This window comes from Strongylocentrotus purpuratus, unplaced genomic scaffold, assembly GCF_000002235.5.
Source record: "Strongylocentrotus purpuratus isolate Spur 01 unplaced genomic scaffold, Spur_5.0 spur5_scaffold_21, whole genome shotgun sequence".
Lineage (NCBI taxonomy): Eukaryota > Metazoa > Echinodermata > Echinoidea > Camarodonta > Strongylocentrotidae > Strongylocentrotus > Strongylocentrotus purpuratus.
Window position 1 is genome coordinate 16,386,445 of NW_022145607.1, and position 72,089 is coordinate 16,458,533.

At 37.1% G+C, this 72,089-nt stretch overlaps 5 protein-coding genes and 1 long non-coding RNA gene across 7 annotated transcripts in view; 3 read left to right on the top strand and 3 right to left on the bottom strand.

The window, feature by feature from the left end:
• Positions 1-2,956, top strand: part of LOC115928338 — a 7,715-nt gene extending 4,759 nt beyond the window's left edge. For both annotated transcript variants that reach the window (XR_004066020.1, XR_004066021.1), the window contains 4 exons: positions 1-84; positions 493-615; positions 1,962-2,150; positions 2,603-2,956. The exon at positions 1-84 is cut by the window's left edge. This is a non-coding gene — a long non-coding RNA (uncharacterized LOC115928338). The remainder of the gene's footprint in view (positions 85-492; positions 616-1,961; positions 2,151-2,602) is intronic.
• A 3,894-nt stretch (positions 2,957-6,850) lies between these two features.
• On the bottom strand, positions 6,851-27,047 carry LOC100892705 (extracellular serine proteinase). Its single transcript, XM_030994186.1, has 9 exons — positions 26,899-27,047; positions 25,793-25,946; positions 24,782-24,919; positions 23,405-23,540; positions 11,281-11,390; positions 10,674-10,824; positions 10,050-10,267; positions 8,264-8,456; positions 6,851-7,816 (listed from the first exon to the last, which is right to left on the bottom strand). The coding sequence occupies exons 1-9, from the start codon at positions 27,045-27,047 to the stop codon at positions 7,623-7,625; spliced, it is 1,443 nt and encodes a 480-aa protein (XP_030850046.1). The 3' UTR covers positions 6,851-7,622.
• Positions 27,048-39,551: 12,504 nt separating this feature from the next.
• On the bottom strand, positions 39,552-43,421 carry LOC105436608 (vascular endothelial growth factor receptor 1-like). The gene is made up of 4 exons (XM_030994080.1): positions 43,341-43,421; positions 42,378-42,553; positions 41,851-41,985; positions 39,552-40,384 (listed from the first exon to the last, which is right to left on the bottom strand). Exons 3-4 carry the CDS (start codon positions 41,962-41,964, stop codon positions 40,193-40,195), a joined length of 306 nt encoding a protein of 101 aa, XP_030849940.1. The 5' UTR covers positions 41,965-41,985; positions 42,378-42,553; positions 43,341-43,421; the 3' UTR covers positions 39,552-40,192.
• A 4-nt stretch (positions 43,422-43,425) lies between these two features.
• Positions 43,426-47,707, bottom strand: LOC115927881. The gene is made up of 4 exons (XM_030994187.1): positions 47,519-47,707; positions 46,751-46,906; positions 45,055-45,199; positions 43,426-43,460 (listed from the first exon to the last, which is right to left on the bottom strand). Exons 1-4 carry the CDS (start codon positions 47,687-47,689, stop codon positions 43,426-43,428), a joined length of 507 nt encoding a protein of 168 aa, XP_030850047.1. The 5' UTR covers positions 47,690-47,707.
• Positions 47,708-59,808: 12,101 nt separating this feature from the next.
• LOC115928210 (c-Myc-binding protein-like) lies at positions 59,809-68,568 on the top strand. Its single transcript, XM_030995170.1, has 4 exons — positions 59,809-59,958; positions 62,245-62,366; positions 65,461-65,590; positions 67,234-68,568. Exons 1-4 carry the CDS (start codon positions 59,944-59,946, stop codon positions 67,276-67,278), a joined length of 312 nt encoding a protein of 103 aa, XP_030851030.1. The 5' UTR covers positions 59,809-59,943; the 3' UTR covers positions 67,279-68,568.
• A 2,452-nt stretch (positions 68,569-71,020) lies between these two features.
• The window catches only part of LOC115918935 (rhamnose-binding lectin-like), a 2,354-nt gene continuing 1,285 nt past the window's right edge, over positions 71,021-72,089 (top strand). The window contains exons 1-2 of the mRNA XM_030995155.1: positions 71,021-71,337; positions 71,996-72,089. The exon at positions 71,996-72,089 is cut by the window's right edge and continues 1,285 nt beyond it. Of these exons, the coding sequence (XP_030851015.1) occupies positions 71,268-71,337; positions 71,996-72,089 (164 nt within the window). The 5' untranslated portion in view covers positions 71,021-71,267. The remainder of the gene's footprint in view (positions 71,338-71,995) is intronic.

A 72,089-nucleotide genomic window follows, 5' to 3' on the forward strand; every position in this document is an offset into this window, starting at 1 on the left:
CTGCCAGGGATACAACTTGTATATAGGCTCATACTATGTGACAAACATGGCCACCAGGCGACGAGCTGACGAACCGAGGCGATGGTGAGTAGAGCAGCTACGACCTGTTGGTTTGTATTTTCCGGAAATGATATAGCGCTCGATCTGTATATACATTTTATAATTATGTAATTATGCTTTTAATGATGAACCTTCCGAATAACAAGCAATTAGATTTATTAAAACTTCGGATCAATGAAGCTTTGGAGTAATGAACCTGCAGAAAAAGGACATTAATAATAACTCTTTAAAAGTAAATTGTTACAGAAGAGCAAGATATAGTGGAATATGTTGTAGCCTCTTTTCAACAAAGCCATTCGGAATAGAGGTGCAGCGAGATCGAGATTTCTAATTCTGTTCTAAGAGATCTCATTCTAGCTCTTTCCTAGTATTATTCTTTATAGCCGCAGAATCAACGTAATACAAATGCATTGCATTTTTCAATTTTACCAGGGATACGACAACGATGTAGCGAAGAAGGTGACCTACAGAGCGACCACGACGGCTACCAGGTTACGACTATGGTGATGGTGAGCAAGCGATTACGAGACTGATGGCGACCACGGTAGTAACCAGGTATGTAATAGAGCAGGATTATCGGAAATTAATGGTGTTATCGAAATAAAAGAAACTTGATGGAAATTATCATTGAAGTGGAATACAATTGCGTTTGATATTTTGAAATCCGCATTTTGAGACCTACTTGTTCTGACCTTTTCCAACTACACTGCAATTCTCGAAAATTATTTCCTAATTCCAATATTTTCATTGTTGTATTTCAAAGGCTGTCAAACTTACGGAAGCGTTAAAGTGCCATTCTACTTGACGACATGACGAGATATTCCATCTTGTCAAGTTGACTTAATATTCATATAATGTCGACATGTAAAAATATTTAACTTACCATGTCGACTTATCAACTTTTATTAGTCGACATGGCGAAAGAAATTATGTTGCCAAGTCGACTTCACAAAAAGTTCATGTCGTCATGGCGACATAAGTTATCTTGCCAAGTTGACTTCGCATAAAGTTCATGTCGTCATGGCGACATAAATTATCTTACCAAGTCGACTTCCCAAAAAGTATATGTCGTCATGGCGAAATAAAAATATCTTGCCAAGTCGACTTCGTAAGAAGTACATGTTGTCATGGCGAGATAAAATATGTTACCAAGTCGACTTAATAACAGTAGATGTCGTCTTGGCGACATAAATGATCACGTGGAGTCAGTTTTAAGAATTACAGTTAGGTGCAATCACGTACGCGCGCTGCATGAAATAGTCGTCACACTACATATCTCGCCATGACGACATATACTTTTTGGGAAAACGACTTGGTGAGATAATTTATGTCGCTATTACGAGATGAACTTTTTTGTGAAGTCGACTTGGCAAGATAATACATGTCGCCATGACGACATGAACTTTTTGTGAAGTCGACTTGGCAAGATAATTTATTTCGCCATGTCGACATTACTTTTTGGGTAGTCGACTTGGTAAGATAATATATGTCGCCATGGCGACATGTATTTTTGTAGAAGTCGACTTGGTAAAATAACTTATGTCGCCATGACAACATGAACTTTTTGTGAAGTCGACTTGGCAAGATAATTTATTTCGCCATGTCGACTAATAAAAGTTGATAAGTCGACATGGTAGGTTAAATATCTTTACATGTCGACATGATATGGATATTAAGTCGACTTGACAAGATGAAATATCTCGTCATGTCGTCAAGTAGAATGGCACCTTAACGCTTCCGTACAAACTAGAGCTTAATAAGCTTAACATAATTAATGCAAATCTTTAATCCATGATTGGCGAAAATCGAAGCCGTAGCCGTTAGGTCATCATTCTCCACCAGTAAATCACACATGTTAATTATACAGGATTATAACAGTGCCTATTCGTTTACATTTTCAGCGAGGGAAGAAGGGCGGCGGCCAGGGTGACTACCAGGGTGATGGCAACCAGAGCAACGAACAAGATGACGGCAACGATGATCATCAGGATGGAGCCTACCAGGGCGACGGCATGGACGGCAACCGGATCTTTACCACGGTAAAGACGACCGAGCCGGGGCGACTACCAAGTGATAGCTCCGGAGATATAGTAAGTATAACGATATGAATCTTTTGTTTTTTGTCTCATAATTATAATTTGATATTCTCTTCGTTGTCAACTCTTCTTACATATTTAAGTTTCTAATAATATTTTAACGAATATCTTTATTTAGTTTCATGTCCACGTCTTGTGCAATACACCTAGTGGGTAGATGACCAGTTTATCTGTTCATCCAATGTCTATTCATTTTCGTTGTCTTGTTGTGGGCAATAATTAAACTTATATCGAGAAAACTGAGCTTTGCTAAAGTCATTGAAATATGTCTGTCTTCTGCTGTTTCAAGCATATTGCACGTAAATGGGGATGTATTTAAATCATAGTGGTGTATTTCGCTTTGATTGCATTTTTCTAATACTGGATGATATTCTACATCGCAAGTGACAGTGATTATCATATAATCTGGTATCTCTTTTTATTTTTTCCCATAATTTTATGTACAGCAAGATGATACACCCTTTGTCTCTTCGCTGCTAAGAAGACGACGAGTGAACTGTAATCTTAGATGCTTCCCAGAGATCACAATTTAAGTCTGCAGATGCAAACATGAGCTACAAGCTAGATGACATCCATGTCAATGACAACTGCTCTTCACACAAAAAATATCAGGACTTCGACGCCCACGCACGAACAAGGGAGAAGCCAAAAATGAAATAAATTTGAAAGAAAGCTTTGAATCTTGCACAACCAAAATAATGTCATAAACTGTTGCTTGAAAGAGGATTCTGCATTAGTTATTTTCAATGATGTACATCTACAAACATTCGAGACATTGGAGGCAGTTTTAAGTGAGAGAGAATAACACTGGGCAATTCCACGGTAACGGAAGGACACTCAGACAAGATTTTTGAACTTCAGGTTCATACTATAAGAACTGTTTTATTAGTATAAGATGTGAAACAGTACAGATATAATACCTATATAAGTGCCTTTAATTCTCCCCAAAAAAATTGTCATTATAGTTAAGTAGTTTAAGAATGTGCATATTAATTATCTCGGTAACGGAAGGACATAAAAATGGACATGGTTTTTCCAGTTAATTAGTGTTTATCCAAACTTTGTGAAGTTGATGAAGCTTTCCACTTGACTGAAACACATTTTGTTCCCCATAGTTTAATACATACTAATAAAACATTTCTTTTAGTATGAACCTGAAGTTCAAAAATCTTGTCTGAGTGTCCTTCCGTTACCGTGGAATTGCCCCACTGTATTATGTGCTTTTATATAGCACTCTGCATGGATGCATTATTTGAATATTTTGTTAACATAATCAAATTAATGTACGTCAAGCAAAATGTTAGCATATTTAATATACGAATTATAATTGTAAAATTCCTTTTCAGCGAAGATAATCATATTTCTATTTTTAAATATTTATTTTCATAATTTAAATGTACGTATTTATCCTCGTAATTTTCATATATGTTTAAATCTCACTTGCTATGTAATTCCATTTACTTTCCATATTCTTTAAGGTGTGTCACCAACATGTATTATTTCAACTTAATTGCATTAAAACAATATGATTTCCTAATGACGATATTCTAATAACAATACTGATTTTCTAATACCCATGATACATTTATAACCAACACTAAGCAGCACTACTAACATCACTGTAATGAACCATTATACTGTTAATGTATCATACATTAAATATACCATTTCAACTCATTTTGTATAATTTAGTACTAATACTAATTTGACGTAGTATTATATGAATTGCTTAATATCCGTATGCCATGGTTATGTGATGTATAATCAGTATTGCCTTGCAAGTTGAATTACTAAATAACATGTTTTAATCAACAGCGCTGCTAACTAATATTGCTGCTGCTATTTGTATGTTATTAATACTTGTTTTAAACTATGAATAACTAAAACTCTAATCAAATGCACTAATGGCTAATACATAATAAATGTCTAATAATTTGTTATATACTTGATTTATGTATCTTTGAAATGTAAGCATATATACATACCGTATAATTATCTACCTTTTATCCCTCTTTTATCCCTAACGTACAATGCAACTTCTAATTTAAAACTCTAACTCTAATTATTTAATTGTATGTGTTTATCGTGCCATTCCCTATAAAATGGTCTTTTTAAAAGAAAAATCTTCTTATAAATCGATGTTTGTAAAAGTGAAGCTATGTTTAATATCAGATTTACATTGATATTTTCATGACTGTTTCGTGTTATTGATCCAATACCAGATTAATCAGTGCATATCAAATGTTTATGTGTAAAACAAAATTGATTGTGTTGTCAGGGTTAAAAGAAGAGTATATTGAGGCTACTTTAGGCCAATTGGGCTGAAAGTCGACGAGAGCCCAAAGTTCTTGAATTTTGAAGGGTCACGAGACTACAAAGCTGGTCTCGTAAAGTTATTTACGGTCTCGTGGACTTTCGGTCACGTCTCTATCGATATTAAATTGCATATAATTAATTTGGAATATACTTTTTTCATTATCGTCATTTTGAAGTCTGTGAATTTTCCGTTTTCAAAATTATGTATAAACAGTTGGTATTACAAATAGTATGTGATCCATAACATTTCGTTTAACTCCTCTGTTAAATTGCTTTATATAAAGTCAAGTAACTTATGTTGTAAAGGTATAGATCCGATGAACCCTTGTCATTGGAATACTGTTTTAGGTTTTCGGTCTTCCTTGCATTGTGTAGGTCCTTCGTAGTAATGTGGTATTAAATCATTTTCTTGATATACATGAAATATCTCTTAAATGTGAGTTAAATGTAAAAGAGCACTGGCAGTAACTATGTAAAGGCACAATCATGACACTGCTAAGTGACTATGATTTAACATACACGATGCGTATATTGTGTTTTTCAAATTGACGTATGATTATCGTGCTTAAAGACAAATATACATATATCAAAATAAAGGATTCATGATTTAAACTCACATTTATAGACTCACGAATTGTCTTATGATTCTGTCCTGAATTAAATTTTATGCACAACATGTTGTCAAAATAAAGTTTCACTATGTATTACAAACAACAAAATTGTTACGGTGGTACAATCACTAAACGATTTTCAGTTTTTTTTAGATCTGGGAAAAGGAAATATCAAAGTTCCCCTTACCAAAACGTTCTTGAAGTCTTTCCAGTCTTGATAAATCAAAAGTGCTTTATTTATCTTATTACTCAAATTCGCGTAGTGTAATTATTGAGTGCTGTTTTAAATTTCTCGGTGTCACATGATCATTTCTTTCATACAATGTAACAAAAAGTTTGAACATCTTTACCTATTAAAGAACAAAATAGAGGAGCTTACTTGGTTTCTGACACTCTCTCAATAACCATGGAAACTCTTTGTTAGCTTTTTTAATATATCATAGACTTCTTTCTTCGGACATAGTTGGTCCATGCTAAATCAATGCCAAAAAATATAAACCCAATTTTAGGGGCGTCTGACCGTTAATTGTATACAGTGATAGTGCTTTCTTTTGACAAAGTTTGTTGCATGGGCTAAACTTAGGGTGAAATCCGAATCTGGGTCTGTTCGGGGGGGGGGGGGGGGGCTCTGTGGACCGACAACCATTTTCTCCCACTAACCATATAAGCGGGGGACTTGTCGTCCATGGCCTAAGTAATGGGTCAAAAGGGGTAAGGTAGGCTCTTGACGCGTGTGTGTGTGTGTGTGTGTGTGGGGGGGGGGGAGGATGGAAGAGATTGGAGAAAATTATAGAGAGCTAAAAAGAGAAGAGAGAGAGGAGGAGGAAAAGAGAAAGAACAAGAGAGAGAGAGAGAAAGAGAGAGCGCGCGCGTGTGTGTGTGTTGGAGAGAGAGAGAGAGAGAGAGACAAAGAGACATACAAATACAATGTGTGTGTATGTGTGTGTGAGAGAGAGAGGGTAGGGGTGCGAAAATAGACAATGCAATGTCTCTCTCTCTCTCCCCTCCCCTCTCTCTTCTTTTGTCTCCCCTCCCCCTCTCTATCTCTTTCTCTTTCTCTTTCTCTTTCTCCCCTCTCTTCCTCTTTCTATATATCTATCTCTCCCTCTCATTATAATCCTTTTGGCATTCGCAAACATCAGGAATATTTTTTTATTAAATCCTTTAAAGGTACTATGTCCCATTTGCAGGCCAAAAAAATGAAAAGGTTAAATTCCAACGGCATTTGAAAGATAATACTAATTTAGAACTTCCCTAAAAAAGGTGGGGCTTGAAAATGTCTTCAAGTGGGAAAATAACGACTATTAGTTGTCAAATCGACTTAGGAGCTACAGAGCCAATAAGTAATAGTCTTGATTTTCGGACCATTGTACCGAATGGTCATACGTTTTAAGCTGCGCAAAGATTCAATCAGTTTAATTTTGGCCATCACAAGAAGTGGGTTATTGGTGTAGACAAATGCTCATGTACCCTTTACAGCTCATTTTATTTATGTTATTACCAAAGAAGAAAAAAGCTAGTCAGTCACTCAATAGTGTCTGACAGTGAAGTCTAGCAAGTACACGGGTTTCCTTGCATAATTTGAATATTAGGACACTGCTAACGTTCAAATTTCACAGATAGGACATACCTGACATATTTATAATTCCTGCAAAGTTCTACAGAATTTGAGGTTGGCTGCAAAAGGGACATAGTACCTTTAAAGGTTCTTGATGGGTTGCACTTCGATTAACTTAGAAAAACAAGAAACTAGAAAAACAAGAAATATATGCTTACTAACAATATCATTCGTTTATTATCATCATTTCATAGCTTAATTTTCAATATTTAGAATACATGGTAAAGAAAAGGGGACAGAATGTAGAGCAAAACCTATGCCACTGGAGATAGGACAAAATACATTGTTATCTAACAGTGAACATGATATACATAGTCCTGGGGTGGGGAATATAAAGAGCTTATATTCCCTAAGTGGTATATTTTCGAGACGCGCACAGCACTAAAAGAAAATACGCCAAAGGTCCAAAATCGAATTGCCAGTGAATGTTTATATTGTGGTTGTTACAGATATGGATTACTAAAAACTACATACTCTAATCTAGAAATGAAGATACTTGTAAATGATCCTGTGAATAACAGAATTGCCCAAGCCTCACCGACCCCCCCCCCCCGAATAAAGAAATGGTTATGCTGCAGTAGATTTTTTTTCAAATAAGTATTTGTGATATCATGATAAACTTAATGACATGAGGTGGACATGAGAAGAAAGATTAGGTTAAAACAGTTCTAGCAAGAAACGAAAACTAACCACCAATAATATCGAGAACATCAAACGAAATTTTCATTTAAATAAAAGATAGAAACGTTTGATACCGTCACTTATATTACTTCATCATTTTTTCAATCAGCTATAAATCAATTTAAACTATAGGTTGTCTTCTACCAGGGTTCCAATGACGACGTCACTGACAAAGACGATGATATTGACAATGTCAATCACCATGGTACATTGTCATCACCAACTACACCCACCGGGGGTTTATGCGTAGTAAGTATTGCTGACAACGTTTAGAAGGCGGTTAAAGGAGGGTAAAACCGCGGCGTTGCTAGCTGGAAGACTCGTCAGCTTGTCCTTGGCACTTGTCGCAATAAGGATGTCCAGGACGAGATCGGTCATTGTCTCACTCCCAGTAGGTGTCAAGCTAGTGGTGGACAGAATCATGGCGGCAGCACCTAGGTACACCAACCGTTAAAGATATGATAATAATAGGAGTAATAATAACGATAATAATAATAATAATAATAATAATAATAATAATAATAATAATGATATGAATTATAATACTAGTTTAAATTGGAGGCCTAATAGATATTTTATAGCGCACATGTTAACTACGCATCAACATTAGTTACATTCTGCGACAAAAATCATTTTGTTGCTGTACTAATCCGAGGACATTCCTTTACCTTTACCATACTAACCGAATTCATAACTTCAACCCTGGACCAAACATTTGAAGTTTTTAGTTAGGTTTAATCATACCTCTTACCTAAAACCCGACTGCAACCTTTGCCTCATTATTTTCATTAATTATTATTATTACTTTTAATATGATTATTATGATCATAATTATGATTATAATTATGATTGTCTTAATTATTTATTATTGATTTTCATACCTGCCACCGCAGGGGTTGCAAAGGAGGTGCCGGATGATCTTAGGTAGTTGGAATTACTGCTTCCGGAAGGGGCAGCAAGGTCGATATTTCTTGCTGGGGCGTAGATGTCGACACAAGGACCGTAATTGGAGATTCCGATACGATCATCGCTCGCGCCATTCATACGGTTTCTCGACCCTCCGACCGTGATAACCTAAGAGCAAGAAGCAATGTACAAAAGATAAATAGTGCACAGGGGTGACGAGACGTCTTTCAAAGGGAAGGGGGGGGGGGGTAGTAGAAAGTCTTCAGGGAAGATGGGGTACCTACAAAGTGTAACCGCTATGCGGAAATATAATTGCGTAAACATGTGTATCCCTAAATTTAGTTAATAGTTCTAAGGATCGCCAATATTGTATTGCTTTTCTCCTTTCGCCGTTTTCCTTTTTATTTCCTTTTTAAGTTGCCGTTGTTTGCAATGAACTTAATAATTCTTTTGCGAGCGAGCGAATCAAAACAATGAACTGGAAATTCAAGATTAATAACATAATTGCATGGAATAAATAAATGCGGGCGAGTGTAGCAAAACAGCTTTGAGGTAATTTCACAAAATAGTGCTCTCACTTGGTTAAATTAGGGAGGAAAATTCTTGTCATAGTCCCTGTTGTAATAATGCCTCTTTGCAATATGACTGATTTGTTCTGAATTTTTCTTAACGTTTACCAGATTTGTCAAAAGGATCTTATCACATGTGAAAAGGGACACTAAGCCCAATTCAATTGATTTAAAGGAGAAACACTCATTATAAAGGAAAAGGGGAACTTTACAGTAGTAAAAGAGTGCACTTCTCAGAACCGGAAAGGGGCACTAATTAGAAAGGAAAACTGCAGAGGGACTCATCAGTAGTAAAAGGGGCACTTCTCATTTTTGAATAGATACCTATGAGAGACGAAGTGGGGGCACTTCTCTGCAGGGGAAGGACACTGATTGTTAAAGAAAAATAGCATCCTAAATGTAAAACGAAAAAAAACGAAAAATATCGATAGACTACAAGACTTGTATGGACCGATTCTCTTTCCATGGTTTTGGGGAGCATTGTAGTTCTTTGCCGCCAGAGCTAGATGGGAGCCATCCAAGAGCATAACAACAGATTATTCCTTTAGTCAGGGAACTAAAGCAGGAAAATGTTTTTATCATGATAGGTCAAACTTTTATTGAGCGAACTCGATGCACCCCCCTTTCCGCCCCTTCCCTTCCCACCCCTCCCACCCCTCCCGTCCCCCTCTCCCCCTCCCCCTCTCCCCCTCCCCCTCTCGCCCTCCCCCTCTCCCCTACCCCTCTCCCCCTACCCCGAGAGAGCGACTTGTCAAAACTTGGCCGGCGCCTCGTTTCAGCCGAGATCGAAGGAGAGAAGGTAACTGAACTCGACAGGACTCCTTGTTTAAGTCAAGAAGGCGAGAAGGTGACTTGTTAATACTCGCCAAGAGGTCTTGTTAATAAAGAGAAGGTGAGAAGATGACATATTCAACCACTTTATCGTCTTCTCGACTTAAATAAGGCGCATTTTTTTCTTCAATTCAAGCAAGTCGCCTTCTCGCTGCACGATTAACCGCTCGTGCGCCCTTCCATGTTGAGCTCTCGGATTCGGTGAATTGGGACTTTGCACGTCGACATAGTAGACTGCTACATGTGACGTCCTTTTCAGGCACTGGGACGTCCTTTTAAAGCACTGCCACCGCCTTAAAAGGACGTCACACGTAGCAGCCCACTATTTCAACGTGCAAAACTAAAAGTCCCTAATATTTACATCAGGTGATCCAGACGGAGAGTAGTTACAGGCATTAGCCATGCTGATGTCCGAACCTTGGTTTCCAGCTGCCACGACGACCACGCAATCGGTGTTCGCGCTGAGGTTCCCGAAAGCATAGTTGAGTGTCGTACTAAAGGACGTGGAAATCAGTGAGTAGGAGACGACACACTTAGAACCCGGGTTGTTGTTCCACCACCGTTGAACGTCGTCAAGCCCTGTATTAATGGGACGTAAGAAACAAAAATGTAGGTTACATTACAAGTGGTCCTGCCATATTATTGCTGCTTGATTTATTTCGTGATTGGTAATAGAGTAGTGGAAAGGTTGCGTTCAGTGGATTGTAGGCTAGGTTTGGGTGTTATGGCTAGGGATAGGTGTTAGGGTAAGGTAGGCCTATAATAATTCAAATATTATTGTTATTTAAAAAGAAAATCGATTTTTGTTTTTGTCCAAAGTGCTGAAAACACTTTGGACCGTGCTTGTGGCATGATAATGTGGTCCAAATAACATTCAGCGAGTATTTGTCATATTATGAATATGAGGGCATCTGAAGAACCATCCTTCTACACTAACATAAACAGAATGAAAAAGCTCACAATTTCAAAATTACAAAGTACATACCTGCGAGGACGTCATCAGCGGCGGCTAAGCCATCGGATCCAGCTACCCGAATGCTCTCTACGGTCGCGCCCTGAGCGACTCCTATGTTGGCTCCGGCGGCTACGCTCGCACAGCGGGTCCCATGTCCATTGACGTCCACCATAATGGGCGACTACAAAACAAGAATCAGGATTTATGAGAGAAATGAAAACTTAATAATGTAATGCCTCGTTCAGATATCTAGCGGTAAACAGCGGCTGTTTTTATTTGATTTATTACAAATATATTCGGGGGGGGGGGGTGATTCACCGCGTCACATCTGGACCAGCCTTTAGGCATCCGCAATGGACTGTCTATTCTATCCCCCCCCTCCCATACGCCATATTTTCCAGGTTTTTGACAAACACGACTTTTTGCATGGTTAGTAATTAGATTTTGTTTTAAGGGAGGGGGCATAAATTTGTTAGGTCTATATTCCAAGGATAACATTCCTTAACCCCCTTGTTTTAACGTTAGGCCTAGAGTACTAATATTTCCTTCGCAATACGCATGATATGCATAGCTAGAGGGCGGCTTAATTTGATTCACGTAAAATGCTAAAGAGTCGTGAAGTAAGAATGATACTCACGTTTGGTGTAACGGTATCGTTATAAAAGCTGACGCGGCCGTTGGTAAACTCATCGTGAGTAAACAGGACTCCAGTATCAAGAATGAAGATAGTCACGTCTGTCGCATCATCTGAGAAAGAAAATAAAAACATGGACGTTACAAAGCTTGAAGTCGGGTAAAGCCGAACCCTATATTTAAAGGGCTACGTAAGCCCAGTGAAACAATACTTCGTCGGCGGTTTTATGAACCGACGAAACCGTCATAGATAATGTTTCACTAGCCTCCTGAAATAATATATGGCGCCATAAAGACCTACCTGTAGTAGAGTGAAATAATAAATACAAATGTGGTCTTTTATCAGTGTTAGTACGACTCTTCCTGCGGGCCTTGCAGCCTTTCGAAAAATAGGAAGGAGGAGGCCCCCCCTTTTTTTTTCTTTCAAAACGGCCGCTCAAAATGGCCGCTCGGTACATTTTCCCTGACAGTCGGGATATTTTTCAAAATGGCCGCCGACATTTATTTAAAAAAAAAAAATTTAATCAGAAATAGATTCATTTTAGCTATGTTTTTCATGTTTTTTTCTTTAAAAAAATAAAAAAATAAAACAATTTCAACCAAAAAAACTAAAAAAAATAGGAGGCGGCTCCCAAAAAGGAAGCGAGCGGCGACGCTAACATGTATATTTTTTTTAATGGCCTTATAACCCCAACAGTTTCTAGGGAAATTGTGATTGAATTAGCAAACAATAAATCGTTTTCTTACATGTTGATATGTTCTATCTTTCTGTTGTCCATTGTGTACAATGCAAGCACTTTCATGGGATTTTATCACATGCACCTATGCGCTTTGAGAGTTTGATTCGATGTGATTAGGATTCGGTGTCTTAAAAGTCTCTCATAATATTTTTGCAATGACGAACCTTCGTCATTGCCTTGTTTTCGTTCACGTTATTGCAATGACGACCTTCGTCATTGCCTTGTTTTCGTTCACATTCTGCCCCATAAATTGCAATGACGACCTTCGTCATTGCCTTGTTTTCGTTCACATTCTGCCCCATTAATATTCTCCTTTTCCTTTTCCTTTTCCTTATCCTTATCCTTATCGTCAGGAAATCGCATTCGTTTTGCACGTAGTGTTTGTGATTCCTAGTTAGGTGCTTTTCTCATGTCCTTTTCCTTTCAAATTTCATAGGCATAGTCTCTAACATCTCATCAAGGTCACTACATTCTTCGATTTTGGAAATCACTCATGCATGACCGTCCAGGCGCCATTTTGTCCGTTTCTGGTCCATTTTAAGGCCTTTATATCTTCCTTCCTATCTCCACTATCCTAGATTCTACAAACTTCTAACAAATTCCTCTAGATAGTCTGAGAGATGTTCTTTCATCTGCGACATATAACCTGACCTTCAAAATGCCATCTTCGTACTCGAAATTCAAATCTAAAACCGACTCCGTCAAAAATCTCTCAAGTTCTTGAAAAATGGACCCCTAAATAATCTAAAACTGCCATAACTTTCTCATATAAATTCCGTTTTGTATTTAAATCTCACAGTATCTTTATCTCATAATTGCACATAGCCATGCCAAATTTCACGCTCCAATGGCTTTGCACAACATAAATAGCGCCCTCTAAAGTTCTGGGAATTGGCTTTCTCTCTGTGGCCGTATCTCCATAATGGCTTGGCAAACCCGTACCCTTTTTTGGATTTAGATACTTGAAGATATGCCCTTTCCAGCCATATACAAAATTATATACCCTATCACTGACCAAATTTGAGAAAATTGCCCTCCAAATTCGCCATTTTCAAGAAAATTCCGAAATAACTTCAACTTGCTCTAAAATGGCGATCTTTATACCTACATCCATGAAACTTGGCAGACATATGTATCCATATACGTGACAACTGTTTACTAAGTTTGGTAAAATTCGAATATGTCAGCGCAAAGTAATCGCCAAAAATGATGAATTTACTATGCATTACGTAATAGCGCGTTTAATGCGTGCAATACATTGCGCGCAGATAACAATGGTGTCAAACTGACCGCAATGAAGTGCCCTTTCGAATGATACCAAGTATGATATATGTTCATACAGAAAATTGTGAGTAAATCGCATTTTAACAAAGGTCACTACACGAATTCCGCCGAGTTTCCGCCCGAATCTAACACGTATCGGCTATGACGTAATTTTTCAGACTGCTTTTCGCCCCTTAAACGTCCTTTTTTTTCCTTGAAAATTTGCAGTGACATGCCGAGTTCCAATACGCAGGGCACCTCTTGGCCGGATTTTTAAAATTGGTCAAGGGGGCCATTTAAGACGCCATTTTGTCCTATAAATCTATTTTACATCACGTGTTTCGATAGGATTATCATAGAAAAAAAAAGAGTGGTTTACGATAACAACCATGAAATTCTCTTTCTAATGATACCAAATACGGCCCATAAAAAGACATAAAGAGAGAGAAAAAAAAACAATTTAACTCCGGTCGTATTACAGATCCTGTACGTTTTTCGCCCATGCATTACACGCATTGTCTATGGGGCATATCGGGTTCACGCTTTTGGCCCCCAGAACGATCTTGATTGCAATGACGAACATGCACCAAATCCCATTGGTTTTTGCACGCAGTGCTCGCGAGCCCTTTCTAGGTTCTTTCCCCTATCCCAATTTCTTTCAAACTTCGTAGGCATAGTCACTACCATCCCATCAAGGTCACTGTTGAGGCCTTTCTTTCGCACTATCTATCTCCAATATCACAGAAGCTACAGACTTCGTACAAATTGCTCTGGATAGTCCGAGAGAAGCTCTTTCGTTTGACTTATCGAAACATGGCGTCATTGCACGCACATCGTTGGGACACGATTGCATTTCTAGTTGCAATGACGACCTTCGTCATTGCCTTGTTTTCGTTCACATTCTGCCCCATTAATATTTTCCTTTTTGCAATGACGACCTTCGTCATTGCCTTGTTTTCGTTCACATTCTGCCCCATTAATATTCTCCTTTTCCTCCTTTTCCTTTTCCTTATCGTCAGGAAATCGCATTCGTTTTGCACGTAATGTTTGTTATTCCTAGTTAGGTGCTTTTCTCATGTCCTTTTCCTTTCACATTTCATAGGCATAGTCTCTAACATCCCTTCAAGGTCACTACATTCTTCGATTTTCGAAATCACTCATGCATAACCGTCCAGGCGCCATTTTGTCCGTTTCTGGTCCATTTTAAGGCCTTTCTTTCTTCCTTCCTATCTCCACTATCCTAGATCCTACACATTTCTAACAAATTCCTCTAGATAGTCTAAGAGATGTTCTTTTATCTGCGACGTATAACCTGCCCTTCAAAATGCCATCTTCATACTCAAAATTCAAATCTGAAACCGACTCCGTCAACTATCTCTCAAATTCTTGAAAAATTGACACCTAAATAATCTAAAACTGCCATAACTTTCTCATATAAATTCCGTTTTGTATTTAAATCTCACAGTATCCTTATCTCATAATTGCACATAGCCATGCCAAATTTCACGCTCCAATGACTTTGCACAACATAAATAGCGCCCTCTAAAGTTCTGGGAATTGGCTTTCTCTCTGTGGCCGTATCTCCATAATGGCTTGGCAAACCCGTACCCTTTTTTGGATTTAGATACTTGAAGATATGCCCTTTCCAGCCATATACAAAATTATATACCCTATCACTGACCAAATTTGAGAAAATTGCCCTCCAAATTCGCCATTTTCAAGAAAATTCCAAAATAACTTCAACTTGCTCTAAAATTACGATCCTTTGACCTACGTCAATGAAACTTGGCACACACATGTATTTATATACGTGACAACTGTCCGCAAAGTTTGGTAAAATTTGATTATGTCAGCGCAAAGTTATCTCAAAAAATGATGTATTTACTATGCATTGCGTGATAGCGCGTTAAATGCGTGCAATACATTGCGCGAAGATAACAATGGTGTCAAACTGACAGCAATGAAGTGCCCTTTCGAATGATACCAAGTATAGTATATGTTCACACAGAAAATTGTGAATAAATCGCATTTGAACAAAGATCACTACACGAATTCCGCCGAGTTTCCGCCCGAATCTAACACGTATCGGCTATGACGTCATTTTTTCAGACTGCTTTTCGCCCCTTAAACGTCCTTTTTTTTCCTTGAAAATTTGCAGTGACATGCCGAGTTCCAATACGCAGGGCACCTCTTGGCCGGATTTTTGAAATTGGTCAAGGGGGCCATTTAAGACGCCATTTTGTCCTATACATCTATTTTACATCACGTGTTTCGATAGGATTATCATAGAAAAAAAGAGAGTGGTTTACAATAACAACCATGAAATTCTCTTTCTAATGATACCAAATACGGCCCATAAAGAGACGTAAAGAGAGAGAGAAAAAACAATTTAACTCCGGCCATAATACAGATCCTGCACGTTTTCCGCCCATTCATTACACGCATTGTCTAAGGGGCATATCGGGTTCACGCTTTTGGCCCCCAGAACGAACTTGATTGCAATGTCAAACATGCACCAAATCCCTTTGGTTTGTGCACGCAGTGCTTGCGAGCCCTTTCTAGGTTCTTTCCCCTATCCCAATTTCTTTCAAACTTCGTAGGCATAGTACCATCCCATCAAGGTCACTGTTGATGCCTTTCTTTCGCCCTACCTATCTCCAATATCACAGAAGCTACAGACTTCGTGCAAATTGCTCTGGATAGTCCGAGAGAAGCTCTTTCGTTTGACACGTAGAAACACGGCGTCATTGCACGCACATCGTTCTGACACGATTGCATTTCTAGTCCTTGTTTTCCTTATCGTCCAGAAATCCCATTCGTTTTGCACGTAGTGTTTGTTATTCCTAGTTAGGTGCTTTCCTCATGTTCTTTTCCTTTCAAATTTCATAGGCATAGTCTCTAACATCTCATCAAGGTCACTACATTCTTCGATTTTCGAAATCACTCATGCATAACCGTCCAGGCGCCATTATGTCCGTTTCTGGTCCATTTTAAGGCCTTATTTTATTCCTTTCTATCTCCACTATCCTAGATCATACAAACTTCTAACAAATTCCTCTAGATAGTCTAAGAGATATTCTTTCATCTGCGACGTATAACCTGACCTTCAAAATGCCATCTTCGTACTCAAAATTCAAATCTGAAACCGACTCCGTCAACAATCTCTCAAATTCTTGAAAAATGGACCCCTAAAAATCTAAAAATTGCAATAACTTTCTTTAACCAATTCTGTTCCATCTCATCTTCTCGCAGTATCTTTATTTTATTATTGCACATAGCCATGCCAAATTTGACGCTCCAATGGCTATGCAAAACATAAATAGCGCCCTCTAAAGTTCTGGGAATTGGCTTTCTTTCTGTGGCCGTATCTCCATTATGGCTTGGCAGACCCGTACCCTTTTTTGGATTTAGATACTTGAAGATATGCCCTTTCCAGCCATATACAAAATTATATACCCTATCACTGACCAAATTTGAGAAAATTGCCCTCCAAATTCGCCTTTTTCAAGAAAATTCCGAAATAACTTCAACTTGCTCTTAAATGGCGATCTTTATACCTACATCAATGAAACTTGGCAAACATATGTATCCATATACGTGACAACTGTCTGCGAAGTTTGGTAAAATTCGAATATGTCAGCGCAAAGTTATCGCCAAAAATGATGAATTTACTATGGATTACGTAATAGCGCGTTCAATGCGCGCAAAACATTGCGCGCAGTTAACAATGGTGTCAAACTGACCGCAATGAAGTGCCCTTTCGAATGATACCAAGTATAATATATGTTCACACAGAAAATTGTGAGTAAATCGCAATTGAACAAAGATCACTACACGAATTCCGCCGAGTTTCCGCCCGAACCTAACACGTTTCGGCTATGACGTCATTTTTTCAGACTGCTTTTCGCCCCTTAAACGTCCTTTTTTTTCCTTGAAAATTTGCAATGACATTCCGCGATGCAATACGCAGGGCACCTCGTGGCCGGATTTTTGAAATTGGGCAAGGGGGCCATTTAAGACGCCATTTTGTCCTATAAGTCTATTTTACATCACGTGTTTCGATAGGATTATCATAGAAAAAAAGAGAGTGGTTTACAATAACAACCATGAAATTCTCTTTCCAATGATACCATATACGGCCCATAAAGAGACATAAAGAGAGAGAGAAAAAATAATTTAACTCCGGTCATAATACAGATCCTCTACGTTTTCCGCCCATGCATTACACGCATTGTCTATGGGGCAAATCGGGTTCACGCTTTTGACCCCTAGAACGATCTTGATTGCAATGACGAACGTGCAACTAATCCCATTTGTTTTTGCACGCAGTGCTTGCGAGCCCTTTCTAGGTTCTTTCCCCTATCCCAATTTCTTTCAAACTTCGTAGGCATAGTACCATCCCATCAAGGTCACTGTTGATGCCTTTCTTTCGCCCTACCTATCTCCAATATCACAGAAGCTACAGACTTCGTGCAAATTGCTCTGGATAGTCCGAGAGAAGCTCTTTCGTTTGACACGTAGAAACACGGCGTCATTGCACGCACATCGTTGTGACACGATTGCATTTCTAGTTGCAATGACGACCTTCGTCATTGCCTTGTTTTCGTTCACATTCTGCCCCATTAATATTCTCCTTTTCCTCCTTTTCCTTTTCCTTATCGTCAGGAAATCGCATTCGTTTTGCACGTAATGTTTGTTATTCCTAGTTAGGTGCTTTTCTCATGTCCTTTTCCTTTCACATTTCATAGGCATAGTCTCTAACATCCCTTCAAGGTCACTACATTCTTCGATTTTCGAAATCACTCATGCATAACCGTCCAGGCGCCATTTTGTCCGTTTCTGGTCCATTTTAAGGCCTTTCTTTCTTCCTTCCTATCTCCACTATCCTAGATCCTACACATTTCTAACAAATTCCTCTAGATAGTCTAAGAGATGTTCTTTTATCTGCGACGTATAACCTGCCCTTCAAAATGCCATCTTCATACTCAAAATTCAAATCTGAAACCGACTCCGTCAACTATCTCTCAAATTCTTGAAAAATTGACACCTAAATAATCTAAAACTGCCATAACTTTCTCATATAAATTCCGTTTTGTATTTAAATCTCACAGTATCCTTATCTCATAATTGCACATAGCCATGCCAAATTTCACGCTCCAATGACTTTGCACAACATAAATAGCGCCCTCTAAAGTTCTGGGAATTGGCTTTCTCTCTGTGGCCGTATCTCCATAATGGCTTGGCAAACCCGTACCCTTTTTTGGATTTAGATACTTGAAGATATGCCCTTTCCAGCCATATACAAAATTATATACCCTATCACTGACCAAATTTGAGAAAATTGCCCTCCAAATTCGCCATTTTCAAGAAAATTCCAAAATAACTTCAACTTGCTCTAAAATTACGATCCTTTGACCTACGTCAATAAAACTTGGCACACACATGTATTTATATACGTGACAACTGTCCGCAAAGTTTGGTAAAATTTGATTATGTCAGTGCAAAGTTATCTCAAAAAATGATGTATTTACTATGCATTGCGTGATAGCGCGTTAAATGCGTGCAATACATTGCGCGAAGATAACAATGGTGTCAAACTGACCGCAATGAAGTGCCCTTTCGAATGATACCAAGTATAGTATATGTTCACACAGAAAATTGTGAATAAATCGCATTTGAACAAAGATCACTACACGAATTCCGCCGAGTTTCCGCCCGAATCTAACACGTATCGGCTATGACGTCATTTTTTCAGACTGCTTTTCGCCCCTTAAACGTCCTTTTTTTTCCTTGAAAATTTGCAGTGACATGCCGAGTTCCAATACGCAGGGCACCTCATGGCCGGATTTTTAAAATTGGTCAATGTGGCTATTTAAGACGCCATTTTGTCCTATAAATCTATTTTACATCACGTGTTTCGATAGGATTATCATGGGAAAAAAGAGAGTGGTTTACAATAACATTCATGAAATTCTCTTTCTAATGATACCAAATACGGCTCATAAAGAGACATAAAGAGAGAGAGAAAAAACAATTTAACTCCGGTCATAATACAGATCCTGTACGTTTTCCGCTCATGCATTACACGCATTGTCTATGGGGCATATCGGGTTCACGCTTTTGACCCCCAGAACGATCTTTATTGCAATGACGAACATGCACCAAATCCCCTTGGTTTTTGCACGCAGTGCTTGCGAGCCCTTTCCACGTCCTTTCCCATATCCCAATTTCTTTCAAACTTCGTAGGCATAGTCACTACCATCCCATCAAGGTCACTGTTGAGGCCTTTCTTTCGCCCTACCTATCTCCAATATCACAGAAGCTACAGACTTCGTACAAATTGCTCTGGATAGGGCGAGAGAAGCTCTTTCGTTTGACACGTAGAAACATGGCGTCATTGCACGCACATCGTTGTGACACGATTGCATTTCTAGTATTCTTCTTAGTATCGTCAGGAAATCGCATTCGTTTTGCACGTAGTGCTTGTTATTCCTAGTTAGGTGCTTTCCCCATGTCCATTTCCTTTCAAATTTCGTAGGCATCATCTCTAGCATCTCATCCAGGTCACTACTTTCTTCGATTTTCGAAATCACTCATGCATAACCGTCCAGGCGCCATTTTGTCCGTTTCTGGTCCATTTTAAGGCCTTTCTTTCTTCCTTCCCATCTCCACTATCCTAGATCCTACAAACTTCTAACAAATTCCTCTAGATAGTCTAAGAGATGTTCTTTTATCTGCGACGTATAACTTGACCTTCAAAATGCCATCTTCGTACTCAAAATTGAAATCTGAAACCGACTCCGTCAAAAATCTCTCAAGTTCTTGAAAAATTGACCCCTAAATAATCTAAAACTGCCATAACTTTCTCATATGAATTCTGTTTTGTATTTAAATCTCACAGTATCTTTATCTCATAATTGCACATAGCCATGCCAAATTTCACGCTCCAATGGCTATGCAAAACATAAATAGCGCCCTCTAAAGTTCTGGTAATTGGCTTTCTTTCTGTGGCCGTATCTCCATTATGGCTTGGCAAATCCGTACCCTTTTTTGGATTTAGATACTTGAAGATATGCCCTTTCCAGCCATATACAAAATTATATATCCTAACACTGACCGACTTTGAGAAAAATGCCCTCCAATTTCGCCATTTTCAAGAAAATTCCAAAATAACTCAAACTTGCTCTAAAATGACGATCTTTATACCTACATCAATGAAACTTGGCACACATATGTATCCATATACGTGACAACTGTCTGTCAAGTTTAATAAGTTGTAATGCCCTCGTCGCAAAGTTATCGCCAAAAATGATGAATTTACTATGCAATACGTTATAGCGCGTTAAATGCGTGCAATACATTTGGCGGAGATAACAATAGTGTCAAACTGACCGCAATGAAGTGCCCTTTCGCATGATACCAAGTACAGTATATGTTCACACAGAAAATTGTGAGTAAATCGCATTTTAACAAAGGTCACTACACGAATTCCGCCCGAATCTAACACGTATCGGCTAAGACGTCTTTTTTTCAGACTGCTTTTCGCCCCCTAAATGTCCTTTTTTTTCCTTGAAAATTTGCAGTGGCATGCCGAGTTCCAATACGCAGGGCACCTCTTGGCCGGATTTTTGAAATTGGTCATGGGGGCCATTCAAGACGCCATTTTGTTCTATAAATCTATTTTACATCACATGTTTTGATAGGATTATCATAGATAAAAAGAGAGTAGTTTACAATAACAACCATAAAATTCTCTTTCTAATGATACCAAATACGGCCTATAAAGAGACATTAAGAGAGAGAGAAAAAACAATTTAACTCCGGTCATAATACAGATCCTGTACGTTTTCCGCCCATTCATTACACGCATTGTCTATGGGGCATATCGGGTTCACGCTTTTGGCCCCCAGAACGATGTTTATTGCAATGACGAACATGCACCAATTAAATCCCCTTGGTTTTTGCACGCAGTGTTTAGTAACTCTTTCTAGGTTTTTTCCCCTATCCCAATTTCTTACAAACTTCGTAGGCGTAGTCATTACCATGCCATCAAGGTCACTCTTGAGGCCTTTCTTTCGCCCTACCTATCTCCAATATCACAGAAGCTACAGACTTCGAACAAATTGCTCTGGATAGTCCGAGAGAAGCTCTTTCGTTTGACACGTAGAAACATGGCGTCATTGCACGCACATCGTTGTGACACGATTGCATTTCTAGTTAATATTCTTACTTCTTCCTAGCGTCCGAAATCCCATTCGTTTTGCACGTAGTGCTTGTGGACCCTATCTAGATCCTTTACTCTTGCTCGATTCCTTTCAAACTTCGTAGGCGTAATCTCTGATATCCAATCTAGGTCACCTACTTTTTCGTTTTCTGAAATCACTCATGCGTAAACGTCCAGGCGCCATTTTGTCCGTTTCTGGTCCATTTTAAGGCCTTTCTATCTTCCTTACTATCTCCACTATCCTAGATCCTACAAACTTCTAACAAATTCCTCTAGATAGTCTTAGAGATGTCCTTTCATCTGCGACGCATAACCTGCCCTTCAAAATGCCATCTTCATACTCAAAATTCAAATCTGAAACCGTCTACGTCAACAATCTCTCAAATTCTTGAAAAATTGACCCCTACATAATCTAAAACTGCCATAACTTTCTCATATAAATTCCGTTTTGTATTTAAATCACACGGTATCTTTATCTCATAATTGCACATAGCCATGCCAAATTTCACGCTCCAATGGTTTTGCACTACATAAATAGCGCCCTCTAAAGTTCTGGGAATTGGCTTTCTTTCTGTGGCCATATCTCCATTATGGCTTAGCAGATCCGTACCCTTTTTTGGATTTAGATACTTGAGGATATGCCCTTTCCAGCCATATACAAAATTATATACCCTAACACTGACCGACTTTGAGAAAAATGCCCTCAAAATTCGCCATTTTCAAGAAAATTCCAAAATAACTTCAACTTGCTCTAAAATGGCGATCTTTGTACCAACGTCAATGAAATTTGGCAGACATATGTATCCATATACGTGACAACTGTCTGCCAAGTTTGGCAAAATTCAAATATGTCAGCGCAAAGTTATCTCCAAAAATGATGAATTTACTATGCATTACGTAATAGCGCGTTTAATGCGTGCAATACATTGCGCGCAAATGACATTGGTGTCAAACTGACCGCAATGAAGTGCCCTTTCGAATGATACCAAGTATGGTATATGTTCACACAGAAAATGGTGAGTAAATCGCATTTGAACAAGGGTCACTTTACGAATTCCGCCGAGTTTCCGCCCGATTATAACACTTATCGACCATGACGTCATTTTTTCAGACTACTTTTCGCCCCCTTAGCATCCTTTTTTTCCTTGAGAATTTGCAATGACATTCCGAGATGCAATACGCAGGGCACCTCGTGGCCGGATTTTTGAAATTAGTCAAGGGGGCCATTTAAGACGCCATTTTGTCCTTTAAATCTATTTTACATCACATGTTTCGATAGGATTATCATAGGAAAAATGAGAGTGGTTTACAATAACAACCATGAAATTCTCTTTCCAATGATACCATATACGGCCCATAAAGAGACATAAAGAGAGAGAGAAAAAACAATTTAACTCCGGTCAGAATACAGATCCTGTACGTTTTCCGCCCATGCATTACACGCATTGTCTATGGCGCAAATCGGGTTCACGCTTTTGACCCCTAGAACGATCTTGATTGCAATGACGAACATGCAACTAATCCCATTGGTTTTTGCACGCAGTGCTTGCGAGCCCTTTCTAGGTTCTTTCCCCTATCCCAATTTCTTTCAAACTTCGTAGGCATAGTCACTACCATCCCATCAAGGTCACTATTGAGGCCTTTCTTTCGCCCTACCTGTCTCCAATATTACAGAAGCTCAAGACTACGTACAAAAAATTGCTCTGGATAGTCCGAGAGAAGCTCTTTCGTTCGACACGTAGAAACACGGCGTCATTGCACGCACATCGTTGTGACACGATTGCATTTCTAGTTTTATATCATTGTTGTTATTATTATTATAATTATTATTAACATTATAATAATAATTGATATTAATATCATTATTATTATCATTATAATAACTATTGTTATTGACTCACTTCTGTCATAAGAAGCTCCATCACGGGGAAGATCTACCTGATCGATTCGGTCCAGTAGCTTGACGGGCAGGGTAGGCAGAGCAGCGCCGACTTCTTGTACCGAGTTCTCTTCCACAAGATAACCTTTCTTAGCTAACTGTGGGAGAAAACAGATCAGAAACGGTCGGTTCAATGTAAAAAAAGGCTCTAACGTTATAATACTGTCGATGTCTCTCGTGTCTTTCATCGACGAGGTGACGATTAACGGCTAAAGGGTGCAGGGGATATGACATCCCCGCCCCTTAACAATTCTGTACTCTCTTAAAAAAAAGAGTGAATTTTCATTCTATTTTCACTTTCTTGGGAGTGACGTCCGTGATCACTTGTTTAGGAGTGAAAATCGATTGATTTTAGAGTGCTCTCTAAGAAGAAAAAAGTGAATGTTCACTCTATTTTCACTACATTTTCACTCTCCAGAGGAGTGACGTCCGTGATCACTCGATTTTTTTTTAGAGAGTAGGCATATCCAGAGCTGCGGCATAAGGGGGAAATTTATGACCTTTTTGCTCGTCTGTAGATGAGTTTGTAAATTGACGACCACTCGTTGCCATCAGCGAGAAATAAGAAAGTATGATGAACATTTTTGTTAAAGGGATCCGATAACTTTGTCTCAGATTTTAGAAAAAAATCCTGGATTTATCTCATGCTGCAATGATAAATATAAACCTTTATGTCAGTCAGGAACCCCATGAATTTTACAAGTTGATCGTCTGTCTGATTATCAAGATATTTATGATTGGAAATCAAAACCAAATTTTGCGTTAGCCGAACGGTTTTCATAACACTACAGTCTATTGCGGAAAACGAGTACGGTAAAACCGGTCACTCAAAGATTTGTACTTTTTTGAGGCATTTCTTGATCATTATGAAGCGCGATTTTTAGGGCTTTAATATTACACCATATCACAGACACGTGGTAACACGTAGGGCCATGCATCTCAGATTTAACATTGTTAAACGATGCCTTTAAGGTTTTACACGTTATAATTTGTTACAAATATCTTGTCCTCCCCCTTCCCTCCCTCCATCCCACTTTATAAAAGGTTTATTAAAATCATTGACAAGGCTAGAAAGAGAAAGCGATGTTTGTTAACTGAATGAATCTCTGCGAACTGTTAAAGAGGAGAATTCTTTAAAACAGGAAAAGATGGTTAAAGAGAGCCACAGTGAGTACATGTTTGAAAATGTAATGACATTTTGGACTGTATGTGAGTTCTACACAGGGGTACAGAGTTATTCTTGTTCATTTTTACACCAACTTTAATTCTGTCAGATTTATTCCAAAATAAGTTTTAACGTATGCATGTATTGAGTATCATGATTACATTTGGCTGTTACCTTTATAGCACACTTTTCTGTGGTTTCAACGGAGACAATGAGGAGAACATCGGTGAATGCTCGTTTTATTGTGGAGCAGTCACGGCATGCTTTCAATTTGTCGATCTTTTTGAAGAGCCTGTTATAACTGTGCTGGTCCTGCGGAAAGGGGAAACAAAAGGAGAAGAGCAAATAAAAAAACGAGGCGCCATGTCAAAGGACAATATATATATATATATATATATATATATATATATATATAAAAGCTGAATATCATCAATATCATTTTGTGGATATTCAAGGCCTGGAAACAGCCTTTCGACAAGTGCTCTGACCGCTGCAATATTCCGCTTGCATTTACATGATAAAAATCATCAATAATTATGTCGACCAAATTTCAAAATGATGAGAGTGAGAAAAGCAATTGACGTTTGATTTCACATCAAATCTCACATAGGCCCATTCTGCATCGGAATATGACAAAAGAATCATGTAACTAAATTGTTTTGTGAGTAGAACATGTGCTTTTCAGCGAGATAATTTCAATTTCTAAACATTTTGATGATTCTAAGCTCCGACATATTCGAAAATTTTAAGTACTACATCACCAACCTCGCTTTGAGACTGTCTCTGTCACAATGTAATTGAATAACCAGAACTCAACGTCAGTCATGTCCCTAACTCTGTATATGCCATACAAATACATGATTGTAATCTCGCTGTACGACATTGTATTTATCATGGGATTGACGTATACCACGGCTTCAAGACCATCGAACTGCTTCCGGTGCAAGATTTATAGATTATATACCGGTGTTAAATAGGGTTGTCAAGAATGGACTGAAAAGTGGTCATTTTACTTGCACACATCAACCCTCTCCGTCAATCGGTGCCAATTGTTTTGTGCAAAATTGCAGGTGTTGCAAACGGACGACCGTGCACAGAGACGAATAGAGCAATCGAATTGCTAAACTGTAATTTACCCGTTAGAACTCTAAATAATTTGATTGTAATATTGTTTTATGAACTTACTGGGGAAGTGACTATATAGCTGGTTGTGCATGAACATTTCAGGCTCTTGTGTGTTTCGACGTCCATGGGTGGTCCCTCGTCGCACAGGTCTTCATCGGTGAGTTCGTTGTCATCATCATCGGACTCCGAAGAGTAGCTTACTACCATGTTAGCCCTGGCAAGGTATTCGAAAACACATAGTAGTACTAGTCATCGTAATTGTAATAGTTATACCAATAATAACACTAATAGTAATAATAACTAATAATAGTAATGATAAATAACAATAATAATTATGATGAGGATAATAATAATATAAACACACAATATACACACTGTTTCCCAATAGATTCATCAAGAACATTCTGAGAGGGTATAACCTTTCTTTATAGATCAAGAATACAACAATATTGTCACAATCATTTCATGAACAGAGGTAAGAAAATGTATTCCAACTTCATGGGCAGCAGTGTTAAAATAATGACAAGTTCCCGGTCTTGTAAAGTGCATTCCACATGATATTGCGTCTCCATGCTCTTCTGACGGAGCCCTGCTTTAGACCCGGCAACTGTGTGTAGCGCTCAGTACACTCAAGGAATGAATCCTACAAGGAACCCACCTACTACACCTACGACGAGTGTAGTGGATATAGATTTACGTCTTGCCCAAAGGACGTTATTGGTGCGCAGGGATTCAAAAGCCATACCTTGTGATTCACAGTCTGCAGACTTATCCACTGGACCACAACACCTCTAAATATTAGTGCTAGCTTTGTCATTGTACGTCTTTTCTTTTCCTTTTCTCTCTTTCTGGAAGAAGGCTTATGTAATGTCCAATGCTATCATTTTTTTTTGCCGATTCTATTTTCTGTTTCCTGATGAGATTGAAAAATATCTATACAGAAATGCAACTCTTTATTGGGACCTACAGAAAAGATAACATTAGGGTCTATGATTATATTCGTTAAAACTAAAACATGGAATGTAGTTTTTTAAATAAATCAATGTTTTCCTAGTTTTAAGTCACTCTTTGTTGGAATAGTCCAACATATGTATATAGCGCTGTGTGCATATTGCATAGATGTGTGTAGCAACTGAATAAAGAATGGAATTAAGAATATACGATACCAGGCGAGGGCCAAAACAGCTATCAGGATCCAAACGTTGGTCTTCATGGTGGAGGTTTGTGGATCTTCTGTGTTCTCAGGAGTGGTTTCCTTAGCAGGATGAGTTCTGCCTAAAACCCATCTCAATTTATAGGCTTTTTCTGGCGCCATGGCAGAATATCGGTTACATCTCGAAATATGGAATAGAAATCTGTTGTTTGTTTGTTGTTGTTGTTGTTTTACATATTTATTCTTTTGACGTTTTTGTAGTCTATTGTTCCTTTTGAATGGATAATATCTTTACACAGATTCGTGTAAATACAAATACTGTAGAAGCGCCGTTAGCGTGTGACCCAGTATCAGTTACCTGAAGAATATATGGAATAGATATCTACATCTTGTTTTAAATCTTTATTATTTTGACTATATTGACGTTATTTAGTCCACTTTTTTCATAACGAATAAATATCTGTACACAGCTTCATGTAAATAATATCCGGTAAATAAATGATGATGTGAAATAGTTTAAAATGTGCGAAGAACAAAAGGATGCTTTCTCCTCACTTATAAAAGAAAACCGAATTGGTAAAATAGACCACGCATAATTTGATACGTCGGTTTAGTTTATTTACGATTAAGGTCCAGCTTACGGTGTATCGTGAAACGAGGGGCTTGGAATACGTCATGATAACAGATATGCTTTCGTTTATTCAGGACTTCTAGGACGCTCTTTCGTCTCACGTCTGTCTGTCTGTATTTCTTTTTTCTCACTCCTCTTTCTCCCCCCTCTCTCTCTCTCTCTCTCTCTCTCCTCTTTCTCACCTCTTATCCCCTCTCTCTCTCTCTCTCTCTCCTCTCTATCTCCTCTCTCTCCTCTCTCTCTCTCTCTCTCTTTCTCTCACTCTCTTTCTTATCGCCTCCTCTGTATTTCCTCCCCTCTTTTTCTCTATCTTCTCCTAGACCCCTATATTTCTTCATTTTGTTCTTTCCTTCTCTTTCTCTCCCATCCACTCTTACAGCCCCCCGGTCCCTTCTTCCTTCCTCCAGGCGTATCAATTTAACAATTAATTAAACGTTTCTATTAAACAAATCATCTTTAAAAAAATAAAAATGAAAATAAATCGGACACGGTTTCTGGTTCTCGTGTGTCAGTGTACAGGCAGAAGCGATGCGGAAAAGACTATCGCGTATAAATGCCTTTAGAGAAAGTTGCGATAAGACCATCAGCGCACTTTTTTTTCCTTGAAATAAAATGAAATCAGAATTATATCTGCTTGGAACATTCAGGGGCTCATCACCCTTGCAGAGAAATCGTTAAAGCAATATTCATGGCGTTAAAATTATCGCGTTTTGTCATTTAAGTAAACAAAGAATTGAACTCTGGATATGAACTTTGGATATGAACTCATGATGCAGACACTTACGTGAGTGGTGAGCTACAGGGACATACTAATGGGGAATCACCTCTTGTTTTCGGTTGTAGGCCTATATTATGATTACGTAGATAAGATACTTGTGAATATTCATGTTATTGATAACACTGCCACAGACCTGTTAAAGAACAAAAAGATCGAATATTTGTCTACGAGGCTGGGCTTTCAGCAACCACACCATTATAAAACTATCTTTAATAAAGTATAAGAGTTGATTTAATTCAGAAGTAAAAGTCGAATGTCTACGGACACTCGTAAAGTGGATTATTCTTCTTTGAAATATCAAAAACAACTAACCATACTTTTTAAAGCTTATATTTGCTACGGTATATATATAAGAGAAGTATTAGGACTGTTCGGCAGTTGATGAATTTGCTCGTACAGCTGAAACATTAATGTCCATGCATTGGAGTGCATGCAATATGCATGCACCAAATATTCATGGCCATTGTGTTACAGCTGTTAGTCTCTGTAAATTTAGTCGCCTGCTTGTCTATCTTTTGTTTAGCCGTTGAAAATATTATAATCTTTCTTCATATTTTCGATGTTAAGTATCTTTATATTACAATTTATATTTTTCATTTTTATGTATTTCATAAGATTGTATATTCCTCGGGACATTGGGCCCTTTAATTAAGCCAATTAAAAACTAAAATATTAATATTCTTGACTTACTTGACTAAAGTGCACATGACGGAGTGTCCCCTTGCGCTCAAATATCGTTCAAAAAAACAATACATGTATAACTGTTATAAATAAATAATCAAATGTATAACTGTTATACTGTTATTACTGTCACGTCTCTATCAAAATCAAATTGCATACAATTATTTTGGAGTATACTGTTTTCATGTATGGTATTTTTGAAGACTCTGAATTCTCGGTTTTCAAAATGATGTGTGTTTTTAATAACTTTGTATGTGTAAACAATATTATGTGATCCATAACATTTCGTTTGACTGCTCTGTCAAATGGTTTTATATCAAGTCAAATTACTCGTGTTATAAAGATATAGATCAGAGGAACCCTTGTCATTTGAATACTGTTTTAGGTTCTCATTCTTCCTTGTGTAGGTCCTTTGTAGTGATGTGGTTTGATTCATTTTCTGGATATATGAAATATCACTTAAGATTGAGTTGAATTTAAAAGAGCACTAGCAGTAACTATGTAAGGGCGCAATCATGACACTGATAAGTGACATGTGATTTACATTTATGATTGTTACACGATGCCTATATTGTGTTTTTCAAATGGACGTACGATTATCGTGCTTGAAGACAAAAAAATATATATCAAAATAAAGGATTTATGATTTAAACTCACATTTATAGACTCACGATTTGTCTTATGATTCTGTCCTGAATTAAATTGTATGCACCAGATGTTGTCGAAATAAAGTTTCAACGTGTATTACAAACACAAACATTGTTACGGTGGTACAATCACTCCACAAGTACTAGTACATTCCACAACGTTTTTTTAGATCTTGGAAACGGAAAAATATCGAAGTCCCCCTTACCAAAACGTTCCCCTTATCTGTTCTGAAAGTAAAGAAAAAGTATTTAATGCTTTTCTCAACAACTCAGAAGTGCTTTATTCACTTTATATCTCAAATTCGCGTAGTGTAATTATTTAGTGCTGTTTAAAACTGTCTCTAGGTAACACATATTCATTTATTTCATACAATATAATAAAACGGTTGGCCATCTTACTTGGGTTCTGACACTCTCTCAATAACCATGGGAGTTGTTTGTTAGTTTTGTAATATACCATAGACATAACTCTTCCTTCGGACAAAATTTGGTCAATGCTCTATCAATGCAAAAAAAATAAACTCAATTTTAGGGGCGTCTGACCGTTAAACGTGTACAGTGATAGTGCTTTGTTTTTGTTTTGGACTAAGTTTGTTGCATGGGCTAAACTGAAGGTAACATATTTTATCCAACTTGGGGTCTGTTCGGGAAGGGGGCTCTGCGGGCCGACAATCCTTTTCTCCTACTAACCATAGTCTAAGCCAGGATTTGTAGTCCATGGCCTAACTAATGGGCCAAAACTGGGGGGGGGGGGTCTTAGTAAGGCTCTTGTCTCTAGAGGATGAAAGAGATTGGAGAAAGTTATAGAGTTAAAACAGAGAATGGAGATAGGTGGAGGGAAAGAGAAAAAAGAGGGAGAGAGCGAATGTGTGTGTGCGTGTGCGCGCGTGTTTGTGTATGCCAGAGAGAGAAAGAGAGAGAGGTACGGTGGAGAGAGAGGGAGGGGGTTGGGGTGCGAGAATACTTAACTTGTTGAATATTAATACTTCTGTGATATCGGTGATAATAGTGATGACAAGGCAACATACAATCTAACAAAAACAAAAACAACAAAGCGTATATTTGGAATCGGAATGGTATTAACGATCTATGCTTTAACAAAGTGTTAAATGAAACCTCATCCCAAAGAAAAATTAGTGTAGGTATTCTGATTAATGAAATGTATTCCTGCCATTTGATGTACAATATTCTTTACGAAAGTGTACAAGAGATATATAAACAAAGATATCTTTGGCATGATATGATGCCTTTTAGCATGACATGGGCGCAGCCATTTTTTTGAAAATGCGACGTACCAGTTGAAGTTGTACATTTATCATGCACAAAGAAATTCTGAATCAATAACAAAACCTTTACTTTTCAATGAGAAAAAATCACAGCTGAGAAGTAGAAATTATATTTGGTGGAAAATATATAACAAGGGAATAACTGTAACTAATTCATTTTAAAATACTAAAATATAACAGTTGAAAAATCTTGTGTTATGATAAGCCTTCACCTCAGAAGAGCACCAACTTCTATATGCAATTTACGTTCTGGCAATCGTAGTAGAAAGGATAAAAGCAGGTAAATGAAATGCTTCATCACCACACACACCTTAGCCTATAATCTAGGCGGAGTGCCGAGAGTGTTTCTTTGCTGCTAGACTAACCTTAAGCAGAACGTCTGATACGGCTCACGGTTCGTAGTCTCGCCGTATCAGACGTTCTGCTTAGGGTTAGTCTAGCAGCAAAGAAAAAAGCTCGGCACTCCGCCTAGATTATAGGCTACACACCTTGGAAGGAAGCATCCATAAATACGAAGACATTTACTTGATAAAACGCCTTCACATACTACGTCCAAGAAAAATGGCAAAGCACATGTCGTGCTGGGAAACTGTTCATTATTCTTGCTTTATTGGTAGGGAATCTGAATGGGCAAGACTATAATAAATCTCTCAAAATAATTAAAGTTATTTCTTGGTGTCAGGTTTCATTTAATGCTCTTCTGGCTCTCAACAGACGAAAGATCCAGGAAATATTCTGTCATGTAAATGCTAGCGGACCTTCTTCTCACGATCACGAAATCTATCACCGAGCAGAACCGCGGTGGACCGACATGGCGCTCCTGGATTGAGCTTTTTTTAAGAGTGTGAATTAATTATTTGTATAAAGGCCCTCACTGACTCACTCCTCGACTTCTTTTTTCCCTTTTCCGTCTCTTTTACCGGGGGTAAATGTAGATTAATGTCTTGCCAAAGGACGTTAGTGGCGTCACAGGAATTCTGACTTCCTATCCAATCAAATATACTAAAAGTTTTCTCATATATTTAAAACAAATGTTTTTGGGAGACAAATACAACTACTTGTTTGAGGAGAAAGTTAAGATCGGGTGAAGAAATAATTATTAGGGAATATCGAACAATATAGGTAGGCCTAGAGAAGCTTCTTTCGTCATCTCTTGATTAAGGGAATCTTTTTCATGATGTAGGTCTTCTTGCTTCGATATCAACATGAAAACCCCGACTTATAACCTGATACTTGACGATCTTGTCACCAAACTTGAAAATGATCCGATTGTCACACATGGACATCTCACTCTCTTCCGTCTCATCTCTCTCTCTTTCTCTCTCTCTCTCTCTCTCCCTCCCTCTCTCTCGCTCTCTCTCTTCCATCGTCTTCACCCTCACCACTATGTTCACCAACTATTGCAGCTATAACGTATACATTACGCATGACCTATAACCATTTCATGAATTTAAACAAAAATAGATATGGCTCTTTGTACTTCAAAATCAAGAAAGATCTTGCATTTTCAAGTTCTCTTTCAGGTTTCAAAGCGATCATTTTGCACGCGATCTAAGACAACATATCAATCAGAATGCCCATTTGGCCCAACTCAACAACATACATGTACATACATAGATTTGAAGAAAGAAATATGGGAAAACGATCGCAACTGCCTTCGAAAATCAACCTTAGACAATTTCAATAGCCTTTAATTAGCGTCACCCATTGGAAATGTGCAAACGTGACAATGACGTATTAATAGTCCGAACATGATGATTTCTGTGGGATTGATTGGGTATCAAAATGGCCCTTGAGTAGATTTTTCGAAATTAGTTGTGATCGTGTTTTGGGGGCACTTGCAAAACAAAATGTTCAATTGTATACAATATTTTTGGTGCCAAATAAGGCCTATTTAATAAATCATATCTCAAAAGACAAACAATTTCCAATCAAATTCCACAACAACGCTGTACATCAAAAAATAGTTCGACGAAATGACAATCCAACAAAAGAATATCCTCAAGTTTTCTTCTAAAAAATAAAAAGTAAGTTCAAAATTTCACATATTGATAAATGAAAATATAAAATATATAGAACATATATGATAACAGCATTTGGAAAGTAAAAGTATAATGATTACATAAACACGACAGAAATTTACATTCAATCTTGATATTCTCCTCTCCTTAAGTAAAATGTACACATACGACATGAAAATAATATGAGTTGATTATTACGCCAAAATCATGACGAAAGGAGCACATGATTTTAATGATGTACTACATAATTACATTCAATTGTTATTTACATCATCATGATTTCAGTACAAGCATACAAAACTATCATTGGCACTGTTAATTACAATATTATAGTGCAATGAATTGTTTTGTGCTAAAATATTAGGAAAACACTAGCCAAGATAAGAATACAAGCACTTCAGAGGAATTTCCAAGCCATATGAATAATGTTATAGATAAAAGTTTCATTTAAGGCAATCATAGAGTACTACATTGAATCAGAGTGCTTTATTGATCAATGAAATATTATCATTTTCAGGGTCAATTTTTAAAAAAAAATAATCAAAAGTATCTCATGAATTGTAACTACGGCTAAAAAGGCCACAAAAATGTCCTATACTGCCTCCCTGAAAAAACAAGAAGTAACAAACTGTTCAACGATTTAAATGAGATAAAAATATAATCTATATTTGAGTTGTATATACTTTTAATGAGTGGCAAGTACCAATGCAATTAATATTGCTCTATAATAACCTAAAAAATATATATTTCAGCTATCTACAAATCATACACTGAAAACCTATGTGGTATATGTATCCTCAAAGCTCATGAAACCAATACGATATGTATATAAACTAGATAATCTCGATATGCAAATTTTGATCCACAATATCACATTTTTCTTTTATGAATATGAAAGTTTGAAACCCAGGACCTTTGCATCTGCAGTCGAGTGTGTAGACAACTGGACTACGACACCTCTACATGTACATGTCCTGAAAAGTACTGAACTATGGTAAAATATATATTCTACGATAGAAAACAGGAAGTGGGAGATTGGACAGACACTGTATGCTTCAAATCAAACCAGTGACTGGGATGATAATTGTAAATGTCATGAATTTCATTGAGATCGGACAAAGTTACTACATATTTTATCATATTCCAAAGTAAGATTAACATTATTATGTAAAGCAGGATAATGTAGAATGGAAGTGATGGATTAAACTTACTGACAGAAAAGTAACCACTCCAAAACATTGTTGCAAGCAACAACAAAATCTAGGTATGAAATATGCAGACTAAAGTAAAAATGGTCTAAAAAATTGCAAATTTCAAACTGCCAACACCATTTTCCCCCCAGATCTTGTCACTGTCATCCATTCAGCAAAAAACCCTAATTTATTCATGAGGGGTCATTAAAAAGTCATTGTTATTACATTTATAATACAAAAGCTGTTTGTAACCATGAGGTCGTTAACTCATATATTTCAACACAGAGTTAATGCCCTTCTGGCTCCAAACAGACAAAAATATGATTGGTTGAATCAAGGCTAGCACGTAGTACTGAATACAAGTAGGATAATTACAAGAAAACTGTTTAAAATTATACCATAGGATCCCTGTAAGAAGGTGGTAAGTGCCATTGACAATAAATATTCCTGCCTCCTTGCAGTCATCCTATGATACACTGGAAATAGTACTTATTGAATTACAAATATTAAAGAGAATACTAATAACCTTCTTAAATGAATCATAACAGAGAATAGTTGTGGATGTTATTATCAGCAATGATGATACATATCCATTTCAGAAATGAAAATCATAATCAAAATAACAAAGATAAATTCATATTAAGTGAATAATTATAATAATAACAATATTTTTCACTTTTATAGTGCACATATACGCACCATGAAAGGTGCTCCAAACGCTCTAATATTACCCTGGCTCTTACCGACTTTCATTGCTCACATCATTCAAGGAATTCCTTCCTACCGGTACCCATTTAACATCTGGGTGGAGAGTAGCAAATTCAGATTAATGTCTTGCCAAAGTATAGGTAGGATTGCAAGGATGGGACACTATTAAATAGTTATTGCTGGAAATTATATATTCTAAATTAAAGTTGAATAAATTCCTTTGACTACATTGATACCCAGAGATGGTGTTTATAAAGTCTGGCAAGAAACTTGTTAAGTTTTCTAAACCAAAATCAAATATCTATATAATATTTTTTAACACAAACAAAAATGTGGATATGTAAATTAAATGTATATATTCAATTTGAATTGCTTTACTCTAAACTGATTTATGGACTTATTATTCCTATGGAAATGATTTTCCATTTTTCGTGAAATTAGCGTCCTGTACAAAATGTCTGATAATTAATATCCTTTTTAAACAATAATACAAGTGCTCTTTGAACCAAATAAAACATCTGTTACATACATATAAAATTTAACTTACAAGTACATTTAAATGCAGCAATTGCAGCAACATGTACATGAATAAAACTCCAATTATCTAAATGATTACTTAAACTACTACCACAGCAGACCAGTTATTTGCTGAATTCAATATAGATTATTTAACATGACAATGTTATTTACATTTCATTCACATCATTTATACATAATTAACTTAACACATTACTAACAAATTCCACACAAAAATACTGGAATAATATGACAAATGGAGCCACAACAAAATGATCTTGTACATTTCAAGAAGAATTACACCGTTTTTCCAACCATCCTATGACTACAATTACACACAACGTTATTTTAGTAGGCCTACATTTTAACAAGAAGAATTCCAAAGTTTTAAACATCCAACCACTACAATTACACACATTATTTTAGCCCATAGATCGTCAAAATCATTTACAGTAATATATGACTCAGCAATCAAAACTAAAAGTAGGTTATTTTATATATAGAAATTTAACAAACACACCCTTCTGTTAGGCACCAGAAATGTGCATTTGTACACCTGTAATATCTGTATTCCATTCTATGAGAAATCATATACATCCCTAAGATGTACATTTCTGTGTAATTGCAAAGTAAACCATCCAATGATGAATTAATTGGTACAGTTTTATCTCACTTTGTATCAAAATAGTATCTACATGTACATTACATATCTTACATTAAATTGTGCATTGAATAAATAGGAATGCATGTCGTATTCACACCCATCAAACTTATTCTATGATACAAATATCATTTATATATTTCCAGTATATTAAAAATGATGTTGTAGAAGGAATATATCTTCTAGAATTTTTCTTCTAAATTTCATGTCACAAAAACACTATGCTATCATTTCACCCTATATGCACAAGTGCCATCTGGCATCGAATGATTTTCAATGCAATAATTCATTGGAGAACGTCCAATTAGGAACACCAGGTAATGTACATATTGTAGTCTATATGACAGCAAAAATACATTTCTGCATATAAACCTTAACACGTTTTATTGTACCAGATCAAAATCGACTGAAAAACATGTAAGCAGGTCTTGTTTTGTTTTTTTTATTTTATAAAAAATGTATAGTTTCAGGGCAAGTATTTAACTGTCTTTACAATATTACAAAAGAAATGGAGACTATTTCATGCTAAGAAAATATACACAATGTGTAATACTGCTAAATTTGGCAGTAATCATTATATAATTATTACTGAGATGTAAGATGATATTTCTTATATCTACAAAAGCCTATACAAAAAGCAAGACTTTGAGAGATGAATCGCTTATGATATCTATATAAAAATGGATTCAGGTAAAATTTACCAAACAGTAGCAAAATTACGTTAATGATGACAGTTGCTTGGACAGTAATGATGAACAAAAATATTTCAAAATGTCAAAAAATGTAAATGAAAGACACGAGGATGGAGGGAGGGGGCAAAGGAAGATGCACTTGGAAGAAGATATCAAAGTCAAAATGAGAGAAGCGAGTAAAAAATGAAGGAATAGCAAAGAAGCAATACAGACACACGATGGAAGAAAAGGGAAGTTTCACAGGGAGTAAAAGAGAATTTTATTATCTACTTAAATTTGTAATAGTATGAGAAATGGGGCAACATTTTGCTCATGTAGTTATTAATTCTATTAATTCTTTCAAAAGAAGCACAGTCCTTACAAGGGTTAGTGAGAGCTCTCCTATTAAAGAGATCTTGATTCTTTACATTTTTACCAGTATGCTTTGATTGTCTTCAGGGGAATGACTGGAACATTGACCAGTAAAGGCTATTTATTTGTCTACGACGGGATCCGATGAGCAGCCCTCTCATTTCTGATTGGGGCCCACTGGAAATGCCAGCAAATTTTGTTACTTTATGGCACTATAATTCTCTTAGTAGAGAGTAAGCACCATTTTTCGCTGAATGATTGTTCCCCTTATGGAGCTCTCACACTCTGCCGTGTAGGCCTACCGTCCACCTGCCGGGCTATTAAAAAACAACAGAGTCCAGAACGTTGGGTTTTGAGCGAACTTGTCCCCGGCCGCAAAAAAAAATTCATAAAATTAATCTTTTCACCGTTTCGTTGCCATCTTCTGGCCGTTTCCATACCGGGCCCATACCGGGTCTCGAACGTGTGCACTGGGTTTGTAGCAGCCACCTACCAGTCACTTAGCGTCCCCTCACCGCTCGGAGCGTCCTGTGAGCGAGTCCCCGGACTGCTGACGTCATGACAAGAAAAAGTAAAGCTCATCTGACGAAACCCCTCTTTATATACCCAATAATTAGTGACAAACGGTGGCACACGGTGACAAAAGAAAATTTGTTGGTAATGGCACGTTCATATGACGCTACTGTGAAGGTAAGGACACGTTATGGACCCGTTATAGGACGTTATGGGAACGTCGAGGCGTTAACAGGATGTTACTCATGCGTTAGGGAGGCGGCGCCGTCAGAATCAGGCGGTACCGCTTTGGAAACACCCGTTGGCAGTCCGGTATGAACACTGTAATGAGGACGGTATGAATACGTTATGAAGACGGTGGCACGGTATCAACACGTTCATGACACGTTCACAACCCGCTTACAAACCGTTGCAGACGGTGGATTTGTTTTTGCCCGTTCATCACCGTTCTGTAACGGGTTATTAGCGTGGTGTGAACGTGTTCATACAGTGTGACCGTTTTCATAACGTATTCATACCGTCCTCATACCGTTCAACACCGTCCTCTTGCCGCTTACTTGTGGCCGGTGCCAGGCGGCCAAAGTTTTGAACATGCCCAAAACTTTCGCCGGGTCCCACCGGGTGTAAATAAGCGCCAACGCCCTATTAACGTGTTGCCCGCTTTGATAACGAACCACCGTGTGCCCTCGCCGTTCTCCACCGTCCGCAGACATTTTCGCGCACGGTGGCACACGGTAGGCCTACACGGCAGAGTGTGAGAGTCACTTTAGAGGCTGTTCACACCGCGGTCTATCGTAGCACCCCCTTTTTTCTAGCGCGCGCTAGACCGTGCTATCTCTCATGGACCACCCCCAAGAGGTGCTCCAGTGGCATGCCGTTTTGGCTCGCCGTGGCTCGCTGTTGGGCGGACCGAAACGACATTGTACCTCCCACACCGCAGAGATAGCGCGGTCTAGCGACGGTTTTGAGTGAAATTACTGTGATACTTTTTTGCATGATGGAGATGGAGATCAGTACTGACAACTATAAGTGCTTAAACTGTTAGATAGAATAGTTATATATCTTTTGATATCAAAAATACCAAACAAGAAAAAAAGAGTACTGAGCAAAACTTTACAAGCTGTACTGACAATAAAATCCCAATGTCTTATTTTGCATTACAATGGTCGATCATGAGTAGATTTAGTAGAGTTGAATTTTTAAAAAAGAGGTAAAATGATTGCATGAGTACTATCAAGGGTAATACTAGAGACCATGTAGATTTGCTACAGGAAAACAAATCAGGGGGGGGGTTTTCACAAAGATCTTAAGTTAAACTTATCTCTAAGTTGGACTTAACAATTATGGAAAGCCATTAGCATCTTTGAAAATATTTTTTTAAAGTTATTTTAAAAGGCATAAAATGTTGATTCAAATCATTCATACTTTCTATTATCAAGGAGATTTCATGTTCTTGATGTGGAATTTATGAAAAGTCTAAAATACTTCAATTTTGGCTTTTGAATATATTTTATTTGAAGGCTACAAATGGCTCTCCATAATTTGTAAGTCCAACTTAGAGTTAAGTTCGACTTAGGATCTTTGTGAAACACCCTCCAGGACATTAAATCAAAATTAATCATGTTAGACATAATGACCAGCTCCATAGAGTGCCTCAATAGAGATGGTCTTTATAAACAATTATTGGTCACTAAAGCAGGTTTCCTTGTACTTTTAAAAAGTGGGGGAAAACATAGATTTTGAATGGTTTACATTCAGGATGACTACAGCGCTTCCCCATATAAGAGGTACACAGTCAAGAATGTTTGCGTTTGTGCTGACAAGAATGTAAAAGAAAAACTAATCAAATGTAAGCAGTTCCTCAAGGCAAGAAATCAGAACAAAAATCTGACATAAAACTTTTGTGAAGTAAAAAATAAATTGTAGAATACCCTGATCATATAATACTACATGAAATAATATGTAGTGTTTAAAAAAAAAAAAATTTCCAGCAAGTAGTCAGAATTGACTATTTTTGCCGCAAATCTTTCCTCTATTTCTATAGAAATATTTTCTTTCAGATTTGAATGCACATTCATTAAACACAAAAATGAGGTAATGGGAATGTATTTGTTTACGGTGCCAAATCTATACTAGCTGTCACTGTGAAATAATATGGGCACCAAAGACATCACTAATATCAAAACTTAACTCACATAATTACAGTAATTTATACATAACTTCAGGGCCCCATTTCACAAAACTTGTCATCAGTCACAAATGAAATCCTTGCTTCTGATTGGTTATCAGCAGGTTTGTCACTGATTTTTGTCATTTGTCATTGAAAAAAGGCTGTGTGAAACTGGTCCCTGGCCTTCCATTAGTCACTGAAGTAACTTCAAGACTTTTATCAAGAATATCTTCCAGCAAGCAGAAGTATTCCCCACACTCCAAGGCTCTATTTAATCAAACTTTCTTATCAATAACAAGTGCCCATTTTTATTTTGTTTCAAAACTTGCTCACAGCCAATCAAATACAACGACTTCAGTGCATAATAGCCAATGTAACTTCTCATTGATATCAAGTTTTATGACAGCGAAACTGAACTGTTTTCAAGTTTCTTTTCCATCTCCATAAACACATCAAAAATCACTGTTCCTGCTGAGCAGTTTCATGTGATCTGTACCTCGTTTCTGCCATTTTCTTCTTGTACACATTTAACGATGTTACCAACTCTGCTGGTGACTTCCTCTCCATCTGATCTTTCTTCCAGCACATCTCAGACAGCAACTGGATCTTTGGTGAAGCAGGGACAAGCTTGGAATGTTTTTCAGTCAACCTCTAGGTGGTGAAACAAAAACAAAAAATTGTTTTTAAAGGAGAGTCTCAGTTTAAACTTAAGTCAGAATGGGAATAGGAATAGGGATAGGATCGATACAGGAATAGAAACAGGAATAGGAATGGATTCAGCAAAATGTAATTCTTCATACATAAATGTAAACAAATTTGAGGAAAATAATTGACACTGTATGGCCTGAATTCAACAAAAAGTTGTATTTCAGTCAACACATGGCTTAAACCCCCATAAGCGTAACACATGTGTGTCTTCATGTCTAAGGGGCTGGAAATGAGATGCTTACATCTACATTGATTCTTGGCAGAGGGCTTGGTATCTTGCCAAGTGTTTTATACACGCTTACTTACATTATTTTAGTCCAGATTAGAGGTTTAACTCTTTACTGGCTCTGATTGACCAGTGGAACACACATCAGTATATATTGAAGTAATATTGACTGCCTTCTGGGCAATACGACATACTGCCCTGAATTACCGGTAGGCAGTCAATATTACTACTATTAACCACATCAGACATCTAGAGCAAACTAGAAACTCATACTATCTTATACTCTTAAATTATGTAGCCTACACTGCACAGGGTTTCCTAACATTAGAAGTTGCAAAAACATCGTCAAACCAGCACTGTGCATCCAGAGTTTGACAAATTTTCGATACACTGCAAACAGTGTGCCTAGGGTGTGATTGTTACATCACAATAGAGTTCGCGCCGCAAAGTGCGCATTTTCTTATACGCGATGCGCGATGTAAATTACAGTAGCTGATGAGCTATGTAAATTACGACTGGCTCTATATTATTGCTCACTAGTTTAACACGAATTTTGCCATTGACTTTTCAGATCAAGCAATAATATTTGTTCATTGGTTTACTGTATAACCGTATTGACCGGCAAATTACACACAAAATCCCGTTGACTTTTCAGATCGGGCAACAATATTTGTTCATTGGTTTACTGTATAACCGTATTGACCGGCAAATTACACACAAAATCCAATTGACTTTTCTGAGCGGTCAATAATATTTTTTTCGCCTGTAGTTTTGTTGGCTTATCCATCAAACCTTGAGGGCAATAACATTTAAAAATTGCCCTGCTCAGATGTCTGATACGGTTAATTAATATAGTTTATATAGTACCTGTTTAGCATCTGGGTGGAGAATGGCAAGTATGGACTTATATCTTGCCAAAGGACATTAGTGTCGCGGAGGGCCTTGAACCATGAACCGAGTGATTCATAGTCCAAGGGCATATCCACAGGACCATGACACCTTTACAATATATATGATAATATAACATATACTCCAAACAATATGGCAGTTCAAGGTTCCTATCTATGATCGATGAATAAAAACTATAATCATGTTTCAGACCAGGGGTAAAATCAAACCTTCTTTTTGTGAATTCAGGTAAAGGTGTTCAGAAATAAAATAATAATGACAGACTAAATCTTACTTTCTCCCTAATTGCATCATCACTCAAGTGCCTGAGATCAGGATATGGGAGGCATCCACCATTGTAAAGCTGATACAATAGGCATCCAAGACCCCAGGTATCTGACTCCGGCATCAGTCCATCCCCATTTAGCACCTACATCAAGCAAGAAAAGGAGGAATTGATCAATTAACTATGCGTCTTTAAAGTCATTTCCACGTATCACTTGAGAATCAAAGTCATCCATCATTGTACAGTACATGTAATATGCATCCAATGCCCTAGGTACATACACATTTGTATCTGACTTGGGCAACAGTCCTCTTTCATCTAACCTCTACAAAATGGAGTAATAACTTATAAACAATGACTTCTACATGATAATACAGTCATGTAAGCCACATTCTGTTACGAATGATAACTTGTGATTGTATCTATCCAGCTAAACTTCACTTTGCCTACTGGAAACAAGTGATCCCTGTATCAAATCTGCAGGAAAGATAGAATTCAGTAGCCATTGAGTCAGTGAAAGTCAACCCTGCTCTTACCTCTGGGGGAGCTATCCTTGGATCCAGCCCAGTTTTCACGTGCTCCGGAACCTCCGTTCCTCTCCACTCCTCAGAGCATGATCCTCTCAGCCCCCGACGGGAGGAACGGATATCGACGGCGTAGTCAAAGTTGCACAGCTTCACACGATCTTGATCAGTCACCACTAAATGATCCACTATGAGAAAAAACATAATAGTAATTATAACATCAATACTACTAATAATATCAATAATAATAATAACAATTAAAAATATACATATAATAATGATAACAATATTAATTATAATATGGGATATTTTTACAGCCCCCAACATATTCTCATGACGTTATAAACTAGAGTATTACACATATTTTGTGTAATGTTGTATTCATACAGTTTTACCATCTTAACAATCGGGTACCATATGCCGCAACAAAATTGCTATGCTTTTGGGCAACCAAATTGGAAATTTCCCCAAAACAGTGGGTCCCAGAAAAAACAATACCGAGAATTATCAATGTTTATCATAACATAATCACAATTATAATTAATAAATGACACATATTTGTAAGGCTTAGATGATGCAACTCAAATGATGCAAATTTCATACATGAGTGATTAAAAACAATTTGAAGAGAGGGTATCAAAAAGTCATTTGGCGGGCGGTATCGGAATTTCAAAGAGAAAATCACATTTCTAGAAAGCTCATTTTCTGCCCTTTCATATGACACCTCAATCAGGAAAAATGAGCTAGGAATAACAAAGTGCTGTTGGTATAAAGTAATGCTTTCATTTCCATAATTTGATTAAACAAATTCATTTTCACTGGCTGCCTGCCGTATCAACAAACAAGAGTTGACAAAAGACTGAACTCCGTTTCAGTAATGATCAGCCATCAGATGCACAAAGTAGATGAAAGACTTGATGCATGGCTGATTGTCAACGAAACGGAGTTAAGTCCCAAATGAAGCAGATGAATTACCTTTCCAATTGAGGTAGAGTATTCCAGACTCATGAAGCGTAACTGCAGCTTCGCATGCTTCAATCCAGTACTTCTCAAGAGTGTCTCATCTATAGTCCAATAAGGACGACAGACTCTTTTCTGGAAGAATTAGAAGAACCGATGAGATGAGATTTAATTAATTAAACATGAATAAATAATTCATCAGAGTGCAGTGGTGAGTCATGACACCTAAATCTAGCATTTTGCATTCCATAAATCAGTGGATTATCCAGACAAACCTGGATTTCTTTATGAACCAGAACGTCAATGACGTAGCGCTCATCCGCATCTCGCAACAACAAATATCGTACAATTTTATGTGGTACACTTTTGAACTTTGCTGAAAACAAAATGCGTTCTGAACATTTAATTTTTAACCTCTCTTTTCTCCTCTTTTTATCATCTTAATATTTTGCACAAAACTTTAAAAATGAAATGAAGGTGAAGAAGCATTTTTTGTTATTTCTTGGAATAAATTTGAATAAATTACCATAATTAATCAATGGAGCAAAATCTCAAAATTCTGTGTAGAATTTTGGTAAACCAAATTTAGCTCTACTAGATAAAGCAAACCAAATCAAAATCGGTGGAAATATGAAGGAGAAGAAGCATTTTTTGTGATTTTTAAATTATTTTTGGAATAAATTTGCATAAATTACCATAATTGATCAATGGAGCAAAATCTCAAAATTCTGTGTAGAATTTTGGTAAACCAAATTTAGCTCTACTAGATAAAGCAAACCAAATCAAAATCGGTGGAAATATGAAGGAGAAGAAGCATTTTTTGTGATTTTTAAACTATTTTTGGAATAAATTTGCATATATTACCATAATTAATCAATGGAGCAAAATCTCAAAATTCTGTGTAGAAGTTTAGTGTTCCAAATTTAGCTCTACCAGATAAGGCAAACAAAATCAAAACCAATCAAGAAATGAGGGAGAAGCAATTTTTGTTACTTTTGGAATAAATTTGCATAAATTACCATAATTATATTAATGGAGAACAATTTCAAAATTCTGTGTAGAAGTTTAGTGTACCAAACTTAGCTCTACCAGATACAGCAAACCAAATCAAAATCGGTCAAGAAATGAAGGAGAAGAAGCATTTTTTGTGATTTCGAATAAATTTGCATAAATTAGCATAGATAATAAAATTTCACGATTCTGTGTAGAAGTTATAAATCCCCCTCCTAGCCCTATCATATGAAACAATCAGAATCACAATCGGTTGAAAAATAACGAAGAAAAAGCATTTTGAAAACTGTGGACGGATGGACAACACGCCATGGCATAAGCTTATTGGGCCCTTCGGGCCGGATGAGCTAAAAACTAGCCAAAGGCAGCGATACTAGTTGGTTTCACCCCTACAGCTTGGAAAGTGACCCAGAAATAAAGTATCCCCATATATTCTGTACAATAAAAACCTGCAAAGGCCTGAAACAGAGGGGTGACAGGGTCTGAAATCTGGCAACAGACCAATCAATGGGACTGCCTACCAGTAAATTTAGCGCACCCTGACAGTCCAGAGAACTTCCAAGGACTACTCCTGAGGCATCTAATGCCCTGATCCCATTAAACTACTTTTTTCTTCCTCATACCTCATGCAATCTTTAGTTTTAAAATATTGTGATAGGCTGAATAGCCCTTTGAAGATCACCAGAAGAAGAATTAAGAAGTGGAGAGTGGGCAGTACCTGAGAGGTATGTAGAACAGACAAGTAGCTTTTCTTCTTTGATCTGCCTGTACCAAAGACAGCTTGAGATGATGCCTTCGAGGAACGGTTGACTCTTAGAATGAAGCATCTGGAGAGTAGCGGTGAGACTGGGATAGCACCGGACCTAAGAAGCATAGATGAGTAAGAAAAGGAAAACGCTTGTACGACACATGCTCCGCGGTCTACATACATATCCTCCACAAACTAGATTTTTATTTATTTATCCAGGAAAATTAGGAACTTTGTTATTTACCTTATTAAAAAATAAACATTTCAAAGAACAGAAAACGAACGAGCCTGGGCCTATGGCAGCTTCCATGAATTGTAACATTAGACAACAACCATCCCGGCAAACATTTTATAAATATCATTTATTTTCAAATTGAAAAAATGAATCTTGTAAAATTGCAAATAAAACTTAACTAAAGACGGAAATATGAATGTAAGTACTACTTTTCTTTAAAGGGGAAGTCCACCCTGAAATTAAGTTAGTTTTAATAGGAGTAGAAAAATGAAAGAAACAAGTCAGTGAAAGTTTGAGCAAATTCCGATTAAAAATAAGGAAGTTAGGATTTTTGAAGTTGTGATCAATCAAACACAAATTGGCAACTCTATGACGTATCATGCGAGCTCAACTTCCATTTGCTCAGTACTAAAAAAATCTAAAATTTTCATTTTCCCTCAAGAAAAATTTCAACCATACATGCACCCTAAATATAATAATTGCAAATATGTTTCTATACTCCCCCTGCAAGGAACAAATATATATTCCGTCATCAATAACGAAGAAAACATGATTTTATGGAATATTATGCACAAAGCAAATGGAGAGCTCGTATAATAAGTCACAGAGTTGCCAATTTGTATTTGATTGATCACAACTTCAATAATTCATAACTTTCTTATTTTCATTCAGAATTTGCTCAAACTTTCACTCACCTGATTTTCTTATTATTCTGCCTCTATCGAAACAAACATATTTTGGGGGTGGACTTTCCCTTTAAAGCAGTTTATTTATGTGAAATTCGTGCTGATCAGAAGCATTGTTTTTCACCAGGAGTGGTGGGCAGAATGAGCTCCGTGCTGGCCGGCCCGCCCGGCCTGGCTACCCAGTGCCGACTATCGCACCATAGCTATAACACTGCTTGCTATTATTATTACCGAACCCCGGACCGAACCAAGTTTGTGTAAAACATTGCCTAACTCTGCCGAACAGAACCTAAACATGGCGCCTGACTTACAGCACTACCGCAAAATAAGTTCATAACTTCAACCCAGGACCAAGCCTAGCACGGTACTTAAATCTAATTCCAACTCTAAACCTAACCCAAAATCTACTTGCAAACATGACCCTCTTTCGCCTTTTGATGAAATAAAGCAATTGTTGCTGGGGCACATATCAGAGCACTATAAATACAGGTCCTCACACCTCATCAATTTACCGATAAGCATCAAGAAAATTCTGCAAACAAAGTAACTAACAAAATATTTAAAAAATTGTCATGTTTTAAACAAATTTCAACAAAATTTTAAAAAGAAATATATACATGTAGTACAAATTGTCCGTTAGAAAGTTGAATGGAAGGGGAAGGGAAGTGACCTACGCAATTTTTTTAGTTGGCAAATATAACATCCCTATGCCTATCATATCCAAAGGAACAAGTATAGAAGTTACCTTTTTGATGATGACACTGATCGGTGCTACTTTATGTTGTCCGGCTTTACAACGGATGGGCGAGAAGTGTCCTAACTTGCAAAGCCTGCCCTCTGTTGTCAGATGAGTGTAGGGCTGTCCCTTTTTGAGGTAGCTTTCTGCATTTGCATCAGCACTCTGATGCCAAAAAAGGTAATCAGGGGGAAAGCAAAAATAAACGTGATTACATTATAATAGTGGGTTCTTGTAAAGCGCTGATGTCTGTCAGACTTGACACTCCTTGCGCTCTGCATATGACATTATTCCATATACAGTAAAACCTGTATAGAAAGACTGATGTAATACGGCATATGACATTCATCCATATATAGTCGAGCCTGTATAGAACGACCGCTGTAATGTGTCCGAAACGGCATATGACATTCATCCATATATAATCGAGCCTGCCTAGAAAGACGGCTGTAATGTGTCTGACACGGATTATGACATTAATCCATATACAGTCGAGCCTGTATAGAACGACCGCTGTAATGTGTCTGATTTGGCATACAAAATTGACTGTATACGGATTAATGTCATATGCTGTATCAGACACATTTCAGCGGTCTTTCTATACAGGTTTGACTGTATGTGCATTAATACTATGACTAATGGTAGTGATATGAGAAAGTACCATTATTCAATGGTCGTATCAAAAGAATTTTCAATTTGGGATGAAAAAAGATGTGACGTGAGGGACATTTTGCACGGAACCACTCATTTGCATTCTGGCCATGAAAGTCGACTTACCCATGCTTTCTCCCCGTCGGCAGCGGGTTGTTGTAACTGCTGCAGTTCATGAAGTCTCTCTAAGACATCAATCTCTTTCACCTTTATCAAGCACCCTAAGGCTTCCTCAAAGAATCGCATCTCAGGGTCATGAAGTAGTCCCTTCTCACTAAAAAAATATAAATCAATCATATCCAATCATATTGACACTATGCTGGTAAAACATTCCATCTACACGTTTTATTCTATTTTTCATTGTTTCTACTCATTCATACATCTACTTTATATGCCTATGTATATTGCGCTATACAAAAACCTTTAATTAATATTATTATTATTACTATCATTATTTTAACACTTATCCTTTAGGGCCCTGCATACATAAACACATATGTAGAAGAAATGTCTACTGCACATATATGCATATGGTTGCACTTTAATAAACTCCTTATTCGCTGCTGAATGAAATTCTAGACTGCTACGTTGTTTGGAGTGCATATGGCCTTTACATGTTGCATGTGTGAAAAGTCAAATGTGGCAAGCCAGTGTTTGTTCCGTAAGTTGACTATAGTGGACAAACAGTATAGTATTAATGACTGCTTTGAGAGAAATAGTTGTTTTATTACGCTCAAGGGAAGGTTAGAATTGTGCTATTCCCCGAGGCTTGCCGAGGGGAATAGCCCAATTGTAACCTTCCCGAGAGCGTATGAAAACAACTATTTCTCGAATATTAAAGCAGTCATTAATACTTTTATATGCCGAAAAAAAATAGACTAAAAAATGAAAAATTAAAAATATTTCTCATTTTTGTCGAAGACGGGATTCGAACTCTTGCGTACAACAAGAGGTGTACCATAAACCAACGCTTAGACCACTCGGCTATGGCCCGCCGTTAACATGCTTGGCAGTTTTCTCCGATATATACATTAAAATGGATTGAAACCGGCTTCGCGTGTGATGAATGCTTCGCAAAAGCTCCATATACGGACTCTTCTTTTACTTTTGCAATGCATAGATCAAGATCTATCGGCAGATGTTGTTTTTTTGTTTTTGGAAGTTTATTTTCGTCTTCATGTCAACAATGCAAGATAAAATTGTCGGTAAGATCGATCGAGATTCAATTGTATTGAAATTACCGACCAATCCTTCGCACACATACGGCATCCTCCATCGCTCAAACCATTTTTTAACATGTAAACCTATGGGGTAACCATGGAGGCTGACCAACTATTTTTAATAACCATGGTTATTAAAAATATTGAAATGTTTTAAGCATGGTTACCGAGAATTTTACAGGAACAGTTGAAGTTTATGAATGCAATTCGACCAATCAGATGGCTGGATTTCTTAAGTGAGGTATATAATTTAAGTTATTACCTGAATAACTGATATGATGCTAAACATAATAATATTTTCACAATATTGTTCCATGAAATGAAATTCATTTTTGGTCCATTGGTGAATATTGGTGTACAACGGCAACGGCAATTTGAAGCTACATGTAAGCATTCTTATCAAACAGTACTTTTTAGAATGTCATAAAAGGAAACACAACCTTAAAATGCATATACGATTATTATGATGTTAAAACAAAGTTTCATGACTAAGTTAAACTATGTATCCCGCAATTATTTTGTTCATCACTCAATCCAACTAAAGTGAAAGAACATAAATCTGTTTGGTGCAAATTGCTATCTTTGGATCGCTTTTAATTGAGAAATATAATCATCATATCAGAGTGGAAATGCAATGAAAATAAATGAGCAAATTAAATCTACTTTCAATTTCAGAGGACACACAGTTACAATTTAAAGTAATCTAGACCTGGGGAAAATATAAATATTGTCTCTTTTACATTCCCTTCAGCAGATATATTTATAAATGAATAGTTGAAAGTCTATTAATACAGGCAGAAAAGTAACAAAACATTAACAGAAATATCTGTTTCACGTAAGACTACATTGTAAATGCACAAACCCCAGCGGACGGTTCTATAGGGTAACTACTATTTAAAACATCACACAAAAGTTATGAAACTTTGAAACTTGGAAAACACTCCACTATCTTTAAAGAAAAATATGTTGCACCCAAAATAACGCATTTGACAAATAAAAAAACACAAAAAACAAAACAAAACAGAAATAGCCAAAGTTTATAAAAGTGATCTACTAAGTTGGTCTTAATAAATGCAAAAAAATAATAACATTAAGGAAACAGATCAGTAAGAGTTGATCATATGTTTACAAAGTGAACATTTTGCACATTTTAAGCATCCCTCCCATTTACTTTGTACTGAACCTGTCATAAATTTCAATTTTCTTTGTTGAATATTGATGGATTTTTCATACAGGGTTTGTGTAAAAGCATGTGCAATAATTATATCTTAAAGTGTCAGTGTAAATAAATATATTTTCCTTGCAGAAAAAGGAGATTTATGACCTTGATGTTCACATGGGTGGAGAGCAGCAACGAGGAGAAAATGACTCGCTCAACGATATGTCATCTATGGAGCCAGAAGGGCATACGTCAAGTGTGTATAAGACCATTCCGTCTTCAAACTGACCATTTCAGTATTAGTACATCTAGTTGTACTATCAAAAACAAACAAACATACATAACGCCTTTCCACAGCCAGAAGGCGTTAACTCTAATACAGTATATTAATACCCTCTCGCTCTATAACAGTCAATATAATCCTCATGACCTATGACCTTGATTGACATTGTATTTACCTTCAAAACAAAACTACTCTCAAATAAAAACCTCTTTGATTATTTTGCATTCTGAACTTCAGACATTATTCTTACTTCACAATCATCTACATATAAGTGCATATAATTCACACAGGTTGCAAGAGTGGTAGAAATTCTTAAGTAATTAGCTTTTATATAGCTATAACAAACTGCTAGTACTGTGTTTTTAAAGTGACAGCAACTTGAAAACAAACACTCACACACAAAAAAGGAAAAACAAATTACCACTCCTAGATTTTTTTATAAACATGTATGCAGAATTGACATCGCTCCTAAATTCAAAATGAAATTCATGTCATCTACCAAGTAATGTATACAATATACATTCTACGTTCATCAATTATATGTCCATATGTGCACGATGCTTTTGTATGAAATGCCAATTTACTATCTAAATTACCCTACATGCACTTGGACAGTCAGAAATATTAGGCAGTGTCTTTCAATACAGAAGCAACATGGTGTACAGCTTTATCAGCTGGTTTCGTGAACAAATATATCTCCTGTATGCATCTACGGTAGTTCGCGAATCCAGTGACATAACGGCAAGTTAGCAAAAATTGCCAAACAGGCACTGAACAATGATTTTCTTAGAGCCTTTGTGATGAATGTATAAATAGATACGTTGTTGAATCTTGAGACTTAAATAAGAATGACTGAAGTTCTCGATTGCTGGAGCAGCACAAATATCACAAGCAGTCTCATAGAACGATATGATAATAATAATAATAATATTGGATTCTTATATAGCGCACGTATCGATCATCATCATGGCACGTTACAGAATGTATACATCAAGATATAATCTTAAAACTACTGTGACCTTTGACCTCATGATGCGCTGTCCATCAGTTCTAAAAGGTCATCACCCTTACTGGATGGACCAGAGGCATCGGGTATAGCCATGTCTCCCATTATTCTACTCAGCTCCTCGCTCGTCTGAATCTGGAAAAAGTGACATGATAAGAAGAACACTATCTTTAGCAGTGAATGAAGGGTCCATGAACATGTATGTGCAAAGTCATTAGCAGATCTGGGGGGTCTTTCACGAAGACTAAGATCGACTTTAAGTTGGACTTAACTATGGCAGGCCATTCATGCCACTGGTAGCTATCCCCATTATGATCTTTAAATAATATTTTTTCCTTCAATAATAAAATATCTAAAAATGTAAATTCTGTAGATTTGTGACCATGATTTGTACGTCCCTTGAGAGACCAATGCCTTAATGGTGAGAGAAAACAGAGGCATGAACGGCCTGCCATAGTTAAAGTCCAACTTAAAGTCAATCTTAGTCTTTGTGAAACACCCCCCTGGAGAGAGCGAAAAAGGCAAGCAATCCTCCACTTTGGGAGCAGCTTCCATAGTAACCGTGTGTGTACAAGATTTGCAATTGTCCCTGTATTTCAAATAGCAAATAAATAGGTGATAAAGATGTTCTCCCATTACCAAAACTGGGCCAAATTTTTGTATCATTTTGATGATTCCAGAACCTTGCAGTAAACACCAATACTTATATGCTAGATGATCAACCTTTCTGATAGATTCACACCGTTTCTTTCACAATGCAATTGCATGACCAGAACTCAACTTCATCTTTAAATGGATCATTTAACAATAAGTTTATAACCCAAAAGTCAAATTTTCAAAAAGCCAAAATTGTATAAGTGATCTTACATTGTAACTTTTCCTTCTTTCCTATCTCGAAAAATTGAAAGTGCATGTAACCAGGGCTCAAATTAATTTTTTGTCCACAGGGGCTCTTTTAGTACTGACGGGGGCTCTTTTTTAATACAAATTTCCATTGAATTGGTACCCATGATACTCCTAAATTCTTTGCTATTTCATCATTATCATTAATAGTCTGCATTATTTCCCTCTAACAACTTTACAAGTTATAACATGCAGCTAATGGTCAGATTTTCCTCCCTCTGTACAAAAATTTCGGGTCCAAGTCCGCGTATACATTCACCTCCTTGCCAACTTGGGTTTTCATTTTACTAATTTTAGCTTTCGGTTGATTTACTAGTCAAGGTTCATTATCTGCTGGTCTTTTGGAATCACCAGATTTCAGAGGATTCATGATTTTCACAACGTAAAACTTCTCCACATTTCGGTCCTCGCGCGATTGCCTCTAGCTCCAGCAGATATGGGGCGGCAGCGTGCACTCTATACTACCGGCGCAGCTAGTATAGCCACTGCTGAAGGCCGCAGTGCACTGCGAGCTTCCGTTGTTTGTATCCGTAATACCCATAGAGATGTGGAGATGGGAGATAAATATTGCAATCTTGCGGCAAAAAAGTGTTTATTTCTTTACAATATGGCAGCCTCTAGACACCAAAAAATTCGAGCGAGAAATCCTGCACACTATTAAAATATAACTTCCATAGTTCTATTTCATTGGTTTAAGGTTTGAAAGTTGAAACTCAATATTGTGTGAAAGTTACAACAGAAAAGATAATCTTTATTTTATAATTCCACCGGGGTGATTTTTCATTTTGAAATCGCCCCCGTGAGCACTCTGACGGGGGCGAATCGCCCACCGCCCCTGTGTATTTTGAGCCTTGCATCAGGGACTTGGGATAGTCCCTGCTTGCATGTAACACATTTCCAGCAATATCAACAATGTGGCAAACTGACTTTTATTTCACCCAGACTACTTGTTGACCGATTGATTAATTAATTGATTTATTCTTTTCCCCTTGAAAATCAGAGATTTGAGGGTGAGGGGTACAAACCTTTGATGCATCTATGTTAATGACCTTGACATCGTACATGTCTGGTGGGGGACGAGTAGCTGCTAACTTCCTGAAAATCAAAACAAAAAATAAATCAGAAAGAAGGGCACACACAATGTCACAATCAAAAGTTTTACAGCAAATTATTAAACAAATGAATAAATTCCGCAAACAATGCCAATTTACAGGATAATGTATTGTGACAAACAAAAAATAAATTCATGTTTTTTTATTTCTAAGAAGTGCTTTATTACATGTAGCTAATTTCTTGTTTAAGGCACTAGATTATTTAATAACGTGCACACATACCTTTATAATTTCTATTGTACTCAAACTGTATATATTTGTTTAAAATTATATTATTTATTGGTCCATTAAAGGAACCTTTTTAACATTTCAACCCCCCTCCACAAACAAAAAACAACAAAAAGGGAAATAGATTTTTTCATAATCCATCAACTTGTATTTGTATCACTATGAAATGTTGATTAGTATTAAGTGACATAAACTTACTCTCCCTTGCCATCAATGCTGAATATTAAACATGCCGACCTTGTGTTTTTCAAGGGTTTTAGCACAGATTCAGGGATGCCAGTTAGAATTGATCAGAGGGCCTGAAAATCACCTAGAATGAGCTATTTTGTACACAAAAAAGCCTAAACTAGGGTCTGAATTCAGACTATTGTCTGAAAACTGGCATCAATGACAGATTCATGTACTATCCATCCATTTCTGTTCCATGAAAATGCTTATTGACTTTGAAAAGAAACCGACTCATTCTTCCTCTTCATCCGTATTGAACATGCTGATCCTGAAATCATTTTCTTTGCCAGGACCACCTGATGATTTCTTCTCTACTGCACCCATCAGATGAGCTAGGAGATTAAGCTCTGCTTTAACCATGGGATTAGGATTAGCTGATGCCTGGAGATTAAACAAGAAATACATGCATGTTAATGCATTTCTCCAGCTTGATGAAGAACTAGATTTTGTGTTTTTAATACACATTTTGGGGGCAGAAGATGATCCTTACAGTTATACCTTGGACATGGGAATTCTGAGAAAGAACAACCAGAAGTACTTTAAAAGCAGAGTACACAAATAAAAACACCTGTAACATGAGTTATGAGTTCAAACTGGTTCAGATCTAATTGCTACCTGATTGTGATTCCCATTACTATTGAATCGTATAAAAATTCTACAATAGACTCTGTATTGTGATCAAATTGTGGTATACCGGTAGTAAAAATCATTCTTCATTCATTCATCACTACAGTGTATCTGGATGTCGCATACTTATCTTTGATCTTTGACCTTATGTTTCATGGACACGAAAAGACAAGAGCAGTACATTTTAAACAAAAATACAACCAGAAGGGAATAAAAAAAAATAAAAAAAACATTCAACTGATTGCCTTTAAAAGCCAATGTGTTGATTCATGAATTCCTGTTTGGAGACTATGCTATTCCATTGTCATTTAACTCATAGAGGCAAAACACGTTTTACGAAAGGTTTTAAATATTTTTTTTCTTTGAACTTGGTATAAAGCCCTCTCCAAAGAATATATTTCCTCTTGCTCCTGTTCATCTCTTTTCCTCCCTCTCTTCTCTTTCTCTCTCTCTTCTCCCTCTCTTTTGTTTCTTCACTGGCCACCCATTATGGGTGCAGTCTGGCTCCCTATCCGCATTCTGCCCCGTGCCCCCCCCCCCCTCCCCCCGTACGCTAGTGTTTCTCCGGCTTATTATTATCATTATAATAATCATCATCATATTATTACTATCATTATTTAGATGGGGAGGGTGATGAATAATGAAAGGAAAGCAATGAATTATAAAAATTTGTTTATAATCGTTTAGAATTTTGGGTTGATTTTACTCTTCCATTCAATAAATCTCATTAAAATGTGAAAGCTGCACTCATTATTTTTTCTTCCTCCCTCCCCCAAGTATACTAATGTGTATCCGTTTTTTTTTTTTTTTTTTTTTGTTTGGTGGGGGTAATGGAAGGAAGGTAACAAATCATTGATTGACATTCGTTTAGAAATTTGCGTTAATTTTGCTCACATCACAAATGAAATCTTATTAAGATAAATCAATACTCTTGCACAAGATTCAAGATTACGATTCAAGATACTTTATTTCTCCAATCGTGCAAAATATAAACTAACATTATCAATTGCTCCTGTTTGTTGTACTTTCATATTACTCATTATCAGCGCCCAAAATACACGGGGCGATGGGCAATTCGCCCCCGTGAGCTCCATAATCGCCCCCGTCAGGTTGCCCACGGGGGCGATTGCAAAATTAAAAGTCACCCCCGTGGAATTATAAAATAAAGATTATCTTTTCTTATATAACTTTAACACAAAATGAGTTCCAATTTTCAAACCTTAAACCAATGAAATGGAACTTAGATGGCGCTTTCTCTCCCATCTCTATGTATTACCGATACAAACAACGAGAGCTCGCAGTGCAGCTAATGCGGCCGTCAGCAGCCGGTAGTACCGATGTGCACGCTGACGCCCAATATCTGCTGGAGCTGGAGACGATAGCGCAAGGACTGAAACATGAAGAAGTTTTTTGTTGTGAAAAGAATTCTCTGAAAATATGGTTGTTCTAAAAGAACAACAAATAATGTAACGCGACCCATAAATAAATATTGAGAAGAAGATCAGCAAAGATGTTGCAGGGACGTTTCGTTGTACCGTTCTTGAAAAATAATCCTCGTCTGAATTCATTTACCCCCCCCCCCGTCCGCGCAAAGCGCGGAAGCTTTGAAGTTTCATTAAATCAGTAGAGAAAGAAGACGAACATATGAAAATAATATTTTGCCTTGATTAAGAAAAATTGAAAATTGTATCAGTGTTAAATAGGGAGAAGGAAAGGGGAAGAAATTAATCAAAACAAACATTGAAGAATCCAATTCAGTGTTCTTTCGTGATGCATAAGAATGAAAGTACATACAAAGGTGAAATAATAAATTGAAGAGCGATGATTAATCAATTCTTTGACGTTGATTGATTGAATAAAAAATAATGAAACAATATGGTCTGAGGGTCATATATCTTCGAATATTAGAAAGTTTCATCCACCATCTTGTTGTTGAACACTATTTGCAATTTAATTTTAATGCGGTGATATGTCGGTTACGAGCAGAAGGTCATTTCACGCTTCTATATTCTATAATACTATCAACAGATATCTGGATATAGACACTTCAAGCTACGAGTCAGAAAGCAAATCATCATCTCACAGAACAGAAGCGGATCTAGAGGGGGGGTTGGGGGGGGGGGGGGGGGTTGCAACCCCCCCAAAAAAAATCCGGGGACCATTTTTTTAAATCTTATCTTTTTTTTAAAACTTGTAATTTTATTTTATTCTATTTCTATGTATTTATTTCATTTATTATTATTATTATTATTATTATTATTATTATTATTATTATTATATTATTATTATTATTATTATTATTATTATTATTATTATTTCTTTTTGGGGGGAGGGGGGGGGGGGGGGTTGGGCGAACAAATGTCACGGGCCACCGCCGAAGTGACAAGCTAGGCCAGCGTTGCCGATTCTCATCCCCAAAATCCCCACATTAAAAAAAAAAAAAAAAAAAAAAAAAGGAAAAAAAAAAAAAAAAAAAAAGAAAGAAAAAAGAACGCACGCTGGAGAGAAACCCTTTCAAGTGCAAATATTGTGAGAAGATATTCAACTCATCTGGTAACTTAACCAAACACATGATAACTCAGGATATAACTGTGTATTTAACTGTTACTTGATTTAAAAAGACGTTATCATGCACTGCTTTTTATGGTCTCCATTGTGTTAATAGATGCCAGGAAAACATCACTTACGGGGTTCAAATAAACACCCCAAAAAAATCGGCTCGCCGCTTCGCGGCTCGTGGACGATGCTCCGCATCGTCATTATTGGTCAACCCCCCCCTGAGCAAAAAGCTAGATCCGCCCCTGCAGAATTCTACTCGAACACCGCATCGAAACTCTTTTCACCCTTTTTTTCTTCTTCCTCTTTTTTGGTCCCTTTTAGCTCTTGTTGGCGGGGAAATTGCAACTGATAGCCCACTTCTTTTCTTTACTTCTTCCTTAATTTTCCTTCCCTCTATCTCCTCTTCAGTGACTGGTCCCTCAGAAACTAGTGCTAAGCCAGTCACAGAGAATTCATGATTTCAACTGATGCCTGTTAGTGCATTGTAAATTTGATTTTTCTTCACATTTCATTTAAAAATCTTTTCATATTTGATAAATATGGTGCATTGGCATATGGGCTATGGTTGGAGCGTTGGATGCGTTGAACAGCGTTGGTGTATTATGTGGATTTATCATATTCATATTCTGAATATTTTCAGCGAATTGAATAATAATGAAAAGGATGCAATTCATGGTTGTACTCGATAATTCTCACTAAACATATTCTCTCTCTCTCTCTCTCTCTCTCTCTCTCTCTCTCTCTCTCCCTGTCTTGCATAAAGAAAATATGAAAATAATATTTTGCCTTGATTAAGAACAATTGAAAATTGTATCAGTGTTAAATAGGGAGAAGGAAAGGGGAAGAAATTAATCAAAACAAACATTGAAGAATCCAATTCAGTGTTCTTTCGTGATGCATAAGAATGAAATTACATATACAAAGGTGAAATAATAAATTGAAGAGCGATGATAAATCAATTCTTTGACGTTGATTGATTGAATAAAAAATAATGAAACAATATGGTCTGAAGGTCATATATCTTCGAATATTGGAAAGTTTCATACACCATCTTGTTGTTGAAAACTATTTGCAATTTAATTTTAATGCGCTGACTTGTCGGTTACGAGCAGAAGGTCATGCAAGCACCTACCTCATAATCCGCCCTTCTATTATTCGAGTTTATAACCATGACAACGAACTCTACCTTTGGCCACGTTCACTATTCCTCTTACGTAACATAGATGTAGATAGGCCTCAGACATAACTTTTTTTCGTATAATCATTCTATATACCGGTAGGTCTAAAATGCTTTCAAATATTTTGTGTCGTTTTTGTTTGTATATACTTTGTCAATATACTTACACACTATTATTGTCAAAATTTGCCAATACTACCAAACTATTACGTTTTCCCTATCATCTTCCGCTCTAGAATCCTATTATTTATTTATTTTTATTTGTTGGGTCCTTTTCATATTTTTCTTGTCTCTCTCTCTCTCTCTTCAAGATTTCTTCTGTTTTTGTAGGGGTATTTATGCTGTTAATTTTTGTATAAATAAACGAGAAATCGTTATTCTTTCTCTTATAATGTTGTCCACCTTCTTCATAGATAACCCTTTTGTGCTAAAGTATAATGTCCGATGTATATAACTTCTGTCAATAACATACAATGAACGTATAATTTCATTTTGATGCAACAGAGATTTTTATTTTTATTTAGGAGTACGTCGAATTGTGATCTCATTTAAAACCTTTGTACACGTCACGCGCGGGTACAGCGTACGACGCATGAGCCTTGGCCTTATATGGTCATTGACGCCTATTCATGGTAACGGGCCTATTATTGAAAAGCTATAACTATTGTGGGTGCAAAATGACCTTGAAGTAGTCAGATAGTCTGTCTTTAGTTCTCCATTTTTAGACTAGGTCTGGAGGTCTAGGCTTAGACCTCGACATTAATTCTCTGACTGTATTCTGCCCAATCACGTCATTCTTTCGACTCAAAATACACCCACAAGTGATCATGCTCTATTCATAGACCTCTCTAGTCATATTCTCATTTATCAGACTGGTGGTACTGCACTGGTCCCTTGTTGTTCACGATCACCTTTGACTGGCCAAGAACCCAAGTTCACCTTATTATAGTTTCAACGCTCCTCTCAGCTCCGTTCCGTCCTTTAATATCTCGCAATCTGACACTATTCACACGTACATCGTCAATCCACGTACCGTACTGTAGAATTGCAATTGCAAGTGTAGAAATCAATTGTCGAATACCAATATAATGTCTCGAAAACTTTAATTTTGAAGCCTTTACTATAACCACATTTCACGTTACTCACGTCGGGTCGATCACAATGTTATTATACAATGATTGCATCCATTCCAATTGTTGTCCAAAACCAAACAAGATCATAAAACGGAAATATGAAGTAGGGAGAAGAGGTTAAAATTCTGTCTTGTTTCCAAGGGTTACTGCCAGTGATTATTCGCGCTTTTCCTCCCCTCAAACTTATTAAATTTTAAAACAGTCAAGAGATGGCGCTCTTGCATTAGTTTGGCATCTACAACTATAGTGGTTGGTTAATTCACTTAATATCATTCTAAGTGTTTATTATGTATTATCTTTTAAATTTGTTGAAGTATTGTACCAATCAACTGCTTTTCCTGTTTCCAGTTAATACAAATCAATTTATTTACTAGTAATATAAATGAATAAACATAAAAATGATTATTCATTAGATTGGCAGTGCTAACTTTCTTCGGTCAAGATTTGTCTACTAGGTTTCATATTTCTTTCATCTCAGCCAACAGATTTCTCGCTCGGCCATAAACGTCGGCAACTGGGTACATTCATAAGTGCAGTAAAGATAAAAACAAAACGGTATCAGGTGTGAATGTAAAATGGTCGAGATGACTAAGGCACCCTAGTCTTATTGCAAGATTTCACTTTCTTAGTTGCCAATAATAATTCTGAAATCATCTTATCGAGTAATGATATGTGAAAGAAAGTGATAGATAATTATCAATTCAGTTTGTGCATAAAATAATTGCCACAGTCTTATAATGATAGCCTAAATTTATCATAAAGAAAGTTACTGCGCATGCGTATTGTGCATATAGCAACCCGTATTTATTAGTCGTCGAGCCAGGTCGAAACACTGCTTTCAAAATTTCTTTACAGCTGACACTGTCATTTAATAGTACATTTGCGTTGGAAAAAGGACACCGGTGATTATATAATTATGACGACGTACAGGGTAATGTTATAAATGTTTTATATTTCTAAATTTTGTTAGCAGAAATTGGTGGAACACAATTTGTTTGTGTGGCAGCCAGTGCAGTGGCAATGCTGTTGGCAGCAGTGCTGAGCTTGAGCTGAGTTGCGCCTGTTCTGTCTGCAGAGCTAGGGTGACTGTGTTTGTGACTGTGTTTGTGCCCGTGACAATCCCGGGTCTGTTGTTATTTGGGCGCTAGTGTAGATTAGTTCCGTATCCATTTTTTTTAGCAGTTTTTTTAAACAGTTTAATATCGATTCTTAGCAAAGGAATTTTAGCCCAACTTTTTACTAGACCCCTAGGCTAGAGGTCTAATTTTAATCATAATCATTGAAGTAAAAACGTGTGGTGAGTAGAATGATGACAGATGAATGATGGCGGAGTTACCACCGTTTTACTTACGGTGCGGTGAAATGTATGAAATGAAGAAGACAAGACAAGACACAGACTAAACAATAAACTAACCTTATATTAGACGTAAAAGGATACAGACTGGATGCTTGTCTAGATGCTGAACAGGCTTTGACAAGTAGCAGAATCCAGAAGTAGAAGTAAAAGCTCAGCTAATTAATGATGCTCAGCTATAGATAGTAAAACCTCTATCCGTCGGAGGGTGACGTCAAGAGGGTGGATTCTCGTCTCTAGGCTGGAAGTTGGTTTCCCATGTGTACTCATCAGCTATCAAGATCTCGAATGACCCGGTGCTTAGGAAGTTGGATCATTGCCGCGAGTCGCGCGCCCGTAAACGGACGATAAACGAATACGTAAGCGCATCCAAGATGCATACATATGTATATGTATATGAAATACCTGCGCTCCGGTAAAATGACCTGCGCCTGGTCACACATGTATCTACGCGTTCACGAATATACAATGAGAGAACTGGCATAACAAATGCCATTTTACAACATAGTCTAGGGTCTATTGCATTTTCCACCTGAATTTGGATTACATCCGACATCGGGAAGCCTCCGTTTAGGGCTTCGATGTCGACGTCGTCGCTCAGTACCGTCTCTGCGCTATAGCTCTGCACCTCAAACTGAAGCTATCAGTCTAAAATTATGCAAACGTAGCGTATGCTTTATGGTATTACGCACATGCACGATACCATAAACTATACGAGAAGCTTGCATAATTTTAGACTGATCGCTTCAGTTTGAGTTGCAAAGCTATAGCGCGGAGACGGTACTGAGCGACGACGCCGACATCGAAGCCCTAAACGGAGGATTCCCGATGTCGGATGTGATCCAAATTCAGGTGGAAAATGCAATAGTCTATATGATTATGATTAAAATTAGTAAAAAATTGGGCTAAAGTTCCTTTGCTAAGAATGGATATGAAACTGCTAAAAAAATGGATACGGAACTACACTAGCGCCGTTATTTGCTGTAGTTGCCTGAGCTGAGAGGCTGTGTGATGAGCCCAGTGAAAGTTGTGTATGAATGATAGTTATAAATTTAAAAAAAAGGTTACTATTTAAGGATGTTTGCAAAATTGGCATGACATTGCCATTGGTCCGATCGGAAGATTATTTTTCCAAAACTCAGATTTGCAAATTAAATGAAAAGATCAAAAACAAGACAAAGTCAGAAATAGTCGAGACATTGCCACTGTGATTGCAAAACTGTCTAACGTTGACATTTGGGGCAGTATCCAGAGCAGAGAATAATTGAAAGAAAGGGAAGATGAAAGATAGAAATGCCCCCCAAATTCCCCCAAATTTCATTTTACCTTGTGCATATCCAATTTATTTTATATTGTAAATTAGGCCTAGGCTATAATACATCGGTTCCACTTACCAACTTGACTGGAATAATCCGTTTTGAAAATTGCGCGACAAAGCACTGAATGTCAATGCATTGACCTAACCTAATACTGGACATTGGGACTAAGTCACAGGAAACAAAGCAATGGGAATTTCAAGTCCTGAGTGAAACCTCCTTGGTCAAACTTGACTTTAAATAAGCTCAAACTAAACATCAGGTTTTTCTTGATTGGAAATTGATTTAAGCAAGGCACATGTAGAAAATAATGCAAGAAGTTGTCAAGAACACACATTTGTTCAAAAGAAAAAGAAAAAAAGTATCAGGTTTGAACTTTGAGGCCATACTTAGTCTTTGTAAAATAAAATTAATTAGAATTCTGTTCTATTAACAGCATCCAGAATGTACAAGTTACATGTGGCTTACTTGTTACTACATTTTGTTGTGATGATTGTAAAATGCTGTGTTTCACCCCTCCTACATGTACTTTTTTCTTGATACACAGCCTGGAGATTCAAAACGTGAGGAGTTCCGCAAGTATCTGGAGAAGGCCGGAGTCTTAGATGCTCTCACAAAGATCTTGGTAGCCCTGTATGAGGAGCCAGAGAAACCAAATGATGCACTAGAGTATCCTTAACAAATGACACAATTTATTTGATTTTTCTTTAGTAGTAACTTAAGCTATTACATCTGACCATAAAAAAGACAAACAAAATTAGATGCAAATTTTTGTGGGATTTTTTTTGTTGTTGTCCAGGCCTTACATTAATCAACGGCCATCGACGGCCAGGCCGTCGATGCACCTATGACTGGCCGTGGTGCCCTCCCAAAAAAAGATAAATTCACGGCCAAAAAGGCCGTGCCCTTTTTTTCAAACTGGCCGACGTGCCTTTTTTTCCAACTGGACATGCCCCTTTTTCGAAATTTGCACTCATAAAACCACCAATTGCGCCCATAATCATCTAAAACTAGACGGCAAGGCGCAAGTGTTTTCCGTGAAAATGCGCCCATAAATTATTAGAAGAAATCACGAACAGTTTGCTGCCCAATCTCCGTGTAAAATTGTATACACAAAAAATCGGTCGTAAAAAAAAAAATCTAACCATATTCCATACCTTACCTGGCTTACCATGTCGCACGCAAGTATACCAAAACACATACATTTTTGCAGTTGCGAGATCGAGTAGGGGTCGAGTAGGGATCGAGTTAGCTGAACCTAGACCACTTATCGCGAAACTGAAATCAATTTCCATCATGATTGCCACAATTTTATAAAGGTTCAATGAATAGAGGTATGAAATTAAAGCCTATTTTGTGATTATTTTCCAACATCGCCATGTTTACGTAATTTTGATAATCATTTCTTCAAAGTAAAGAAAATCAGACAAAATCACCATGACTGACGCTGCGCTGCAGTTAACTCCAGGAGGCTCCAACACCGGCACCGCAGGCGCACGCCTGTGGCGCCAGTGTTGGAGCTTCCTGGGGTTGCGCTGTGCGCTGTGCAGTGTGTGAGTGAGCTGAGTTAGCCGAGCTCGAATCAAAGAGTTTTGACACTTTGAAATTGCTATCTGTTGGTTTGCATCGTTATTGCCGCGATTTCAATATAGTTTCATGAATAGATGTACGAAACCTGAGCTTAGAATTAGTAAAAGTATTACTAGACCCTAATGTCTAAGTTTTTAAACGACTGTCTGATTTTCTTGTGAAAATTTTACTTTGAAAAATGATTATCGAAATTCATGGCCAGAAATAATCACAATCTAGGGTCTATTATGTCACAGTTCTTGCATCAAATCAATGCATGAAAACTTAGTTATTGAACTAGAAAAAGGGGTTTCTTTTTAATAGGCAAATTTTATGAAGCAGGAAGCCTGAAACCTTAGCCTACTAAACAAATCTCAACAAACTGTAGACCCCTTAGGTCTATCCTTTTAATGAATTAATGAAAAAGTAGCCCCAGAAAAAAGAGCCCCCGAAATGGAAAAAAAAGCCCCCAAAAGTTGAAAAAGTAGCCTGAGAAAATTTCCAAAAATTTGAAATGGAGACCCCGAAATGAAAAACTTATCTTTTCCCTGGGTTGGTTAACACAACAATCAAAAAGATAATTTCTTCAAATTTGCTCCTACTACCAGCTACCGAGAGTGTGGCGGAAGGTTTGTGTGTGAGGTGTGATTTCGATTTGGGATACCCGGTAAACTTGCCAAGTCCTTCTGACTTTCGATGTTTGTGAAATTTACAATTTATTTATTCATTTGCTCATCAATATTTTTATTTCCTTTAAAATATGCAAGTTTGATGTTCTTAATCAATCTTTCCTGTTGAAATTGTTGAGCTTAAAAAGTTATTAAATTGATCGTTCTATTCACATAATGAAATTAACATTGTATCTTTGAACTTATAATTAGATTAGGGGCCTAGTCTATCTGTTTTTGGAAAATTGCCCCTGGTTTTTAGGGAATTGCCCCTTGCTCTGGTAAATTCGCGTGGGCAAGGGGCAACTTTAGAAAAAAAATTGCCCCTTGCTCCTGGCTGCTTAATCTAAGGCTTGCAGGGCTGCCGCCAATGTTTGTATGTACCGTAGACCTCTATACATTCTGTGAAGAAGCTGGTGCTAAAAGTCATGGGAAATTGATCCCGCACAAGTTTCATAATAAAATACACATGACATCTAACAAAATAGAATCAATTTTTTTTTTGGCCTCGATGCCCTTTTTGTAAAAATATTTTGGCCTTGGTGCCCTTTAAAATATGAGGTACTTTAAGGCCAAACTGGCCTTGCCCTAAAAATGACGAAATTTAAGGCCTGGTTGTCTGTTTATTATTGTTTTTATAGCAGATTTAAATGTGCTCAATATTTTCCTTCAAAATGGGCTTATTACATTTTGTACATAATGACTGTAATGACTTGCTACTCTTATACATGTATGTGTAAACTTTATCAGCCACTTGAATAGAGTTTTTTTTTATAACATTAACAATCAATTATTTAGTTTGCATCATAGCTTCAGTTTTCTAGAAAACAGTCGTCAGATGGCCCACAAGGCCAACATTGTCAGTCTCATGGGATGTCTTGTATCTGAGCAAAATTTAGAACTCCAATATCAGTAAGAAAAATAATAATCATTCATACCAAATACAGATTATACAGTGTAATTTTTTTTACCACACACTTCAATGTTGGGTTTGAGTCTTATTGAATCTTAGTGGAGCCAGTGGGTCCACAAGTGAATTTTATTGAACCCAATTCTAAGCATTTTTGAAAAAGATTGAGCGGAGATTGAACTGACTTGAATGCTCTGCGGTGTCTTTGAATGATTTAAAGTAGAAATACAGTCAAACCTGCTTTAGTGACCACCTGTCTACATAGACTAATTGTCTACAACAAGCACATTTTTTGTTTCCCTTGAAAATGGTGTCTCATTGAAACATGTACTGAAGGAACCTGTCTACAGAGACCACCTGTCTACAAAGACCACTTTTTTGTGTTTCCCTTAGGTGGTTGCTGTAGACAGGTTTGACTGTCTGTGGCAATAGAAAAAATGATGTGAATGATCACAGTTTGGAGATATGTTTTGCAGGGCCCCCAAGCATAACAGTATTTTAAGTACTGATGGGGCTACCCTGTTGAAATAAAATGAAATAAATAAAATAAAAAAATATAAATAAATAAACAAATCTAACATCTCCTTTGTAGACCTTAACTTGACATTGCTAACAGCTTTCTGAAAGCTCACATGGGACAGGGTGGACCAGACACGGCTGATGTAGAATCCTTGAGACTACAGGTCAGCGAACTCATGCAGAAGGTAGAACGGCTACAGGACGAGAACAGGGAACTCAAGGCAAAGGTGAGTAGTACTGTGCATCATGATTATCAGCTGCTTTTGACAATTTTAAAGCCCCTCTGCACTAGTTTGGCCAGGAGGGATAAAGACCTCCTTGCATGGTCACTGACAGGTGGTTATCTCATCAAATCAGCCCTCCAAAGGCCTCCATTAACATTAGAAAAAGGGGACCATGGGGGACCAACAGGCACCAGTTAGGCATTGTTTGCTATATAGAGGGCACAAGTAGCTATAAGTAGTGCAGTGGGGCTTTAAAGGGGCGTTTGTTGTGCCCTAATGAGCCATCCGATGCAGACTTCTCTGGCAGGAATTTTTTTTTACCAAATAGAGTGAACAATGTGCATGTGGCATCCGTGGGGTAGTTTTGAGGACAAAAGCAAACTGTCACTTCAGAAGTTCTTTCTCTTATTGTGGCTGACATTTTGAATTGGTAAAGGGATTTTCTGGTAATGATAATGGCCAACGATGAATACTGGGATTTCTGAACGTGTTGCATGAAATAATTCCTGATTCTTTAATAAACTAAGAGGATTAGATCATCATAACAATGTCCTGCGAGTCATGCAAGAACTTTTTATAACCTTATTGTAAAATGAAGAAACTAAAGCACGTTTCTTACATTGTAAGCAACAAACCAAGAAATTAGTGGCTAAAGCATTAGTCTTAATACGCTGATATAGCTGACTCAAATATTATACAAATATACAATGACACTTGAGGATCTAGCTGAAACTATTCGCATCGAAGGAACATCAACTAGTACTATTCTCCCGAGGGCCATCGGCCCGAGGGAGAAAAGTACTAATGATGTTCCTGAGTGCGAATAGTTTTAGCTTGTTCCGAGAATGAGTCATTTTATATTTGTTTTATATCCCTTCCATCTGTATTATTCCTTGTACACTTCTGTAATAACATGAACCTTATACTCACATTCACATCTACATTCAGATCGAAAAGAAAGAAAGAAAATTGCACGGCTCAAATGAAACATTGAAGGATGTAAAAAATGTTTAGCTGGCGCAAGTGTAGTGCAGTTATCGCACAGTGTAAATTGTATATGGCTTGAGCTAGCGCCGTGACACCGCGGGGGTTGACCGCGCAGAGGCATTTGAAATCATGTACGCGCTCGCTTGGAAAACGCATAGTTCAAGAATATGCGTTTTTGTATTGTGACGTCACGCATAGTACCTTTTTTCCCTAGGGAAAAAAAGGTACTATGCGTGACGTCATCAATAAAAATGTACTATTTCGAACTAGTCGGCAGGAAACGTCTTTTACAGTCAAACTATTCTTTTTCTTGTTGTGTACACACCTAATGCAACAATCTTACGATAATGGATATAAAAGTATATATTCTTCAATAAAATCATACTACCTAGATGGATAAAAAGACAGACACTTTTGATTTTTAGTAACTCAAAAGTCAATACATCCTTCAATGTCAAAATGTGCAAATCTCGGTCTTACTTTGATTTATGAAAAAGAATAATTCATTTTAAAATTTATCCAACTGTTACCTATAGCGATGAGAGTGTTCATGTGATTTAAAAGCAGATTATTATTTTTATTTCTTTATTATTATTTTCCACCATTCGATTATTACACACCATTCTTCATGTATTGTGTCCTCTTCCTATTGAATACAGGTCCAGATGGAAAATCCTGAGGTTGAACCAAATCCAGAGAACTGAACTGTTACTGGACCTACATGTAGCGGTGATAGACCCGGGAGGGGGTTGGGTGGGGTGAGGATGGAGGAAGGGTGGGGGCTGGGTGGATGTACATAGGGAAAAGTTGTAGAGTTATCATGTGTTGCCTTTAAGAATCGAGTCTTTGATATTTTATGTGTGTGTTTTATCAAGTATACAGCCTTTATATGTTATTCACCAACCCTTGACCGTTTCACAAGCAAGATTGAGAATCGTCTGTTAATTACAGTCTGATACCCATGATTGATATGACTAGTAAAATGTCCTTTTTTCCTTCTCAAATATCAGAGCAGATATGTAAGTTCATCACCATTTAGATAAATGTTCTCCTGAAATATGTATGGTGCCTAACTATATATCCACATCATACCCATAATTCATACAGAAAGTTTTTTTTGTAGAGGTGTCGTTGTCTAGTAGAAACGTCTCCGGACTGTGGATCACATGGTTCGCAGTTCCAGTCCTGCCGAGGCACTAATGTCCTTTGGCAAGACATTAATCTGCATTTGCGACTCTTGAATTCTTGAAATCCTTTTTTTTTTACAGTTTAACCAAATTTACTTACAGTACTGTGACTACAGGTAATTTAAAATTTCTTAATTATTACACGATACTGATTTATTACAGAATACCTATGACTTGATTATAGAACAAGTGTATCGGTTTCACTGAAATTACAAGAGAAGCAGATGGCCTTTTACATGTCACACTCTTTTTATATCCTTCTGCTCAAGGCTATATTGCAACTGTCATTTTCAATTAAAGAAGAAAATTTGAACAGTATGGAAAGTTGGAAACTTAATTTCAGTTTAAAAAATATAGGAAGAAATTTGTAATTTCATCCCATTTTGCTCTTCCAAAATAGCACACAATTTTATGAGAAGTGCAAAAGTTACACCTCTTGCTCAAATTTTCAGTTAAAGTTAAGGGTTTGTATTACATGTATGTTTCTTGGTTTATTTTTACATTCCATGTGCATTGTACATTTTTTAAGGTCATGAAAAATAATCATAAGAAGTATTCTGTATTTTTCAAAAAGGCAGAGGATAAAAAAAGTATGATAGTATATTTTGAGGGTATGTTCTACTACTGATGTGTCTTGCGGGTCGACTTTGTATGTAAATGTGTATTTATTGTATCGGGATAGAGCGAAGTGATATTGCTTAATACATGTACAGCTGTTGGACATATCGATATGAAGATATAGCTTTGCACTTTTGATTTTTGTAAATGCCTTGTTTTGGAAAATACAAACCCTGTATGAAACCTTAACATTGATTTGATTGGTCATTTAATATACTTGTATTGTTTTGTGTTCTCATATCATTTGGTGGCAACCATTTGCAGGTGAATGCTTATTTTTTGTTTGTCCGATTGGGTTTGCTGGGGGAAAAGGATGAAATAATAAGACTGGTATGATGCAAGATAGTTCTGATAGTGGGTGAACAATGGTGAACTATGTGTGTAATTGATTGTCCAACATATGCTATGTGGTCAGTTTCCAGCACTAATCAAATGTTTACCTTTAACCCTGGGCCCTGTTTCATAAAACTAGTTATCAATAACGAGTGCTAAATTTCTATGACAAATTTGTTCTTGGCCAATCCAATGCCACGATTTCAGTAGCTTATAACAGTTATCGTTGCTTTTTATTAATAACAAGTTTTATGAAACGGGGCCCTGGACCTAACATGATTATAAATTATAACCCCAGCCGCAATGTTATAATTATATCTGACAACATAAGGAGTGGAACTGATGTTGGAAAAAACGTCGTTCATAATTCATGTGGCCGTAATGAATGTTCATTGGTAAAAACAGAGTGGGATATAAAGAATAAGCAGAGAGTGAAAGCAGAGAGTGAAAGAGAGAGAGAGAGAGAGAGAGACGGACATACAAACATACAGAGAAAACTAGGAGAGAGATAGAAAGAGTGTGTGTGTGAGATAGAGGAAACACTTTTCCAAAGTGAGAAGGATGCGTCTGTAACCTTATTGACAGGGGGCGGATGGTTTACCAAATTAGCAAATGCTATATTCAAACAAGCACAAGTAAAAATATGACAAAAAGAAGGAAAAAATGAACAACTACAGAGTAGAAAAGGAATAAAAAGGGTAAAAAAGAAATACATTTAGAAATAGAAATTTAATTCATTTTTTTTCTCGGGGGGGGGGGGGGGAGGAGGAGGAGGAGTCACGTCCCCTATCCCCTGTATAAGTACCCCTTGATATCGATACATCTACCAGGAAATCCCTAAAGAAAACATGATTATCGTCTGTTGAGAGCCAGAAGGGCATTAATTCATTGACTTATGTATAGAGTTATTCAGAGCTGCCAACTAGTACGGATTTCCCGTAATTGGTACGGAAATTAACGACCATTACGGAATGTTGTCTCAAATTACGGATTTAAAAAAAAAAAAAAAAAAAAAAAAGATTTTTTTTTTATTTTTTTTTTTTTTTTTTTAATGAATTAAATATGATTTATCGTAGCGAGTGCTGTGAATAGGAGCCATTTTTCATGATAAACTGTGTTGTGATGACCTGAAATTCAATACTTAACATCTTTGTGTGAGTAAAATCACCAAAAATTTCAGATAATCATGCGTCCGCGCAGTGTTGGCGTGTCGTTTTTTTAGATTCATAGCGCCGCATAAGAAATTACTGATTTATACCCCAAATTACTGATTTTGAGCCTTGTGATTACTGATTTTCTGTTCTGGAGGTTGGCAGCTCTGGTTATTACCTTTCTGGCTGTCAACACACGAAGTTAAGGAGGCAGTATAGTCAGATAAGTGCAATGCAAAGAAACTATTAGATTTGTTTTTAAATTAGAAAGTTGAAAATTGTTTCCGGGTTACATAATATATATAAACTGTTTCCCTGGACTTTGGGAACACTCTAATTCGTTTTTGAAGTACCTCCAAAGTGCCCCTTTTACTTCTGATAAGTGCCTCTTTTATTTGTAATTAATTAGTGTCAATTTCAACTGTCTTGTAAATGTCCCTTTTCAAGTGCCTTCTCACTTCCTTAAAAGCCCTTATTCAAATATGACAAGTGTCCCATTTTATTTTGACAGGGGCCTCCTTTTCTCTCTAGTGCCCTAGTTTTTTCTTCAAAATCTAATAAGTGCCCCTCTTTACCTTTTGATAATTTTCCTATTTCCTTTCCTATAAATGCCCTTTTTGATAAGTACCCCTTTAACCTATAATTCCAATGTGCCCTTTAATTTACAGTCATCCAAATTAAGAGCGATATATTACTTCAGAGAATCGGAGGAGCTTTGTGTATAACGTGTAGGCCCTACCGTATTAAGTATGCACCACAGTATAAGGCAATGAAGCCGGTCATGGGGGGGGGGGGGGGTAAAATACCCAAATTTCATTAAAAAACGAACTGTACCCCTAGAACTGCTGTCGTTTCCAATGCCCCTTCCCTAGATAAGTCTTTTTTTTTAAATATGAGAAACACTTATATACGTGTACCCATAGCTATCACGACATATTCTACTGAACTGCTATTAAAGCGGGGTGAGAACACATTATACAATTCTGTGCCAAGCAAGAACATTATTTTTACATTATTATTATTATTGTTGGTTTTTGTTTGTTTAGGGGAGGTGCCCCTTGGATCCACAACTGCCTTTTATTGGAAGCAATATGTTTACATTCGAGCTCAAAGGTCATTCGAATAATCTATTATCTCAGTCACACCGCCAAACCGATTCCACACCGACCCCTACACCGACTGGTACTTGGCTATTCATGATTTGATGGAAATATAGGCCTATCATAATAATCATATGATCATACTTTGGTCTGTTGTAGGACGTGTAAGTCTGGCTGTACGTGGTATCCAGCTGCTTGATCACGAGTTATACTCAAAAATCAATGAGGAAATGATCACTGTCTTGTTGGCCTACTGTTGCTAGCCCATAATACTGTTTCATTTCTTCATTTTTAAACAGTAAATATGGCAGGAAAGACGTTATTTTGTGTCATCTGCATGGTATACCTATATCTTGGGTGTACAACAGCAACCGGTGAGTTATTCTCATCAATCATGATTAAGTGGGTGAAACAAAATGCTAGTTTTTATATCTTATAACTGAAATTTGATTGTTGAATTAGCTTATTACACAGTGAAAGACCGAGTTTACCGTAAGTATTTTTTGGTCAAATCTGATTAAGGCAAATCATATCACCTGAAGACCTATAATTATCAATCATCAAACGGTGTGACAACTGTCCTATTTAGCAATATTCTTCGACTCTGGTAAAGTTTTGATCTACTGTGGATATTTTGTACAGCAAACGCCTGATCTTAGTGACCAAAACTGAATGATAGTGATTTGCAAAATGTGATTATCTGATTTATGAAAGATTTTACCATTTTGTTAAACAAATTGAAGAGTTCCTCATAATATGACATCGTTATAGACAGACAATGAGCACTAATTTCGGAAAAAGGTAGGAAAGAATATAGCTAAACTATTTCTACCTTGGAAAAGAAGTTATGTTGTATCAGACGATCATTGGGCACACGTACCTTTAAGTTATCAATGAAATCAAAATGTAATCTTACTCAATTTTTTTAAAATTTGGATTAAAAGTTTACATTCCGAAAGCTTATTGAATTAGACCATAGGCAGAGGTCAAGTGCTAATATAATTTGTTGGTTTAATTATCATTTCAAAACAGTTGTGAGGAATTGTGAGGGAAACCCTCTCTCTCTATCTTGCCCCTCTGGATCTGTGCTCAGCATCATCAGCGCCAACTATGGTCGGACAACTGG

Coding starts and splice junctions, on each gene's coding strand:
- LOC105436608 (XM_030994080.1), bottom strand. CDS start 41,964: ATGCCGGAGTCAGATACCTGGGGTCTTGGATGCCTATTGTATCAGCTT. Junction 40,385..41,850: donor ATGATGCAATTAGGGAGAAA/GTAAGATTTAGT, acceptor TTCACCACCTAG/AGGTTGACTGAAAAACATTC.
- LOC115927881 (XM_030994187.1), bottom strand. CDS start 47,689: ATGATTGATTTATATTTTTTTAGTGAGAAGGGACTACTTCATGACCCT. Junction 46,907..47,518: donor CCGACGGGGAGAAAGCATGG/GTAAGTCGACTT, acceptor TTTTGGCATCAG/AGTGCTGATGCAAATGCAGA. Junction 45,200..46,750: donor TCAGTGTCATCATCAAAAAG/GTAACTTCTATA, acceptor TATGCTTCTTAG/GTCCGGTGCTATCCCAGTCT.
- LOC100892705 (XM_030994186.1), bottom strand. CDS start 27,047: ATGGCGCCAGAAAAAGCCTATAAATTGAGATGGGTTTTAGGCAGAACT. Junction 25,947..26,898: donor GCTGTTTTGGCCCTCGCCTG/GTATCGTATATT, acceptor ATACCTTGCCAG/GGCTAACATGGTAGTAAGCT. Junction 24,920..25,792: donor GCTATATAGTCACTTCCCCA/GTAAGTTCATAA, acceptor CCCTTTCCGCAG/GACCAGCACAGTTATAACAG.
- LOC115928210 (XM_030995170.1), top strand. Junction 62,367..65,460: donor AAACCAAATGATGCACTAGA/GTATCCTTAACA, acceptor CATTGCTAACAG/CTTTCTGAAAGCTCACATGG. Junction 65,591..67,233: donor ACAGGGAACTCAAGGCAAAG/GTGAGTAGTACT, acceptor TATTGAATACAG/GTCCAGATGGAAAATCCTGA.